Below are 56,279 nucleotides of genomic sequence, written 5' to 3' on the forward strand. Positions count from 1 at the left end.
TAAATATGAGCAGAACTTTACAGCACACAACCTGCTAAGTATTATAACATGAAGCAGAGAGTATATTAAAAATCACACAATCTTATAATTCTAAAGTGATTCACTCTATTCAGTACGAATTTACGTAAGCTAAATGATCGATGTGAAACTCGAACTGGGCTCGTCCAGTGATGTGTGAGTAGTAAAATAAAAACCATCGCCACACAGCCAGCTTATTTATCAGAGAGAGCTCAAAGCGGGCTCACCCAGGCTGTCATATTTATAAAATAAAGTGGTTGTCTTGTAGACAACCTGCACATGGTGGGAAAGGTCTGCGCGAGACTCCCTACACCCGCTACTTTTTGGTGTTCGGTTGCCGTTCTGCTGCCTTAGAATCACGGAATGTCCTGATCTGGACGGGACCCACGAGGATCATCGAGTCCAACTCCTGTCCCTGCACAGGACACCCCACAGGTCACACCGTGTGTCTGAGGTTTGATTTTTTTTCGCTGCCTCAAGGGTCGGTACTGGGACCAGTACTACTCAATATATTCATCAGTGACTTGGATGAGGGACTAGAGTGCACTGTCAGCAAGTTTGCTGGTGACCCCAGGCTGGGAGGGGTGGCTGACACGCCAGAAGCTGTGCTGGCATCCAGAGACCTGGACAGGCTGCAGAGTTGGGCGGGGAAAAATTTAACGAAATAGAACAAGGGCAAGTGTAGAGTCTTGCATCTGGGCAGGAATAACCCCAGGTTCCAGTATAAGTTGGGGAATGACCTATTAGAGAGCAGTGTAGGGGAAAGGGACCTGGGGGTCCTGGGGACAGCAGGGTGACCATGAGCCAGCACTGGCCCTTGTGGCCAGGAAGGGCAATGGGACCTGGGGGGGATTAGAAGGGGGTGGTCAGTAGGTCAGAGAGGTTCTCCTGCCCCTCTGCTCTGCCCTGGTGAGACCGCATCTGGAATATTGTGTCCAGTTCTGGGCCCCTCGGTTCCAGAAGGACAGGGAACTGCTGGAGAGAGTCCAGCGCAGCCACGAAGATGCTGAAGGGAGTGGAGCATCTCTCGTGTAAGGAAAGGCTGAGGAGCTGGGGCTCGGGAGCTGGAGAAGAGGAGACTGAGGGGGGACCTCATTAATGTTTATTAATATGTAAAGGGTGGGTGTCAGGAGGATGGAGCCAGGCTCTTCTCGGTGACAACCAGTGATAGGACAAGGGGCAATGGGTGCAAACTGGAACACAGGAGGTTCCACTTAAATATGAGAAGAAACTTGTTCCCGGTGAGGGTGCCAGCGCCTGGCCCAGGCTGCCCAGGGAGGTTGTGGAGTCTCCTTCTCTGCAGACATTCCAACCCGCCTGGACACCTTCCTGTGTAACCTCAGCTGGGTGTTCCTGCTCCGGCGGGGGGGTTGCACTGGATGAGCTTCCGAGGTCCCTTCCAGTCCCTGACATCCTGTGATTCTGTGATTCTGTTGGTCTTGGCGCCGTGACACCTCCCTGGGGAGCCTGTTCCAGTGTCCAGCACCCTCTGGGTGAAGAACCTTTTCCTCATGTCCAACTGACCCTCTCCTGGCACATCTTCCTGCCATTCCCTTGGAATAGAAACACTTACTTGAAGGCTTTTTCAATGGCTCTGGGACATCCTCTGTGCCTGAAGCCAAAAATGCATCTCCTCCTAGTGTTTCTTATCCTGAAAGAGTCATGCTGACATGGACCACAGGTATCAACATCATGGTTTGAAATGGAAGGACAAGTACATGGGTGCCTTATGCAGAACATGGGGGCATTTGTTCTTGGCAACACAAAAGGGAGGGGTTTTTTATCTCACATTTGATTAAAAATAAATACCTGATCTGCCATAGAAATCCACTTTAAAGGTCTTAAATCCTGACCGGTGCTGGACTCTGGCATCTTCACCCAGGATAGCAAATGAGTTGTGTGAGCAGAGGTTTGGATGTGACAGCGTGGTCACCAACATGAGAGTGTTCAAGAGGATGAAAGTTTGTGAAGAACTTGGAATTCTGCATGATAAAATGTGGTGTGATTTTTAGGCATATTATAAGGGATGTAACTCCAACTATCAAATGCACGTTTCTTTAATCATGTGCATGCATGCCCATTTGGCTTCAGTTAATGCGCTTTATTCTCTCACAGAGCGGTAGCACATTTGCCTCATGCCTCTGTGTCATAAAGATGTGGCGTATTGTAGGCCAGCGGTAGAGAGTCCAATCGGTTGATAAATCGCCTGGTTTAAGTGTTAAATTAATATTGCCTCTACACAATGTTAACATGCATGCAAACTTGTGTTAAGCAAATAGCTTCAGTAATATAAAATGTCACTATTGATTGTACTGTTGGGAACTTCTCATGCCGAACAGGGAGTCTTTGCCTAGATGTGCACCAGACTCTTATACATAAAATGATTGCAAGTAACAAGCGTAATACTGTCAGAGCCAGCAAAATCACAACTGGATGAAGCATCAGATTAAAAGCTCTTGTGGTTGGTGACCGTCTGGATAAGGTTGCCCACTGATAATACTTTCCACTCCCCTTCAGTCCCACCAGGACACGATGTACCTTCAGCAGCAATAGGATGATCTATTGTACTTTCATCTTAGAGCAGTCTGCAAAACAAAAAGAAGAAATATACTGGTCCGGGCAGGGTGTGCTGGACAGGTTACCCCATTAGGAATAAGGGAAAATCGCTCACGCACTGATTCTGCATTTCGCACCACTGCTGTGATCTTTGCCTGCAGGAATCTCAAGGATGGATGATGAGGCGCCTTCACGACTATTTCACAGGCCCGTTATCTAAACACAGAGGTTCTACTTGTGATATATCTGTTTTTCTCCATCCCAGCTGCAGTTGCTTGAGCGTATTTACAGTTCTCCATTTTTGCGCTGTTCCCACACATTCCACCCCCTCGCTCAAGAGACGTTTCTGCTGGGCTGGCAAAGCTGGAGATGTTAATTTGGGCTTGCGGGCTGTAGCACAGAGCACTTTACAGAGGCGCACAATAAACACATATAGAAAAAGGAACAAACATATCTGTACAATAATGCTTTAAATCAGGTACCCCATTCATCTCGTCAAGGAGTTAAACAAGTTATTCAGCTGGGCATTATCAGCAGATTGTTTCATTAGATGCATTAAGTCCTGGAGATGTTAAATATCATGTTCCACGCTGGCTGATTCATCAGTTATGTTGAAGCAGCATGTGCCTTCAAAATCGAAGCAGCTTTTACAGCCATGACCAACACAGACTGGAAAGCCATGGCTTGTGCTATTTCAGACAGAACTTCAACGTGATGTTGCGTTCTTGACACCAATAACACTGTTCCGGTGTTGTCTCCTCTATTTATTGAAGATACCTGAAACGCAACATCTCTAGAATCTGATATTAGCAAAGGGTGTAAAACAAGAGAAGTCTGGGTACAGAGCCATACAGCATTCCCTGGAGTTGTTATATGAATTTAATAGTCTGTGGTCCTGCTTCACAATCTGTTGGTGTGAATAAATCCATTTCCCCTGTAGTTCGCCCTGTATCCAGAGCAGTGTGTGTGTATCGCCACCCCCTAGACCGGGCAGGGGCCGATATAACTGACCTGCTGGGTATTCAAGGCCCACGGACCCTGTTTTATCTTTCCCCATGGCCCACGCAACACCCTTAAATGTAACTCTGTACGAGCAGCACAATGATGTGCACATTTTTTAAGTATACAACAGCAAAGGGCTGTGATTGTGAGACACGTCCCATGCGTATGCAGTATAAGAATATAGGGATAAAAGTTCTCCAACGCCCTAAAAATCCCCAAAAGGCATGTAATTGTTCTACTGCGGCTGGTACAGAAAACTGCCGGACTGTTTGCTGTAGCTTACCTGGTATTTCTCTAATCTGTCCACGTCAAACTACTCCTAAAAAGAGTTCAGTAGCACTAGGGCCCTGTGTTTTAGTTTTGTGATTAAGTTGCCCGGCCTCAGTCCTGCAAATGCACTTTCAAAAATTAGGCAGCAGCTTCAATTTCTTTTTGTGATGCTGCCGTAATCAATAGGTCATCAATATAATTGCGAACAGCAATGGTACCCGGCCATAGTGCTATATTAGCGTTTGGCAGCAAATGGAGGGGCTGTGCTTGTATCCCCGAAACAATACTCGGAGAGCACGTTGCTTTTGCTGCCAGGTGAAGGAAAACGGGTCCTGCACTGAGGCGGCAGGCAGGGGGTGGTTTGCTTTTTGGCATGAGCGCAAGCATCTGCACCAAACTCCACAGCGCTGCTCTTCCCCACGGGACAGACACGAAATAAAACCCAAGTCTGGCGCCCACCTCCACGGCCACCACCCGAACGTGTATTTTCCAGCTTCACAGAAGCCAAGAGCTCGGTGGGGCTGAAAGGCAGGCTCACTGCACCCTCAACATCCATCCCGACATTCAGAACACACGGATAAATGGCTCTTCTTATTCGCAACACTGAGAGCCTTCACGCATGATAAAAACATCAGAACTAAAGCAAATTCCCCTAACTGGCTGGAAACGTAACGGATAATTATTTCTATATTGGCTATGAGACTGGCAAGCAGCAGGACCCTTAGTTTAGCACAGTGCAGGTGTACTTACCGTCCTTCTTTTTATTTCTTCCCCAAAGGGCTGTTGGGCACTGGAACAGGCTGCCCAGGGCACTGGTGGCATCACCATCCCTGAAGGCGTTGAAAATACACACAGATGAGGTTCTCAGGGACATGGGTTAGCGCCAGGGGTGGGTTAACGGTTGGACTCGATGAGCTTGAGGGTCTTTTCCAACCAAAACGATTCTGTGATTCTGCAGAACGCGATGGGCAGCAGCCGCTCCTCCCCTGCACCTGCATCCCCCGCCAGCGCCAGAGGGAGAAGCCGCGGTCCTGTCCTGGTCTGGGAGATAAAAGCTTCTGTGGTCAGGAAGTCACATTTACATCCTTGATATTCAAAATTAAACGTGTTACGGGAGGAGCAGTGCTGAAATTGGGCAGCTGTAGCTCATTCTGAGAGCTTAAGGCTTTATTTGGGAGATGTGAGATACAGCAGCAGACTGAATCAAAGTGGAAAAAAAAAATCCCAAACGAAGTGATATTGTTTAAATAATACACTTTATTTTGTCTTAAAATAGTTTAACCTTTATGCTACAGACTTGTTTCAAAAAACAGAAGGTCTCATCTTGCACCAAAAATATATATATTTTTATATATATATATAACACTCTGTTTTATTATTATTTTTTCTCCAAAGACCATTAAATACTAGATGGAAAAAAAATGAGAACAAAATAATGAGTGTCGAGAAGAATCAAATTTGTTAACCAAAGTTGCACGTTTTCAACATTTATATTCTAAGTGATGATTTGTCTTCACTACAGAAGATTGCAAGTTCACACTCCAGCAATTCAGGAACTGCTAAACCATGAGGGGCTTGATCCAATGCACACTGAAGCATCAGCTCCAGTGGGTTCTGCATCAGGCCCCAAGTGCATTGGTTCTTGGCCATACAATGGCTAACATTTCTCTTTCCTGCTGAGAAGAGCAAAACTGTCCAGGCACCTTTTGCTCTATTTAAAAAACAAAAAAACAAAATAAAACAAAAATTAGAAACAAAAATAAAAATTTAAAAACAAAAAAATAAGAACACTTCCTAGCTATCCAGTGATTGCAGTTTTCAGATCACTACTCTTTCAAATTTGTTAAGAATAAGATAGAATATGTAGTGTTTTAAATAAAACCTGGTTCAGACTACAATACATGAATCATTTAAACAAACACAGTGCACAATTGGAGGAAGTTTGGTTAGGACGCAGTCGTTTTCGTATATACATGGAAGTCACATCATATACAAACTGAAAAACAAGAGAGTTAGTTTGCATTTTTTCATGGAAGGACTACAAATGGGTCCCTGCAGCTTCTTCAGAACTGTTCTTTAAAAAAAAAAAAAAAAGAAAAAAAAAGACTTTGTGAAACAGGAAAATATAGCAGCTGCACCAAACCACTGTTCCGAAATTACCTTTACATCCCGCTGAAATGACGGCTTGAGCTGCGTGGTTTAAACACGAGGAGAAAAGACAGACAGCCGCTACTGATATAGATGCTATAAGGGCTTTTCCCAGTCCATATGCTGCTCCCTCCCTCCCGCTCCCACAGAAATAAATCAGTCACTAGAAGCACCACATATATTTTTCTGGCCATGCAATACACTGATGTTCGCTATTTTAGAAAGCTCGAAATTGGAACATTAATCCCTTACCTAGTTGTTCTTTGAAGTGCGGTCAGAACCGCTCTGCTCGTTAAAGAAAAAGCTGTTTGTTACTAACTATACCACCACTGCTGTGCTTTGTTGGTTTTTTTTTTGGTTTTTTTTCAAGTTATGTGACAACATGGGCAACTTTATTTTATTTTTGCCTACAGATAAAATTACTGGAAGCCAAATAAACTTAGAAACCGCTCAACACAGAAAGAAAACAGAACTTCCCATGTCCGGACTACCTCCTGCTCAGCCTTAAATGGGAAAAAAATCTGACGATAGAGCTGTACAAAATTCGCACTAGAAACATTTTGAATAAAAAGGAATATTTTAATAGCACAATAGACATTTAAAGTGAATATCATCTTGCTAAAGTCTAATCTTTGGTTTTTGCCTTGAGAAAGGCTCAAAATGACAGATGAGGGGCAGGAATTTCCATATACGCTACAGAAACTACAGCCGGCTAAAGCGAGTAGTCCTGCTGGATTTTGGTAAATATTCTGGCAGAAAGTGTTTGCTGGATCATACCCTAAAAACAGTTCTAAAACTAGGATAAGAGACATGATCTAAAGCTGGGAAAATGGTGCGGATCTAGTTTTTTCAAAGGAAAAAAAAAAAAAAAAAAAAGAAGACCACAACCTTAGGCCCCGATCCTGCAACATCTTTGAGGACAGTTTTAAGCACTTGAGTGGCCCCGTGAGTTTCAGCGACAGAACATCACGCATTTGCTGAAGTGCTTTGCCAGACTGGGCTTTGCAAGTTGTTTCGTTGGGGTTTGTTGTTGTTGTGGTTTTTTTCCGAGATGTTTTTGAGATGTGAACGAAGCAAATAAGCAACAGTAGAGACAAGGACTATGAGCAAAATGATTCGTTTCTCTCCTTCTGCAACTCCAGGCAAGACTCAGATACACGTAAAAAAGTTCAGCTACATTTAAAAAGGAGGGGGATGCTGGGCCTTTTTTATTTTATTTCATTTTCCTGTGCTTTTGCAGAAATCAGCTGCTAGTAAGTCACTACTATTACTATTTTAAACAGTAACAAGCTCTGGGAAATGTTCACTGAAACACAGTAGTCAAGCCGAGAGAAGACCCAGCACTTAAAAGAGTGTAAACTATAAATTATATGGAAAACAAAAACCCTTTAATTAAAAGCTGTTCAGTGCATATGTTACGGGCCGTTTGTATTAGACAGTCCCTCCTGCTGGTAACGCAACCAAATCAGCTTGAGTATAAACACTCTTGGCCCAATTTTCAGAAGTGTTGAATACCCCCAAGTTCCACTGAAATCAGTTGAGGACACAGCATTTTTCAAAATTACTGATGCTCACACAGTAAAACACTAACTTCTACTAACAAAAATCAATACGCTGATAAATTAAAAACGTCCTGAAGCTGGAGGTGGGAAAGGGTGGGAGGACGTAAGTTTGCATACAGTTGTTTCTTCAGATTGACACACACACAAGTTACTGACTGTAGATGTGTTTTAAATTTGGTGCTATTGGGTTTTAACTCAAGGAGGAATCCTCCTTGGAGAAGGCAAACCACTTGAAATGATAGTGAAATTATATTACATTCTTACGGAAATGAAAAGCTTAATGAGTTTGAATTTTGCAACGCCAGGACCCGGGCTTCTGAAGCCGAAGCTTTAACAATGTGTGCCACCAAGGCGGGGAAAGAGGTGGGGACAGACAGACAGCGACACTGCGTTACAGTAGATATTTGCGCCTGGTGTCCTCATCCAAAGTGAGGTCTACGACTTCTGGGGGCGAGGACCAGTTCTGCTGGGGAGCTACAGCTGTCCATGGTTGGGTTTGCTGGGCGTTGATGTACTGGGGACCCGCGCCGTGCTTCCAGGAGGACACGCTCTGGATCACACCTCCCCTGGGATGCACGCACCTGCGGCAAGAGAAAAAACACAAAGGGATTAAAGCGGCTATTGAATTTGGGTGCCAGATTCTCGGCGGCAGCGGTTTGTCACTTTGGCGTCTCGTTAACGTGTCCCTCTCCAAAATGTCCTTGTTTATTTTCCATTTGTAGACCCTGTGACGTCCTGAATTCCCTGTAACAAAGCTGAGACTAAACTTAAAGTTCAGGGTGGTGATGGTGCGGATTAAATTATTTTTAAGTGCTGAATTCTGCCAGTGGGTGTAAAATGCGTGCATTTTTATGCACATATCCATATGTGCATGGATCCCAAGGATCTAGAAGAACTCCGCTCATCACTTATTCAGAAGCAGTTTCCTGAAAGCAGTTTTACCCACTGGACTTTTAAAGAGAAAAAAATGAGACAAAGGAAAAAGCTATCTTTCCATATGAAATGATACTTTCATTACAATAATTACAAGAACTATCTTGTAATTACATTATTAGAGCCATTACACTTGACTTCCCTTTGGTCTTCTTAACTAAAAATTACAAACATGCTGGGAAGTGCTCACTGATAACAGTACAGCCACACTTCAGCACGACATTTGAGCTTTCAGTGATTATAGTCAACGAGACTAAATCACGTATTTAAAGATAAGCACACAGTCAAGTGCCTTGCTCAAGTGAGGTACATATCTACTTATTTGCACAGTATTTTTACCTATTATATTAATAAAAGATGTGTGACAATTTAAGTACAAGCTAATAATAATTAGGGAAAAAAAAGAAACAAAATGAAAGACAGACTAATTCTGTTATAGGATAAAGTGATGACAGGAATTTACTGGAGTCTTTAAGATGGTCACTACCCTTCCAGCTGTAAATCTTACACAAGTGTAAGAAAAACTTTACACCCACTGCTCCAAAAGCTGTTTTGCTCTTCGCAGCACTGGTGGTGGCTGAAGCTGCGCACGCGTGCAGATGTCTGGCTGCTGGGGTGACCTATTCTTGTTTCTTTCATTATGAAGGCATGTGTACCATATTTTAGGAAGCCAGATTTTCTACACTGGTCAAATATCCCTGACATTTACATTTTATTTGTTTTAAAGTAGTGTAATTTATTTCTCCCCAGAACTACTTTGGTTATGCTCATCTCTCTTGTCTGTGGTCAAAGAGTTTCATAAAAGAGAATAAAAAAAAAAAAAACCTCATTCTCTGAGCTCTAACTTCTCTGAATATAAATGCCTCATTTCTTCTCAGATACACTACTTAGTTTTGGATGTGATGTTCAGAATGACTTTTTATTACTACCTCAGTCTTGAAAATACATACTTAAAGTAAGCATCTACAAAGAATTAGTAATAAGAGGCTGGAACTCTAACAAATGCAGGGCATTTTTTTTCTTACAGCTTCCTTTTCAGATTAAATATTTTTAAGCATCACAAAGAAAGCTCATAGCCAAAGCAAACTAAATACAACGTTTGGTCTCAGGGACTATGGTCCATCGTTCTGATACAGAACAGTCCTCAACGCTTAGGCAAAGCTAACGCTGATTTTCTCCCTGAAGATGACAAAAAGCAAGCTATAAATTATCCCCCCGAAATGATACCTCACAAAAATAAAAGTGTTTATCTTCAAACAAGCCACACCAGCAGCCAACAGCAAAACATTCAATCAAACATTAGCTACAGATTGGAAAGCATGTTCCCTAAGCTAAGGGAAGACACCACGTAAAGGCAACTAAAAGAGGAGGAGAAAATAAAACTAGGGGAAAAAAGAGGAAGACTGTTATATACACATTCATGATTAAAAAAAAGACAAAAATTAAATAAACTGAAAAACATGACTTGGTGTCCTAAGTAGATGCCAAGTAATATTCCAATGATGAGAAACACCAACTGACCAGCAATCTGAAAAACTACAGATGATGGACAAACTCCAGGGTGCCACGACTCACACCAGTCCAACGATGGCATGGAACATACAGCGCGATAAAAAAGAACTGAATACAAACACCACGCTAACTAAGCATGGGAAAAAAAACCTGATCAAACACCTAAACCTCCAAATGACAACCCTGCCAGAAGCCCATCAACACTTCATAACTGCAAGCCTAGACCTGCAAGAGAAATAAAATTCTCAATTGGATTCGAACAACTGAAATATGTGAATATTTAATGGAGCCAGTGAGAACGAGTCGCGGGGAGATGGCACGTGTTTACATGAACAAAGGAAAGCATAAAAGTGTGCTTTATGTCTCTCTTTGCTGAAATTATTTGGGTCCATATCTACTAAAACTGATTTTAAACAAGCAACTCTGCATTTACTTAACATTTCCATTCTTGTACTGGGTAAATATTATCAAGGCAAGCAGCGTGGAAAGCTTTTGAACAGGGGACCCCAAAAGCAAAAGGGTTGTGTGTACATAGTGCTACAAAGGTTTACACAAACTAGTAGTGGAGGACAAGTTCACATTGCTTATCATTAGGAAAAAGATCCTCTAAACCCTGGGTCTGCTGGAGGAACAGCCAGGAGAGCAATCTCCCAAGAAACTAGTATCTAAAAGAGTCAGCCATGCAAGGACTTCCACTATTCTAAAAGCAAAGACTAAATCTCTCTTCCGTCAGCACCTTAAAAATTCATTTTTTCACATCCAACAGCACTGGGCTGTGCCCACACTATCTGCACAGTTTCCCTGATGGGAAATTGTGTCCCACACACCTTCCTTCTTCCTTTCCTCACAAAAAAAAAATACCTTAAGCCAATGAAAGATCATGGACTGAAGAGGAAGAGTAGCATCAAAAAACGCCTGTGGAGAATAACAGCTGAAGGACAGAGGGGCAGCTTCCTACCCGAGCTTGAGAGAAACCTCTGGCTTCATTACCCTTGTCTGCTTTGGGGGTCTGAACTCTCTTGTATCTTGAAATGGAACCAAGATTCAGATGGACCTGGGTTTTAATCTAAATGGGCTACCTTATGACATTAACCATCGAAAAGCTGATGGTATTTTCACAACTACTGATTAATTAAATAATCTGGAAGCTGATTAAATGCTTAATCTAAGTGAATATTTTGAAAGGAAACAAGAACCCACATAAACATTTTTGTTGATGTATTTGCCTATTCACACACTATGCTCTTAAAATCTGAACTCCTAACAATGGTTCATGAGGTATATAAATTTGGTATGGCAATATTTGGTATTTTAATACTACATAGGTTTTTCTGGTTAATGTTTGATATCGAATCACAATGTTAATCTGAATACAATAGAAATTGACAGTGTTCTGAACAAAAACACATTCACACAGCAGAATAATAAAAAATAGAGCAACATTTGTTATGCTTTGGGCATCAGTCATGGATGGATAACTACAGAAGTGGAAGTCAGCAGGTTTTTTTTCTTCATTAATTTTGGCAATACAGATATTCTGATAAAATGAAAGAACTATTAGAAGCAGAAAAAGCAAGAAAAAGGAATTAATACCTGGCATGTTCCTGAACTCCAACAATCTCTACTTCACTATCAGAAGAGGCGATATTAATTTCTTCGTTGATCTGGGCATTACCAGAAGAGGTTTTGTCACTTGCGAGGAAGCCTGGATCCAAATGACCTATAGATGGGGAAAAAGCAAATACAGTCAATATTTAACAGCTTACACAACTCAGAAATCAGCTGGAAAACGAATTTTCCAAGCTAACAAAGAAAAAAAAAAAGGCTGAAACACTAAGGTCATAAAATCTAATTAGATCAACTTATCCAACTTCCAGTTCATCAGCTGACAAAGGATGATCACAGGATTTATTCAATCTCAGCAGCTCTAGCAATGGTGTTATCACACAAATCCTGACTGTTGCATCAAGAACACCTGATGTAATTACGCTTCCCAGCTGTTACTCTACAATGCTAAGAGTTAGACTGTGCCTAAACCTCTTTGAAATAAAGAAACAATCTACTGTCAATAAATCAAACTCAATGGTACTGTGGCACACAAAGCCTGTTGGCTGGACAGAAACATCACACACACCAAGAAAAATCAAAATGTTTTTTTAAAAAACCAAAAGCAGGGAGAATGGGGGGGGGGGGGGGGGGGGCAGGAATGGGGGGGAAGGGAAAGGGGGAGAAGGGAAAGGAGGGAAAAAGGGGGAAAAAAAAAATTACTTCTGTCTCTGTTTAGTAGAAACCTGGGGGATGCTGGGCAGCCCCGAAGCAGGTGAGATTACCTATTTATTAGAAACCACTCACTCAGATTATATGGGTGAAGAATCATTTGTCGAGCAGAAATTTGGGATTAGATGAATGTATTATGTATATCTAGTTTGATTGGACACCTCTTCAAAGACGACAGGAGGGGGATGCAATAACGTTCCATAGAATTTCAAAGGTGTGTGAACATGCAGAGCTGATTATACTCCCGTGTAGATCAAGACGACAGAGAGAGAAGAAAGTAAACTTTAAAAAAAGTCCAGGGGAACCTTCTAATTGCTGATTAATGCACTTGGAAAAGATGCACGCAAATAGAGGGGCAGAGACCATCCTGTATGTTCAATTTTTGGAAAGCAAAAGACTTTTGGTACAACATCTGGTCAGGGTTAGCGAGGAAGGAAACCCGCGTGCTGCCTCCCAAAGAGAAGCTGCCACCTCACAAGACAACAAAAAAGATTTGCCAGCTGAACCTGAAGCAAATTAACAGCCCAGGCAGAGTTTTCCTAACATTACAGTTCAGCTGAACACCACTGTTCTGTGCCCTTCGCTTGACAAGGCGATGTCTGGCAGGGGGGAAAAAGCAGATGAGCTCTTAAATAGCCCCAAAATGAATCCCCAGATGTATAAATGAAAGCCCCAAAAGAGCAGTAAATTACCATAGCTTTAAGTTCAGACAACAAAAAGGCAACTGGCAGTAGAGAAACCATGATTAGCGAAGTAAATACTGCAACAGTAGCTGAGTGTAAACCAGGATTATAGCATACAAGACAGATTTACAGCCTCTGGCCATAAAAATTTAATGCTTAATAACATGCCTACACTGTTAATTTCTTGACATGTTAGGGTGACGCCCAAAGGAGATGTTTTGTTTGCCCTAAAACATCAGGGCTCGCGGAACAGCCCAAAATATTTGCCCATGCACAAAGATGTGATAGTGTGTCCTAGTAAGATTTTTCACTTAGATAAAGCTTATGTTGTTATTTTCCCATGGGAACACATCATTTGATGTCTGTTAAACCAGATACTGGCTGAAGATTAAGCTCATGAATGAGATGTAAAGATTTGAAAATTCTGCCTTCCAAATATGCAGTCCTAGGCATGGTAAGAAAAAGCCAGTACTGATGACTGTGCCGTCAGAAGTGCACCAAGGCTGCAGGGCTCTGGGGCACGGTGTACGCAGAAGAAAGAGAGATTTCACCCTTTCAGACATTGACATGGTCGTAGCACCAGGAGCAAATTTGTCTGGACACATTCCCATAGGGCCAGGGAGGAAAAATTTTCTTGGTTTTCTAGTTTTCTTTTACCTGGCAACGTCTTCCTTGCAAGTCCCCTTGGATATAGAAGAGAGGAACATGAATTCTTACCTGCACCACAGCGTTGTATTTGTAACCAGGAAGTGGAAGAATGCTTGGTAAGAAAAATTTATTTTTATATATATTTTTATATATTTTTTTTTAATATTTATTATTTCCTTACACTCCTTTGAAGCATCAATTCATTAGTGCTACATAAAGATAATTTCAGCTGTTCTAATTGTTTAATAAATCATTTAATAAAGGAGTAGGCTTGTTAGGGGTCAAAAAGCTCGCTTTCAGTCAGCTGCTATACTGAAAACAATACCAGTGAGCTTGGAGAACACCAGCTGGCTTTAAAAAGGCTGGAGGAACATCCAGCCACAGACCACCGTTAAAATAATGCAACAGAGATTCTTATATTCAAATAATGGACTTGTCCACTACAAAATAATGGAACATCTCTTTCAAAATCAGCCACACACTTGTTATTTATTTATGCTTTATAGGCGTTGAAAAGCAGCTCAGAGCTACCAGGGCACTTCCAACGTAGGTGCCTTTTGGCAGGTTTGTGGTTGGAAAAAAAAGCATGGAACAAAAAACTGCTGTGCTCCACTGTAGGCAAGACTCTGTGTCTTACACAGCTAAAAATATTAACGTGTACAATAAAAAGAAGAGTGGAAGGGAAGGCAGTATGTTGGCATACAAGGCCATGGGGTGGAGTTGATGTTCCCCATTAGCTCTCTGCATCCCAAGCACTGCAGCATTTCACTCTGATTAACTCCTTTGTTAGTAAAAAAGTTGCAAGGACTCAGCGAAACTGAACAATTTTTATGAGCTACATGAAGTTCTCTGAATTCTTCCACAGTATTTCTGCTCTTGCTTTCTTGAAGGAAATTTCTGTGCTGTCTTTTGCTGCTAAGCCCACTTACCAGCACCTTTTCACCTTTCATCTTTACCTGATGCTGGTATGTCCAGTTTTCCAAGGTATATTAGAAAAGCAGATGGAATATGGGAATAATTAACGCTTGTATTTTAAAGAAATGAAGAGACAAAAAAAAAAAGAGACCAAGAAGACATACACAGACAATTACAATAATTAAAATGAGATTATGATCAGTTTAGTAGCTGGTGACATGAGTCATCATGATCAACTATTCAGCAACAAGCTTAGCCCACTTTCATTAAGTAAATAAAAAAAAAAATTAAAAACAAACAAACAAAACCAAATAAACACACCCACACACACACGAAAAAACATCAAAAAAACCCACACCAAAATCCCAGACCTAAGTTCCAAGAAGTAATTAGAAGGAAAAGAAGGAGAAAAAATAATTAAGAAAATTAGTGTCAAAAAATACACTTCAGGGATTTTTGTCGTTTTTTATCAGCTGTATTTTGGAATAAATGTCAGGCCTTTTTAAGGAGCACCTATACTGCTTTATTGCACAATCCACACAAGGAGCTTTTAAAGCTGTATAAATTACAAAAATACTGAAAGCAAGAGGGACGCCGACTAAGATGCTGGAACAAGCATCAGAGAAAGAGGATTTAAACAAACCTGTATCACCACTCAGCTCCTCTAGCAGCCCTCTGGATCTCCAGGCAGACCCCGAGTCTTGTTTTCCTAAAGAATTGTGCTCTTGAACTACTGCAGCCGCCAACAGATTGTCCACGTTTACCACTTCTGGGTCTGAATTTGTGTCTGATATATCATAATGAGCTACAACCGGAGGTCCATCTGCAGAAAGACAGGAAAAGAAAACACTGATTAGAAGTCAGCATACTCTGAAAGACACCTTTAAAAGTATAAATAATCTAAGGATTAATGCCGTCGTCTACATGAAGCTCTTAAAGAACTATAAATTATATAAATTCTGAAACTTCACTTAAGGAACATAGTCTGAGATTACAGAGACATTTTAACTTTTGCATACACAAAAACCACAAATGCAAGAAAAACACATTTATCAATCTATCAGTTATTTGCGTGCTATCTTTTACATTAACACATAAACATCTCCATATCTGACAATGTTACATTTACAATCTTAAAAGGATAAAACCTTCAGCTTAAAATAGAAAATAGTAGGTTACAGGACATTAAATTTGGCGAGACAAGATATTTAACTAGAGAATTTTACAAAACTCCAGTGACAGCTCACATTATTTTAGGGTTGACTGAATAAAACTAACATTCTGATGTAACTCATCCAGTGACAATAGATTTAACACGAGGCAACTTACCCTATGTAACATTTACCTGTCAAGGAAAAGGGAATTTTTCCAAATGGCGGTGTTTTTTTGGTGTTGTTTTTTCAAGATCAACAAGAAACAAAACTATAATGTGTAGTAACAAATATGTTTTTAATTAAATATGATTACCATATGCATCTAGGCCAAAGTGAAGAGTAAGAGTATCTTGCTTACATGATTCTGAAATCTACTATTGAAGAATAACAAAAAGCTATTTTTGGTCTATTTTGTTAGGATGGACCATTTTCTTTGTGAGGAATTAAAATCATTTATAACTAGAAAGCATGCCAGAAAGAGAAGAGGCACAGAAAAAAAGTAAAATTCAAGACAAAGATTAATGTGTAAGCAGAAAGGATAAATATTGTAATTCTGGAGAGATGCACATTTTTAACTCAAATGCCTCATCTCAGCTACAGCTTATTGACTCAGAGTGGGTGAAAATGGCTGGAATTCCCACTCCCCAAATGGCAGAATCAAAACTTTATTTGGGCCAAGACTTCATCCATAAAAACAAGGATGAAATAGAAAAACATGACAAGCCAAAGCTCAGTGCTTTTGCTACCACAATTCCTTAATTCCAGAGGAGTTCTGGCAGTTGAACATCTGCAGGAATTTTTCTTAAGGGTATGATGTGCAGATGGGATAATATAAAATAATCATAAACTAATATTTTTTTTAGGAAGATAGGACCTTAAGAGTTATAAATCGACTAAAGAAATCTTTAAAAGTCACCAAGAATAAAATGAAAATACTTTTCAAGAAAGATTGGTTTCTTTTAAGAACGCTAACTGCCTGTTGAAGACAGAAAGAACACGAACTAGAAGTTTGAAATTTAGTTCTCTGAAAAGCCATTTCTACTGAGGATTTTAGGGTGAGGTTTTTGGGGGTTTACATTTTTTTTAATAACTTGGTGCCTGAAACATCATTCTACCCGCTGTTCTAAGAAACGCCTATTTTGTGATTAGCAACACACTTCATTAAAAGAGTGACCATATTGCTTATTACTAAAGATCAGTTTTGCAACAAGGTATGAAGAAATTCACAAAATATTTCCAATCAGACCTGCCTCCAAGACAACAGTTTCATAAAACAATGTTGTATTACAAACTTAAAACAGACTCAACAAAAATAAATGAGTAGTTAAATGCCAACATATTAAAGACCAAACTGTTCACAACATGAAACACTGATGATTATGACTGGAAAAGAAGTCCTGATAATTAACTGAAAGGCAATCTTTGTCTTTTTAAAAGGCAATTACAAAATAATGGAATACCAAGTTCACAATTAAGCTGGGTGATGCTCAGTTAATTATTTGCAAAAGCCGATGATTAAATTACATGCAGAAGTTACAGCTGGACTGAATCATGACAGGCATGTTTTGTTTCAGTCTTATCATCAGAGTTCAGCATGAACATATATCATGTGATCTACAAAAATAAACAGTTGAGTGCAGAAGATACGAGGGTCAAGTACAATATTGACTATTTGACCATTTTTTCAATAGGTTATCTAAAATTTCTGGAGCTGTGTACTGTTCCTTCAGATCTTTGTTTCTCTCGCTTCTTACTAAAATCTGCAAAAGCAGAAGCGAAATTTGATTTTAGATAAGATGTGTCTACACAAGTAAAATTATATTTGGACAATAGGCACCAATAGTCTCAAGTCAAAATTGTACCACTCCTACATGTATAATCATGCAAAAATGTATAATAAATGTATATACATGCAGAGTGATATTCTCATCACCTACCCATAGAAATAACTTGTGTGAAAGTCTTCATCAGTAGGAAATACAAGCATAAACTTGTTATCTGTAGCTCCACTCTTGTATCTTCCACACTTCCAAACAGCACACCTTATAACTTAGCTTAAATTTAGTATACATTAAACAGACAAAAATATTTTCAATATAATTTACATACTGTAATTATATTTGTCAGTGTAACAGCCACCAATTTAACAATCTGGGAAAAAAACAAGCTGCTTATTTACAAAGCAATCACAGCAGTGATCTGTTTTTGCCTTTCTCGGCCTTGCCTTTCAGGATCAGATCTGGCCCTTGACATCAGGGTTATCCATACCTGTCACCAGTAAACGACCAATGAGGCCCAAGGAATGGCAACAAATCCTAGGATTCCCAGTGTGTATAAAAGAAATAAGCAATAAATGCCTCTGTGTGTTTAAAAACAAACAACTCACCAATATATAAGTTGTAGACAACTACGCCAAAGTTTCAATGAAGGCATATTAAAAAAATCCTCTAAAAATCCCCCGTTCTCAAAAGTCCATTTCCTTTTCAGTGCTACAAGGATGGGACAGGAGGAGTTAAATTTGGAAATAAATAATACTTTCCTAGCCAAATACATGAGCACCTGATGATGTGATGCAAAGTGGATATGTGGTACCAAGAAATAAGCACAAACTAGCTTTGGCTAAGAAATAAGAATAGAAAAAAATGCTTCCAGGTTGAAGAGATAAAAGGATTAACTACAACCGCAGCTGTAACTTATCATATTTTGTTTGGGATGGAGCCAGTCCTCAGAATTACTGACTGTGACAGGATTTCAACAGATACAGAAACAGACACCAAAACTAACCACACCAGACTACAAATTTAATGTAGCACAACTAGGAGGTTCCCTGGTCAGTAATTTAAACAACTTATTTAAGAAAGAAATCACATCTTTTGAGAAGTCACGCTGGCTGGAAGACTTAAATTTCCCTGGAGATAAGCTTTAACTCATTTCTAAAACAATAAATGCTTGAAAAGGACATGGCTGAAAGTTAATAAGTACCAGCAGCAAAATACAGCTGTTGACATTTAATGTTAACAGGGGGGGAGGGATAGGCTGCTTTTTTGTTTATTTTTTTTTAAATAATTCAGAGGCAAAGGTCATCACGGGGGCAGCATTTCCAAGTGTACAATTCTCCCTTAATTTACAGAGCTCATCAAAACTAATTTCGCTAAGGACAACTGAATCAGAAGACACATGCACAAAAATTCAGGTCTACACATGTCAATTCTTAAGCTTTCAGCACAGAAAATTAAATAATTTCTTATCTGCCAGCCACTCCCATGCTTTTCACAGAGCCACATCTCAACTTTCAGTGGTCTAAACTGTGCTATAAGATCCAAACTCATCCCTTAATCCATTATGACTGCAGCACAAGCAAAAAGAGGGAATAAAACACAAAATTTCGGCCGTAGGTTAAAAGCATTTTTCCTATAAGAAGCATCATACATTTACACTGAAACAGCTGTGCATCAATGCACAGCGGTACTTTACCACAGGAAGCAAAAAATATAGCATATTTAGTCCTGTAAGTCATTATTTCTCTTTAGATTTCTTAAATCTAGGCATGTAGACCTAAACTCCCTCCTACTGCAGCCAGAGAGAAGAACTTCAGGGTCAAGTATTCCCAGCCTAGAAGCTGCAGCTTGGAGCATCATCTCCCCTCCTTCCCCAGGGAACAGAAAGAACTGAAACAGCCCCCAAGACGAGGCACCTTTTACATTGCTGAAATTCAGCAAGATGACTTCCAGCCTTAGGGATGGGGCTTAAATTTTGCTGCATTTTCTCTACCAGGTAGTGGGAAAAGACTAAGATCTCCAGAGGACTATCCCGATTGAATTTCAGAATTAAAAGCCTACTTTTGGTGGTCTGGATCGCCCTCTGGAGTCATCAGTGTCCTTGCAATGAGAAGTGAAGCCTTACGACTCTAAGCTTTAACACACACAGAACAGGTACAATAATAATAATAATTATTATTATTATTATAATTACAGCACTTTATTCTTACAAAAAGCTTTCCATTCGTGGACCTCAAAGAGCTCCGAGGTGGTTATTAACCTCCTTTTGCTTATGGGGGAAACTGAGGCAAGCAGAGATTTGCAGCTTGCTCAAGGCTAACAAGCAGATGAGCTCGGCTTTGCAGAAAACAACACTCCCCTCAAATTACTGAGCTATTTTTAACTGGTAAACTATTGAAGAGTTTAAAAATAGTGTTTAGGAATGCTTTCGTGAAACATGCAAAAGTTAAAAGGCAACAGAGAGAGGCACCCAGGTGCTTGCGAGCCCAAGGAGACACCCTGAACACAGGCACTGCTTTATCTTGGTCTCAGTACTCTAAATTAAATTGCATTTATTTTTATATGACAAAAGAGAATACTGAGACATTTAAAAATAGAAGATCTGAGAACATCCTCATTTACATTTGGCACTTATATTTAAGAGATTATTCCATTTACTTTAAGATTTGACAAAACACAGAATGGACTTTAATACCTATCTGAATTTTAAGATCAGATGATCACTACAGTGATCAAAATAATCAAGTTTTATGTGCCAAAACTTAAGAGGATTCATCTCAAGGGACTTGCCAAAAGTTTTACAGGAGGCACATTGGTCAGTAACTTTGATCCAAACAGAAAGGCTTCACATACAACACTACAGGCTGAAGTGACAGTCTTTGTGTTTTAGATAAACAATACAAACCTGATATTACTTAAAACATGATCCGGTTTCACAAAGTACGTGAAGTTCAAATGGCATAAACTGGCTGAACCCTAGAACAATTCCCAAAGGGGAATGGGTGGCAGGAGATTTGTGCTTTTTTTATGTTTTTAGCAACATGAAATGCTTCATTGCTATTTATATTGATTTATTTATTCCAGGTTACAGTAGTTACATTTCAAAATTTACAGGGTTAGACAAAGAATACATTGTTAATACAATAGAAAACAATAGTAGTGTAACAACATTCTCTCTAAAATCATAAGGTGAACAAAAAGTTATGCATGAATCCACCTTCCTCACATTTTCTTTCATTTCACACAGTAAAGCTTTTATGTTTGTCTTTTTTTTAATCACAATAACAAAATCAAAACAACATGATCAAATAAGCATCTGCTCTCAGACTGGGTCATTTTCAACATATCACATAAAAAGAGATCTCAAAAATTCAAGTCTTGCTGATCAACATGCATTCTTTCAGGCTTTTTGATTACTAGATGGAAAATATCTTAGATTTGTTTTACCAATTTAAAGACATAATAAAGTCTTTTTCATTGTGCGTTAAGCAAAGGCACATGGAACGTGGCTGTGGACTGGAAATATCAGGACGAGGTGTGCACTTTATATCTGATGATAGATTTATTTCCCCTGATGCCATCTAATAATTGATTAATTATGGAAGCAGATATATTAGCCAGATCTCTTACCCAGTTTTACACGCAAAAGTGTATCAGGAGGGTTTTGGAAACCATCACACCCTACTCTGGCATAGCTATGACAGTTTAAAAAAAAACCCTATGTAAATACAACTTAAATTAGGAAAAGGCGGGCAAAAATGCACCCCATGCACTCCAGAAAACAATCGCTCCTAAACCAATAATCCCATTTTCCATGTGCCTTCATTTTGCAGATCTAACACTGCAAGGGTAATAAAATTTGTGAGAAAGACGGATTTCTGGCTTCGTGTTTTGCAAGGTACTGTCCATCTCTATCAATCAGCCTGAACATTTCAGCTCCGACAGTACAAACCACACAGCGCGTTTGTTTTGATGCTTCCAAATGTAACTGCAGTGGTCACAGTGCAGAGCCTGATTATTTTTTAAAAAAATCTACTCAATTCACCTGATTTACACACGCTCATCAGGAAAAGACTCCCCTTAAAGTCTCCCAAAGGATTCTCTGACCAAAAACTGCAGAATTGGTTCAATTTTTAATGAGGTGAAATGCTAACCCCCATTGAAATTAGTAGAAATTTTCTACTGGTTTTAATGGGGATAGAATTTAATTTCTCAATGCCCTTGAAATATTACTTTTAAAAAAAGGAGATTTACAGTATGTGGATACAGGAAAAGACAAAATATATTAACAAGAGAAAACAGTGTTAATAAATACATTTCAATTTGTAAAATAACTGCCAAATATAATCCCATTTCATTGAAGTTAAGATTGGCGCTCCAGTCTTAACTCTAGCAGCTCAAATAAAATAACCTAACAATCCTGCAAAACCACTAAAAGACACTGTGAACTTAAAGAAAAAAAATTTAAACTTCTGCCTGAATTTTGTCCTAATACTGTTAAAAATAACACTGAAGAGCAGTAGATCTGAAAGGCTTAAGATTATTTTTTCCCCTGTTCCATTATTTTTTTTGCAATAGAAACGCTGAATAAAGTTTCACTGCCTTTAGTAGAATCTGTTTTATGTTTTGTATTACCTTTTTTTTTTTCCCAAGTAAAACCTGAAAAATTCAGGTGTCTTATTAGAAACGCATGAAGCAGAAACCCCAAACCCTCAGATCAAATGATGTGTAAAGGGTGGAATTTCCTACAGACCTTTCTTACCAAACCCCACTCAAGGGAAGGAAAAGCAGCACAAACGCTCAAGGAAAAACCTGCACTCCAGCCTGCAAAAAACACTGTACCCTAAAGCTCCCTGGCTTCCAAGGGCTCCTACATAGGGTGCAACTCCAGGAGCAGATATCTTAATTTCTTCATTCACCAAACTGTCAGTTTGGCATTTAAGTTAAGCGACATAAAGTCTCATTTATTTTGCACTTGCACAAAAAATGCTAATAAAGTAGCTGTGTTTTTCACCTGGTACTAAATCCCGACTCTGAAGTCACATGAGTGTTCAATTACTCCCATGCAAACAGCTGCCACACCAAAAACATATAATTTGATATTAAAAATGGCAATACAGACACTTACATAGGCCAGCTGGGTTTAAACTGGCACTATCTTCACTGGAATTACACCAGCTGATCTGATGCATTTGATGCATTTGCTCTTTCAAAACCATAAGTAAAATTCTTTAAAGAAACTAGAATGTTTCTTTACTCCATTTGAAAGTATAAAACATAGGGCAATTAAACTCTGAATTATCATCTGTAATTCTCCATGTCTGTGCAAAACTCCTACTGGCTTCTCCTCTACTTGTTAAATTTGAAGTAATTTTTTGAGATGTGAGAATAAACATACATTCAAAATTAACTCTGGGTTGGAAAGTAGAAGAGTTTCCTTCTGACAATCTTAAAATAGTCTTAAATTAGGGCAGGCTGCTTTAATGAAATACAGAATGGATGAGATTAAAATTTACGTTAAAATTTCAGCTGAAGAAATTTTAAATCCCTGAAAGTCTCTAGTCAAAGCCCTTTGAAAATAAGAGCTTAAAACAGAAATCATTACAAACTTAACCGCAGCCATATAATATAGCAAAAATATTTCCAGGAGGACAGAAAGTGAATCTGAAATTACACGTTAGGAATTCATTTTCTGAAAGAGATGCGAAAGGCTGTCGCATATGTATTTAAAATACAGACTCGTGACTGGTTTTGCTACCTGAAAGTTGGTTTCTTCAGTGCTCTGTGTCTTTCAAATTCACAATACAAAGCACGCGGAGAGATGCTCCTGTTTAATTGCACAGCCCGACAAATCCTTCATCAGGCAGGTTATATATACTACACCCTAAAACCAGAAAGGTGGGGTTCCCCTCTCAGCTCCTAGAAGGAAAAACGTATTTCTTCACTCAGAAAACAAGCTATTGGACCCAATATTCAACCATATAAATCAACACACCCTTTTCATTTCAAAGGAGCTGATTTATGACGGCTGAATATCTGGTTCTGGGTTTGCAGCAAGTTAAAAGAGCGAACACACAAAACAATATTTACCATTTACAAAACCATTTACAACCATTGGTCTTGCACAGGTGTTCTTAACACTAGGTAGTTTTTGCAGGGAAATTAAGTTGAAATTATATCTAATATAAACTATTCCCTCAGCCTTCTTGGTGCCTTGGAATAATTTTATCCTAGAAAGGGTACAGCTTTAAAGTCTCTATGCTCAAGTGCTATAATTCTCTGCTTGTTCTTTCACATTCGTAACTACTTGAAGTGAAAAAAAACAATGACCATAAATGGATAAAAATGTTTAAAAGTTTTTCGTTTTTGTCCATAGTAACCAAACCAAAATTTGTATCTATTAATACACTGAATTATTTCAGTATTTTTATTTCTTTAAATAGATTACCTAACCAAGACACTTGCAGGCTGGCAGAAATCTCTAACAAAGTAATTATCTATTTATGAGATCAATATGTAAAAGTCTGTTTCAGTCTGAGAGATAATTAAGTTCAGCTCATCTCCTTACACAACTTGTTTTGAAATACCTAATTGCTCCATATACGCTATTTTATAAAGAAAAGGTTAACGGCATGCTTACAGATGTACTGAGTTAAGTGACTCTAACACATTAAAAGAAACCTGTCACTGCAAAAAGCTGCCTCTGCATGCATGGGAAGACTTGTAAAGTTGTCATGCTTTAAAATATGCTGCTCTTATCATTGTCATAAAGGCATATATATATATTTATATGTATATATCAAATCTATCAACGCCAGCATGATCTGATTTTTTAATATCAGTAAATAATCTTCCCTGAAGGATCTTAAATTTTAAACAAATGAGGACAAGTTTATTAAATTACAATCCAGCATAACTAATTTTGCTTTTACCTACAGTTACGTTAAAAATGCACGCAATTTCAGATGAGGGAGTTTCCTTACAAGTTCATATCAAACGCTTTGTATCAAAATTATGCATGAAGGTGATCTGTAAAGACTTTATTCCAGTACTTAAAAACTATCTCCTGCATAGTCTTTCAAACAGTTGCTCTAAGAATAACACAGCTCTCTAACCTCATTTTTTAATGAAGGCATCACATATGATAAAAAAAAAAAAAAGAAGTCTGTGCCAAGGATAATCTTAAAACACCAGTGTTAGTATTACACTGAAAACAAAAGGAATTTCTTGAGTTCCTGTTACAGGTTTGATCCAAACCCCACATAAACTGATGGATAAACTCCCACTGACTTCAGGGAGAAAAAAAAAAAAAAAAAAAATCAGTCTATAGAAGATACAGCGGTTACTTAACAACAAGAAAAAGTAGTAATTACACTAACATAATTAGGAAAAAAAAAAAAGGACTGTGGTTTAAAAAGCAAAACAACAGAGCTAAAAGAGACATATAGAGTTCTCTTTACTTAAGCTATCTCTATGCAAAGACCTTCAATTTCCATAATTAGAATTTTCATTTAATCTGTTTTAGAAACTTTTAGCAAGTTCCAACTGATGATAAATATATTTTTTTGGTAGCTATGGAGAGTTACTTCATAGGAAGAAAGGCCTTAATGGAGAGATGACCAAAAAATCCCCGTCTGTAGTGATAATAACAAGAATTAAATAGACACTTCTAATATATAGTTAAAATTAATCCTACTTTAAAACATCACAGTTTCGAGCCTGCCTATTCAGGCTATCAGTATAAAAAAATCCACACAATAGCAAGTTATTGTATTATTTAAACGAACCTAATGTTCTGGCATTCCCCATCACAAGTAAATAATTATTTCAGTGGCATTCAGACGTGGTTCAGAAGAAGCTCTTGCTGTCTGACCTAGACCAGCAGCCCACACCTTCAGACCACCACAGTGTTTTCACTAGTCTGGCTGTCAAGCCTTGTTTTAAATTCCTGTGCCAAGGCTCAAACCATCCATGGATGGCTGCTTATCTTAGGACTGACATAACCATGTTTATTCCAGCATGAAGGATGCAGTTTGGTCATATATACAGAATAAAGCAGCAGTATTTTCCGTGCATGGGTCATGCAGGCACACACAGTTGGGTGTGATTCATCTCACCTGACTTCAGCCAAAAATTATCTATTCTAAATTGTTTATGTGGGAGGCTTAGACAACTAATAGAAGAGAAAGACGCTGCCAGAAGGTGTCCTCTTGTAGGTGCTTATCTCTTCCCTTTGATTCAGAAGGAGATCCACAGCAAATGACACCTAAAATTAGAGATGACTTCCACCCAAATCGAATACGCACACACACATATATATGTATACCTGTGCGTATTTGTGCACACAATATAAGACAGCTGCCTCCATAAATATGCCATGTGCAACACAGAGACACTCGTAAAAACTCAGGACAGAAAATGAACTACTAAATGGGAGACCAAAAAAAAAAAAAAAACAAACAGTTGTGCGCATTTGTTATATATAGCTAAATCTATAGGGTAAGCTTATTTATTACTTCTGCCTAAAAAGGAAGAAGAAAAAAAAATAACGTGTGACATGTTGAAGCTGCAAAACTTTGGAGTAAACAGAGTTAAGGAAATGTTATGAGTCTGTAATCTGCTTCTCTAGGGTACTTACATCTTCAAATATAAAACTTACTTCCTTATATAAATGTTTTAACATGCAAAAAGAGCATTTGGATGAATGCTCTGAATGCTCCTATTACAACAAACATAGCTCTACTGATATTGGGGTATCTAAACAAGGATTCTAAGTTATAGTTTTCCAGGGTTGGTGATGAAGGCTTAGGGTGGTTTCCCCTCACACCTATAAAGGTGTTTGTATGGGTGTGCTGGCACATGCACGTGGGTACACTGTGGGTTTTTTAAAACTACATATATATTCTCTATAAATTGAAAAAAAAAAAAAAAAAAAAAAAAAAACCACAACGATGGTAATAAAACCCAAAAGAGGAAAAGCAAAACAAGCATACACAAAGAGAAAAGCAAACATTTGTTTTAGCATAATCCAAAGTAACATCAAGATTGCAAAGATCTGATTTGTTTGTTTGTTTGTTTTAAGTTTACGATTGATTCAGATCAGGCTCTGCAATATTCCCATTCTCTGGAAAGACAGGTGGAAAATTGTTATTAAAAGTCGCTGGAAACTCTAGTGCGGCATCGACATTTTGATATCCCACGTAAGAATTAAACGACTGCTGTGGAAGTACTTGGCTATCAGGCATCTGTATGAAAGCCCCTGACTGTGTGGTAGGGGGGATTCTTTGGCCAACTAGTTGAATTTTAGGTTCCCTGGGCTCCAGTTGTTGCTTGCTTTCTTCGTCCGTGTCAAGACGGGTTAGCTTTTCTATCCACATGCGGAATTTCTCCTCTGTCTGCCTCTGCATCTCGGCAAAGCAGTTCATGGCCTCTTCCAGGACATTGCCTATGCAGTTCCTATCCCACACGGTGCCCCTGTCAAGCAATCCTGGAATTTCCCTGGTCGCTCCTCCAGATCCCCCAGCACGACTGAAGCCAGCTTTAAAGACATTGAGGCCATTTGATAAGACATCGTTAAGTACAAACATAATATTGTTTATTAAGGCATGTTAACTCAGGAAAACAAACTTTTCTAATTGCGTCCCTTGGGTATGACAACGGGGGAGGGATTAGCAAATATCAACCAACAGTATTACTGTCCAAAAAAAAAAAAAAAAAAAAAATTTACACTCATTAAGATAAGAGAAATTTTGGCTTCAAAATTATTCTTATTCTAGAATTCTCAGACAATTATGTCACAAAGGTTTGTTTTGGTTTTTTTAATAAATAAAACAAATTAGTCCAATTGCCTTGCAATTCCTGTTTTGGATTCAACTGAAGGTGTCAAGTATTATACAAAACATGTTTAGTTCAAGTTGCAATCCAAAATACTACTGTTTAACTGAGTAATTATGCACATTTTACTTAGATACTTGACCCCTTTTGTAACGGACTGTTAAGCATACAGAAAATCGTACACAAGATAACAGAGATAAAGGCTGATATACTGATTGCAGCACTTACAGCAGTCAAGCCCAAAGCTTACCATTCATGGTCCGATTTTGGAAAACACACTGAACACCCAAGAGAATACATGACACATGCACACAAAGAGATACGTGAACGCTGCGCTAACACATGAGGTGAAAACACCCTCTGGAAGGTCTGACAGACACAGATCCATCAGAGGGGGAATCCACACGACATGCAAGAACGATCAACCTCACACCAACAATAAACGCATTTCTAGCACCACTTCCAGCCAAGGCAGAAAACAGACAGGGCATAGCTGGGAGGAAATTGTTCTCCTTCTTTCCATCTATCAAAATTGACTGGCTTTGGGATTATCAGGAAAAACTTCAGCAAGAAAAGGCGGCCTCCTCATTATCTTACTCTAGATATCAATAAGAAAAGGCAGTGTTATCTGCATTTTCAAGCCTAGAGTTCACTCAGGAATCCCCTAGGAAACAATAAAACCCCATGAAACAAGGCTCTGTACCTCTATGAGTTATAACAAACCATGTGTGCATGCCCTTTGAACACACAAACGTTGCCTAAGGTAATTCAAACAAGACAAGCATCACATTAAACTACACAAAGCAGCTACGGAACCTGACAAATTTAATATGTGAACATGAAACTTGTGAGATCCTCTGGCTTAAGAACAGTAGAAAATATCCTAAGAATGAGAGAAATCACTGCACAACCTAAGCAAATATTTGCTAATAAAAACATAAGGCACTAAATCTTTGTTGGGATTTCACTGTGTACATGAAATTACAGTATTACTTAAACAATACATTATTTCCAGGAGCTATTTAAATGAGGTATACCTAAGTCCTTCTGTAACAGCAAAACAAAGCCTAGGATTATCCTTATTTCTGAGCAGTAGCAATGCTACCCACTGGGGCCAAAAACTTTCTATTAAAATCCTACTTTTTAAGTGCTGTCTCCTGTCTGCTTACCTATCAGACAGGCTGGAAATTCAGCATTCAGGTCCTCTGCTCAAAAATAAATTACTTTACAGCAACTAATTTACATCCATCCAACTGCGTTTTAACTAAAAGTAAAGGTATCTTTTTCCTACAACACGGTTCCTTTTGTACATTCCATGTCTTTTTCCTCCCTGAAAAAGATATTCCTTCTGTTCATATAATCTTAGTGTTGAACGTCCAATATGATTCTCTTTATTCGTCATTAGTCAGGGATCTTATCCCAAGGTCAAGTAACTAAACCTCAGTCCTTCTCATTTCCACAGGCTTACTATCTGACACCTTTAAGTAATGTTAAGTAAGTTTTAATTGCAATTTAAATAAAAACTATTGATGACAGTACGTGAGACATAATCTACCTAGGCTTTTAAAGTTACGAAAGAACTAGCATGGTCACAGTTAACAAAACTGTTTTGTAAACTTAAGTGAATATGTATTAAAATATGTATTACCCTGTAATACTATTTTTAAAAGGCATCATTCATAGTATATCTACAATTTACAGTAGCAGCAAATTGATGCTTCAGATGCTTTCCATGCAGTTCTTATAACACGGCTTATTCAATCTTTACTGGCGGCCTTAAGTGTTAAAAAAATTAATCAAGTCTAAAAATGCATTTTTATTATATTACAGTGCTAGCATTTATCTAATTGGTCCCTTCGCTACCTATAAACTTACAGCTCTATAGTTTTTGAAGCAATACCAGATTACAATGAGAAGAAATTTGCAGTCACAAAAGGGGTCAGAATCCAAGAACTGTATCTTATCTTCAGGACAATACCTCATGCAGAAAAGCGTCAAAGAAATTCCCCAATGCTGTCTCTTTAATTTAAGAAGTCTGACAACGTAACAATTTAAGATGATATGTCGCATCTTAATTCTAACTAGCAATAGTGGATTCCTCCGTGTCACTATACTATCCAGCATTTCCAAATAAGTAAACTACTGGAATTCACTCTTAATTTTTTTTTCCCTCCTGTTTTTATACAATTGCAACTCTGAGTTACTTCAACCAAATTCATCCCTTGCAAGATGCTTCATCCAGGGTCTACACACAATCTTAAGAGAAAGTAACCTGGCTGGGAGTCCCTCACGCACATTGTTCCCCTCTCTTTGGATTTCTACGTATTAAAAACCCTTTTCCTTCTTAAAATGTGAGCTGCAACACCTCTTTTTTTTGTTTGTTTTACATCAACACTAAAACTTTCTAAAAGATCTTTTTGAAAGCCTAAAACATGAGTCACTCCTATTTCAGTTTAGATTTTTCTGAGTTCTAAAAAGCTCAATGGTGCTAAACTATATTTGAATTTTTAAAACCCTCCTCCTCCTTCCAAATGAAATTGTTTACACAGAAATAAATATTGATTCCCAGACTTGCTCTCATGCCAATTTAATTCAGAGTTACTTTGCACAAAGGAAAAACTTTTCACAGCAGCAGGCCTACCAGAACCTATTTCAGGACTCAGAGACCATCCTCTTATGCTGTGAATATTAGCCAGTGTTTGTTCGAGAATAGCAAAACCCTAAATATGCCAACAGACAGGCTCAATCATTAAAAGATAAGAAATTGCTACTCATCTGCAATAATTCAAAAATCATGGCATTCCCTGAATTAAAGAGCCAAGATTATGATTGCTCAAGTTGGTGAAAATATTCTTGGTAGCATCCATAAAGTTTAGATTGAACCTGTATTTTCAAGTATAAATCAACTTCATACGTTCAGAATAACCTACTGTATTGTGCTTAGCTCCTACTGAGCTCACAATATTCGTATTGAAGTATTACCAGTAAGATCTCAACTCTATACTCTTCAGTCCTTGCTGAGAAGAAAAGCAAGAGTTTTAGTTACACAACGTGAAAGACTGCTTATTTTAAAATATGTGGCACTTTAATTTTCAGACCACACACAAATCAACTCTATTTTGTAAAACTACTTGTGTCGACATAAGGTGAATAGCCAGAGTATGTATAGCCCTTGTACATGAAGGCCACGTTACATTAACTGTAACTAAAAATTTTTGAGCATCTCTGTTGGCAAAGCTCTTTTTCAGACAGCAGATATTTGAAAATCAGCCCAAATAATAAGCTACATTTAGACAGTAACTAACACTACAGCTGAAGTGTCCCAGTACAGTCAGACTAAGGGGAACACAGGTTACCTGTAAAAGTCTTTTGCATCAATGTGCACAGACTTTTTTCAAAAGGAAAAAGTTTTTTCATGCTTATGTCCTTCTCACAGGTGCATTGTAGTTTCTTGACACTCAAGTATCAAGTTAAACCTGAAGTTTTTGACTGTGTGCAAGGGACACGCATGGCCTGAAATTTCCAGTAATACTTCTTGATACCCTGTATATTTTCCAACTACATGTTCACTCCCTAAGTTTTGAGGACATTCACAGTGTAATGCTAAGTGCACTATGGCTTTCTAGTAAAAAAAAGTATATATATATTTTAAGTTATGCACTTTGCCAGTTCCAAGAACAGGGATCGCAGATGGCATGTGAACCTTCTGCTGCAATGGAGAGCTGGGAGTCCTGCTCAGACTCGGAGCTCCCCAACATCTGTTAAGACCACAACGTTTTATTAACCCACGAGTAGCACAAGATGCACTTTTGGCCAACCTCATCCTTAATCTCTGTAGAGAATATTTTTCTTTTGCACTTGGAGACTGTTTCCCACAAACCAGAGTCATTTCTGTTTAAAGGAAAACCACAATGTGGCAGGTGCACATTGCACCTCGTTCCAAAACTTTTGATGTCTTAAGTGTGATTCAATGTCAAGAAGATGATATCTGCTATGAAATAAGAATAAAGGGCATTGTTCCCCAGGATGGTTTTTGCACTCCCACATCTTGCATCGCAGGTAAAATCGGGCCTTGGCCTATTCATCATTAAGTCATCAAGTTATTTTGTATACTACAATGGGACCTTTTCACTAGAAGCATCTCATGGTTAAGGCTAAGCTCAAACACAGAAAGAGCCTAATGACACACAAAAAGTACCCCAGAGTGGTTTCAGGTCTCCGCAATAAATCTTGGCAGATCTGAAAGTACCATGTGCTGCCTTTCCAGGTCACAAGGTACTTTTACGACTTAAAAAATAACATAACCTTGGGGACTTCTTGTGTGTGTGTTTTGGGTTTTTTTAGGACTGAGGAGGAACCTGTCCCAAAACTCAACGAAACAGTCTTCTTCTACAGGCTTTAAATTAGGCTTTAATTGCCCAGCAAAGTGTAAATATAGTAAATAAAGAGATATAAAACTATGAAAGCTATAAGTCCAACTAACTACTGAATTGGTAAAAATCATTTGAGATCTCTATTAGAAGTTTACTACACAATAATCGTAAAACTATGCCTTTCCCAGACTTTCTAATAAAAAACATTAACTTCCTTTGGGCAACCTGCTTCCTAGCAATATGTGGGAAAAATGCCAGTTCTCGTAGTGACAGAATCATTCACCATAATCAAGTCAGTTAAAACAGTTATTCATCAAATCTGCTGCAAATATTTTAAATAATTAATCTATCAGACATTCATTCAGCAAGTTAAGACTAATTATTGCAGTTTTCCTTTAAAAGTTCTGGCCCTATGTAAGCTGATACTTATCTCTACCAAAAAAAAAATCTTTTAGCACAAGAGGAAAAAAGGCATGTAACCCAGTAAAAATTGGCAAGCCAAAAAGTTTATTTTTATGTGATTTTATTTTTGATTGCCATATGATGACGGTTCTATGGTATAATATGCTGCAAGAAGAATTCACACAAAACCCTGTCCACGGCACTTTGGCTAATAAAATAACAAAGACTCAGCAGACAAAAAACTTGAAGAATTAGTCTTTCTTTTCCTAATAAAATAATGAGAAGGCCCCTATAATTTAATTCCCCCAATCTTAAAACGGATGTGTCATAAAATTTGAAGTATAGAAATTATAGATCCTATAACACAGGAAAATGGTAACAGCTTTTGCCTAATATGTTGAAAAATTAAGTGTGAATATAGCTTGGGCACCTGCGCAAACATCTTCATATTTATGTCCTAAAATAGGTGACCAGCTGTAATCTGCATGAACTTACAATAAGGCTAAGTAGGTTTGTCATGCACTGAAACGTAGAGCTGCAAGCACAGCATAAGTGCAATAATGAACAGGGCCTTACTGTAACACGGGCAGGAGGTTTGCCAGGTTATTTCTAACACAGCTGCTGAGCTGTGCTCTTAAAATATTAAAGCAAAGCTGGCCACTTATCTTAAGAATGTGTTTATTAGATTATCACCATCTAATGGGATTTGACAGCACTCCTAGTTCATATAGGCTTACAAAGGAAAAGATCTCAAAATTCCAGAACTCAAAGATAGTCCTTCCGCCAATTTACCATTTCTATGCTTCGTTGGTGTGCAAAAGTGCACTGAAACCTCAGATTTTTAAGATTTTCCCATCTTGTTAATGCACTGCAGTCTTCAAATTTACACAGAGCTGCAGTTCTCCTGGTTTTTCTCAAGTGTCACTCATCTAATTTAGCATGACAGCTGAGAAACGATGTCAGATGTGTTACAGTTCAGTTTAAAAAACATCCTCTACCTGGTATCTCTGCAGTGATTGTCTTGCTGCTCCCTGAAACCTCTTCTTCATCATCTGATGAACTCGTGCTCGAGTCACACGTCAGGTCACTATCACTGGTACTGCTGTCCTGCAGCAGGTTGTATTTCTTGCGAGCAGCTGCCTCCCGTTTCTGTCTTAAGAGACGGATTCTTTCTTTGTGTTTTTGGCTTCGGTGACCTTTTACCTTGGTAACTCGGCCATTCTGCTTATCACTAGACTGTCGGTTTTTCTTGGCAGCCATTGTTGAAGTTTCACTTTCGGATCTGGATCGCCTAGATTTCCTCCCGACCACAGCCCCAGACACCACAGAAGGGTCACCTTCTACAGCAGCTTCAGCTTGACAGGGCTCATTCTCTTCTGTGGAAGACAACGTGTCTGAGTCAGCCAAATGCCCGCTGGAAGAAGGGGAAAGCATGCAATGATTAGAAGAGTCACTCTCGTAAACTCGACCACCCGTTGGCTTATCGCTCTCTGTAGATGCCAGCTGAGACTCCGAGGAGTCTCGCCTCAGTTCCATCAGTAAGCAAGGCATGGAGGAGAGGACCACAGAGTCTGCTGCGGCGGCCACGCTGTCCTTGTGGGTTTGTGTCTCCAGTTCTATAGGTCCGTCTTCATCAGGAGCCACCTCTTGCTTTTCAGAAGTCTTTGGCGGAACTTCTGAATCAACAAGTTCTTCTGTTTTTCCCAATGCCTCCATCTTCATTTCAGAACACCAAGGTCCTCCTGGTCTCAAAGCATGGAGCACACGGTCTGGAAGACGGGGTGAACTAGACACAGACTTCAGCAATGCAGCAGCCTGCACAAGAACAGAACAGTAAGAGTCATTTACCCAAATAACTCAGTCAGTCCTGCTCTTCACAGTATTACCTTGATGCTCTCAATTACAGACAGCATGGTTCAGTATCATTCAGAATCATTGAATCATTTTGTTTGGAAAAGACCTTTAAGATCATTGAGTCCAACCATTAACCTCCATGTCCCTAAGAACCTCATCTCTGTGGCCTTCAAACACCTCCAGGTTTTCTTCATTTACTTTTTCCTAGTGAACTCACCCTGTTACACCACACTATTCTTCCTTTCACACACCCATGAAAGACGGTATTGGAATCACATCAAATGTGGTTCACCTCACTAGAATAATCAAAACAGATCAGAAAATAATAAAAATATTTCTAAACTCTTACTTTATAAAATGTAAATCAATGTATTGTAAGCAACATATGCTAAACTTTTTCACCTAGAACTTTAAACATATTTTAATGGAGAATTTTGCCCTTATGAACAATGCCAGCCAGAAAATTCCCAGACTTGGTAGTCATCTACCTGGACAGACCAGAATATAGTTCTGTTTCCATATCTATGAGAAATCTACTCTCACTTGAACAGGACTTCAACTTCATAAAATTACCATGTTTCTATGGTAATTTGCAAATTTACAGTACCAACACGACATAGGAGAAACCTCCACTTTGTGCAGAAACCTGAAGAAACAGGCTGCTGAACATCAAACACACCTTTTTTTTTTTTAGTGGAACTGCTGCCAGCAAATCTCACATACCAAAGACGTATTTACAAGAAATGCCACAAATTGATATGAAATGGTCAAGGACACAGGTTTACGACATCTACAGGCAATGCCTTTAGAAGCATTAGCTGTGTTTAAGGCAGATTTGTTCCCAGCAACTGCTGCAAGCAACGAAGAGTATCCACCCACACCAATATCCTAAATTTCACTTCAAGTTATAATTTAATAAATCATATTGCTTCAGTGCAAATGCAAAATCCAAGCTATTTATCTGACTGATAACTTGCATGTTATCAACCCAAAAGTACCTGAAGCACCTTCAGGGAAATTTTGTTTATACTCATTATTCACACTCTGCCTTCCACTTAGATTTTCACTTTGAATTCAACATAAAGATCTTTTAATTATCACAATTGCTTATAGGTGAATGGTATGTAGCAAATAACTTCTGGGTTTAGAAGCATACTAAACAACAAATTTATGGCACCCCAAAAAAAAGTGTAGACAGGAAAAAGTAGTGTTAAGATTTAACCTACTGTTTTTTAAAAACACATTTCTGCAGATGAGGACAATTAGTACTTGAGCAATCTCAGAAAGCATGAGTGGTTCAGAGAGATTTTTCTGTACCCTGACAATCCTTCTTCAGTTTCCTGATCCATCCCAAACTGCCTGTAATTGCACGTATGTAATTGCACATACGTAACCGCACGTAATTGTACACTGCTTCCCTGACTCCATCTGCAGCACTGAATTAGGCTGCCTCCCTCCTAAAAGGTGCTGTGAAAAGCTCAGTGTTGTCCTATATGCCCTAAACCACTTTAAAATTTGATTTTTAAAAAATATTAAAATAGAGTTCACGCTTCCTTCAGGCTAATGAATTAAATGCTGAGTAGTGCAAGGGGATTAAGAAAATATTTACAGAAGAGAAACACTGGTTAATAAAAGAAAGCTTAGTTAATATCAGACAATACAAGAAAGATGGAGATGACCACTCTAGGTCTGCAAAGTAAGCGAAAGAAAAACGAACACTTCCCCCAAAACAAACAAACAAAACCCCACAAATAAAACAGTAAACCCCATATTTACTTGAAAAAAGCAGAATAAAATATGTATTGTAAAATACAGGAACATATAAAGAAAAATATTTTCCAATACTTGCACTGAGTAATACTCCCTTGAAAGCAACCTAGAAGAATTTCTGGAGATGGTAACTTAATGTAGGCAATAAATATAATGTAAGAATAAATTTATTTCCAAAGCCACAGCATGGCATCAACAAACCCAAATGATGAATACACATGTTCTGAAACATAAACACATCCCAATACTGTAATAAGATCAATATTTCAACATATTTCATCTGCAAAACTACATTATCAAATAATTCTCTCATACAAGCAAGTAAAACACAGATTTGACTATTAAATGACTGATACACAGTGGGATATGTATTGTACCAGCTAGCGCAACTCTCAGCTTTGTTCCGGCCATGCACTTTGAAAAGAAAAATACCTTTTCTAAGAGTTTTGAAATGTACATGCAAGGAAAAATGTGGTTGCTCAAACACGTACAAGAAGAATATTAGCCTGACCAAAAGAAATGTATTTAAAGATTAATTCTAATAACTGCAGAACAGCTTCTGTACTATTCATCCTTTTAGCCTGAGGAGCACAAAGAACAGAGCTCGACACAAAGCTAAAGGGCAGACAAAGAGAACTAGAGACTTCTTCACAAACGTCCTACTTGGGAACATTACCCACCTCTCAGCTCCCAAAGGGACTATAACAACACCTGTACTCGCCTTTCCATCTCCCTGGCCTATCAGCCAAAAAAAATTATGTTTCACCTACACAGTACCACCTTGCTAACAGTCTATTCTACAACTTATGAAGACTTTTTTTATTATTCAATAGGATCTTACTTTAACTACTCAAACGACACTGGTCTGATCCCTCACACAGCAATCAGTGAATTATATTTTCAGTAATAAAGCAGCACAAGGACTGGTAACTTCACCAAAATGTATCTGGTCCACACTGCTGTGTGTTTCTGTGTGTACTTGCTCTGATGAGGTTTGTACCCTTCAGGTCCTCTGAACTTGCTATTTAAAAAGTCAACAATTGTAATATTAGTATGCATATAAAAAAGCACTTGATATTTATCCCAGTCTGTTGTGACTCCAACAGACTTTGCTGCAGGGAAGCATACAGACAGTTCTTGCAAAGCCTTTTCTCAAAGAAAGAAAAAACATACTGTTTTAGTTCTACTTGAGAAATTCATAAATTAGAGAGAGGAAGATGACACTGAAACACTCCCACTCCTTTCTTGCCACTCACTTTATAACCATACTAGAAAAGGTAATCTCAAGGTGATGCTACAGGAAGAACAGTTTCTTACTTAAATGAGGAAAACATAGCACCGAAAAACAAGCGGTGATGCTTACAGATACAGATGGATACCTAATTAGACATTGCTCAGAAATGTCGTTCTCCTTTTTCTGATGCACAGATACTGCACTGATGATTTTAAAAGACAATTCTGTAAAAACTTCTGTGCTGGATTTTTGCAACAGAAATCTTTTTTTCCCAACCACACACAGAAAAAACATCAGTGTGTGGAAGCCATCAAATATTTAACTGTATCTTTACCTGGGAAATATTTTCAAATTGTGGACTCAGCTTTAAAGGCATCTAATTTGTACACTATGAAAACTGCACTGTAATTAAGAAATCCAGAAGGATTTTGAAGGTCAGATTAGCAGAGATGGCCCAGCCAGTCTAACAGCTTGCTGCCATTTAACAGGGATGGGTTTTACCCCCTACTCTTTTACCACTCACTCATGACTGTGCAGTCATATTCCTTCCTTTCTACCAGAACTGGCCCATCCTTTCCTGGGTAGATTCACTTCACAAAACCAGCAGAAAACAAAATCAGAAAATAAGTGAAATTTTCTGCCAGACCTGGCGGGAATATGAGGGAAGGGAGGGCAAGTAACAAGCCATTCCTTTAGTAAAAAACAAATGTGACTAAAAACTACCTGCTGTTCTGTCTCATCACCAAACTGAGGGTACTGAATGTTTCTTTCACATCGCTGTTTGCTTCGAGATTTTTGAAGATAAAACATTATTAAAAGCAAAAAATTAAACTCAAGTACAGGTCTCAGTAGCTTCCTAAAGAACAATTATAACGGAAGATATGCTATTAAGTAATACATACTACTGCACAAAGAGTTATATTGAAGATGACACGCATGCCCTTTATCAATCAATAACTGGCCATACATACATCCTTCATAATATTTTCGCTCGTTGTGCTCTCAGTAAAAGTTCTTCTTTATAGTTGTATATCCTGCAATGTCAGAAGGAAATGAGTTTCACCCAAACAAAAGATAAAGCATGAAATACTTTAATAAACATCATGACACCCTAACCTTAATTGTACATTGTCATTTTAGGTGTTATTGAATTGATTAATGATAAAGAATACCTAGCTTATATGAAGCAAACCAGTTCATTTTCTCAGCAGCGGTGGTTACAACAGATTCTTACTTCAGAAGCACTAAGTTTTTCACAGAAGCTTGCTGCTAAAAGTCACTAGTTTATTACTGACACATTTCCTCTTATTCACAAGTCCAACAGACCACTTCTTTTCCCACATCACCTTCTCATTCCAGTTTAAATGAAAACAAAAAAAAACTAGAAGAACATTGTCTTTTAAAGCCATTTTCGCACTGAAAGAAAACAGCTTTAACAATACCTCCTCGCACCACTACCCCCTCATTCCCAAGCTGTAATTTAAAAAAAAAAAAAAGAGAAACAGTACCTCCATTTTTGCAGAAAATAACGTCAAGGACTTCCTTTAAGCTTTTTTTTTTTAAATAAACAAAAAGTTAAATTGCACTGCTGCATAGGATTTACTTGTTCATAAAACACAGTTAACCATAGAGATCCTTGCAGAGCCTCTCCTACCTTATAGCTCCAGTGTCACAGAAGTCAGTATTTTCACCTATATCTCAATATGTTTTTGTATTTACACAGAACTGAAGAATATAGTGGCTCATACTAACAAACAATTATTTCCATCACCAGTGGATTACATTATCTCACATTTACAAGTAAGTGAGCATAGATGGAATAAATCAGAGATGTGAGGTAATGCCAAACGTATACAACTGACGTTAATGAAATTATGTAAACCAGCTTTTTTAAAAAATGCAAACACTCAGGCAAAGACCAGTCATCTCCTCTTGTGACAGAGCCACATAACTGAAGATGTGAACTGCTAACGACTGGCCACTTCTGAAGCTTCACCAAAAACCTCTGTAGGAGAATCTGCATGTTGGTCATGCTTTTTTCTTTTTTCTTCTCAAATCACCTTCCTTTCCACCATAAGCCAGCATGCTTAATTCAATAAACTCACCAGTTACATTTCAGTACAAGCAACGCAGACATGCCCAACAACAAAATGTCTATGTAACTAAAAATGAATCAATCCAAATAATGAGAATTTTATCAGCAAAAACTAATCTGCATCCAGGCGAACACAGAAGTACCAAGGCCTTCTGCACTTCCCAACTGCTGTCCTTCAGACTTGTTTATCTCCTCCCCAAGATACCACACATTCTTTTATTGTTTTCTTTTAAGTGTCACACATACCCATGCACTTAAAACAACAGAAGCGTGACCAGCACTCGATTTAAGTCAAGACAGTTGACTCAGCTCTGTGTGGATGTGTGTGCACAATGCTCCAGAGAAGATTTTCATAACACTAAGCCACCCCCACACGGATACTGTGTAATTTATATAGTGTTCCTTTGAAAATGTTGCCCTAAAGCTGACGCACTGGCATATAATTCTACCTAAAGGCGCATTTCTGGGAGTAGAGCTGGCTCTTTATCAGATGATTCATAAATCAGGCCTGGTAGCAATTCTGAAGAATAGAAACCTGGTAAGAGAATCGCAGTGCCAAACAAAAGAAGAAAACATTAAACTAACGCTGTGTTTCAACTGGTTTTGCATAAACAAATGAAGGTTAAAAATAGGCTGCTCCTACTGAGAGCTCAACAGGATGCATATACAAATCACCTAAGGCCAAATAAAAATTACAACTATATGTGTTAAAACAAAAGGTTTGCAGAGCATCCTTTGCGACCTTGAAAAGCAACATTTTTCATCGTTAATAAGAAGCAAGACTTTATATTTAAATACAGGTTTTTCCATTACAATGCTTAATGCACATATTCTGCCTCTTTCAAATGAAAGATAACTACCAGCTATGGGTTAGTCCACAAGCCTGCACACAGGCTTCCAGAAACATTCACCAGCTGCACTGGAATCCCACAAAAAAATCCTCAAACAGAAAACAACACGGTCCTTGTAAAAATAAATTCATTATCATACAGATAAAGGCACACAGGGTTGGCTGCACTTACCCTTCTAAAATCTCATTTATTTCTCATAGTGAAACCATTTTTCTCCAGTGCGCAGTCATTTAAAGTGTACAATGCTCTCTACTCTAAAAATTAGAGGGGACGTATTTTTATTACTACCCGTTCCTAAAATTTTACGCCACTCGCTTTTAGATTTTTCATTATTTTTTCAACAAAACTAGTGGCAGAAAACAATGCCGGGACAGTCATGCTTCATTTCTTTTTCTCTCTGCCATAGATTGGCTTGAATCCCTCATCCCTTCTGAGGATATTCATGTGGATGTCCCACCTTTTTCTAAGACTGAGTTTAACAAATTTTCCCACTTTACCTATCCATTTCTGTTACTCAAAGGAAACGCATTGTGTGCTTCCTCCGCTGGTTCACGCCATTTTACATAAACAGACTTCAAGAAATCACGAATCGTAGAATCACAGAATGAGGTCCCTTTCAACACAGGACATGATTCTATGAAATGCTGGTGTACTGTTCTACCATGTTCAACAAAGCAATGCTCACAGAAAAGCTGCATTTTAAATTGCAAATAACAGTAGCAAATTAATCCTCATCTTCAGAGCACTGTTTTTCTTTCTATTAAGAACAGTTACCTGAAATATCCTGAAAGTAATCATACATTGCATTACCTGCTAGTAACTCCAATTGGCAAAACAGGACAGCTGCAGTTAACTTGGAAGTCGTGAAGTCATCTCAGTACTGCAGTATTTATTTGAGAAGGGTTTGAGCCTGTCCCCTGCAAAAATCAACAGTGGTCCAGCATGGAGAGGCACAAATTTACCTTGCTATGGTTATTATTTGGAAACGTGGAAGCAGCAATGAGTGCTGCAGGAGACCAGGAGCCATGAAGTCCATCCTGCAGTCCACCACCACTGTAAAGAGGTAGAACTTGGCTACCTGCTGGGCCAGTTAGCACCCATCAAGTTATTTTGTAATTCGGCCTCCCAGAGGAAAGCTGCACACCTCATCACTGGGCTGAATGGGACCAGAGTCAGGGTCCAGAGCCAGGTGAGCATCTTACACAACAGGCCTGGAGCAAGGGAGAGCATTGGACGGTTCACCCGATCTTGCAAAAACACCACTCCAAAATTGCACAAGCCTTGACATCAGGAGGGGAGATACTCTCAGCAGATAAGAGAGATGTTTTGTCAAGTTCTGTGTAACATTCCTTTTCAATAACAGCACTGGCTACCCAACCCATGCTACAACCTCCCCAGCTCTTACAGCTATCCAAGAGCTCAACTCTCTGTGCTGGAAGTGGTATGGATTTATGACAGCCACTTAAAGACGAGTTGAGAGATATATTAAGTAACTCCATAGTTGCTAAGTATTTTATGATCAGAACTTTTTACACATCTTTGCCACAGGAAATAAACAAAACAGACCTGCAGGTATTTTAAAGGTTCAAATACGCGCCAGTGCTGTGCCTTTGCTTTAAGCCAGTATCTTCCTGGCATAGGGCAGGAACATACATATTTTATGGTCTGGCCAATTGATGAAGAGAGAGGAGATGACATGCCCAAATTCTACAGAAAGGCTGGAAAGCAGCTGTAAGCCAAAAAAACCCTGATCTCAATTCATTTCCTCATCCACAAGCCACTAATATTATTCATTTCTTTAGTTATTAAGCTAATGGTATAAAATCTAATTATTGCAACATAAATTTGCAGTAGGTATATTACTGAAAAATAAATTGTATCAACCCACTAAAGGCAAAGTCACATTGCATCCAAATTATGAAAATTTTAGTAACCATAAGATACCACCCGCTGTCAGGCTGTTCTTGACACGGAACCCTTGATCATTTTTTGACCAGCAACACGAGCTGCCAATCGATTTCAGCTAACAATCGATACCGTAGTCTTTACATGTCCAAAGTGCTCCTGACGAAGGAAGCACTCATGACATTGGTCTGTCCTGACCTAACTAGGACTTGGTAAGTAACAGGTTCATTGGACGCAACTTTCTCACCAAGAAAACTCACCCACACCCCTGAACCGCACTCAAGAGCGCAACTAACTCAAGATCGCTAACTTTTGAGCCCATATCCTTACAAAACCTAACACTCTGCTCCCTAGTTTACATTTCCTGAGAAACTGACGTGACAAAAAAGTTAAAGTCTCACAAGATGTCACAGCCATAGACAAACATCTATAGACACAGGCAGAAGTAGAGGGACGGCAGCACAGCCCGTAACAGAAGGAGAATGAAGCCTGGTAAAGAAAAAGGACAGCACAGGACGGGGTTAATTTAGAATAAGCTTTTAACAAAAAACAAATGAAAAATAGTATGAAGTAAACACAGGCTGGGTCTACAAATGAACACAAGCTACCTTGAGTATTTCAAAATACAGAACTGACTGGGTCAAAAGCCCATTATATGTATGTTGTGAGTAATGCCTCTAACATGGGTTTTACTATGAGATACTTCCTACAATACTTACTCCCAGTTGGCAGAGGTGAAGAAATTTGACCTCTACTTCGAGAGGGTAACAGACCAACCAGGAAACAGACATATCTTTCCCACAACATACAGAAGACTTCGCAGGTATTTGACTACAGAAATTAAACAACAGCATCTAAGGGGATACCAAGTTACCAGCTATAAAAATAGCAAAAGAAAATCAAAGGGTAGTTTTCATCAGTACTCTGCAAGTACTGTCAGGGAGAAAAACTTTAAAAAAAATTTAAAAAAAATAAAATAAAAAAAAAAAAACACCACAACACAAAAAACCTTCCTTACTCTAAAATAAAAGCACCATTTATCCCAAAGTGATTTGTTGTGTTATTGCTCTTGGTTTAGGAAAAAGACGTTCAGCTAGCAAAGCTTTCTTTACATCTAAACTTACAGTTAGCAACAGCAGACATAAACAATATATATTATTTCCCCAGCAAAAGGGGAGGTAGAATAAAAAAAGAGCATCAAGTCTGGAGTACTAGTTCAATCTCACTCTGTTCATCCAACACAGTTGTTGTTATTGCTGTAGCTTGACGAGTCCCATGCAGATAAACACTGAAATCCACTACAGGTGTTAGTAAGTAGAAAAAACATTTTGATCTTGTAAAACAAAAAAGGGAAATCAAGTGTCTGTAATCAAATAAACTTCTATAACTCCAGAAGCCCTCAGTAATTAGCTAACTGTGGTAAGATATTCACTAAATGTCCCCAGCTTAGTTTTACGGTATTCAACAGTTTCTGGGTTTTCTTTATGAGTGAGCCCATGAATTGCCTTTAAGATGACTTATTGATATCGGTAGCTGTAGCCATGGAAAATATAACTTGACCTTAAAGGCTTTTTAAAAACAATATTTAAAGAAATGTTTGGTTAGTTTTTGTTGTTGTTGTTGTTGTTTTTTAAACTCCTCACAGGTTCTACATAGTGCTGATCAAAAGGTATTACCAGTTCTGGAGGAACCATAGCTATTGTCAACTCAAATTGTGATTATCAGAATCAGCTCATGGGCTCTGCTACCCACAAGCCCATTCCTTCCCACCATGACAACGTAACTTCCAAAAGACATCTTATTAAACACGATGAGGCCCCAGGCTACCAGTGTTACATCCAACCTACTTCACTAGGAGACAGCCTTGAAAACCCCCTTATCTTGCACTGTATTTCTAACCACAAGTACATGGAATTAGCAGACAGCCTCCTGACCTACTTTTTATCACTCTCTTTTTTTCCTTAAAATTTTGCTTTTGTCAGGTTACTTGGAGCTCTCTCTCTTTAGCAAGAATTGGAATTCCCAGAGAGCAAGAACTGGGAGAGTAAGTCGAGGACTCAGGACATCACCAGATGCTGCGAAAGCCACCGTAACAGAGAACAGTATTGTCATAACCTCACCTGGATATCAAGTTGGTTCTTTTTCACTACAGAAAGCTCAGCGATGCTATTGGAACACAGAGTGCCAACTTCAAACTGGAACCATGGAAATGTGATATTCCCCATGAGAAACAAATTACTGAAATGGTAGCAACTGCATCATAGCACAGACAGCTGGTATTTTAAAGTCTAGCTCTCAGTTATTCCTGGCTCTGCTACTGTGAGTCACTTGGTCTTTACCCGTTTTGGATGAATGGAAGCGAAACCTGAGTTCTCAAAAATAAGTCTTGAAAGACTAATGACCAAGCATTCAGGAACAAGACACTACAGCAGAAACATAGCGAGGACAACACTTATCCAATCATGGTCAGGCTCTGCCTGCTCATGTCCAGGAAACTCTGAAGCATCAAAGCAGAAGAGCGTTGTGCAGGACACTGCAGGAGTCACTATGAAGTCGAAGTCATGTTCCAAGCATATTGACACAAAAATGCTAGCTTGGAAGAGCCTTAAATACTTGTATTTAATTAAAAAGCGACCACCTGTTCTGCTTATGATTAAAAAGCTGTCAGACTGAGTCCTAACAGCTTTATAAGCTGTCTTCTTGGAGATCAAATATCACAAGGCCTGATACGGCCGCAGCCTGTACACTATTCTGCTACTTGAATCAATTTCTGAGCATTTCAGAGACAGACTACGTGGTCAAATTGATACAAAACCCTAAATGCCCTATTAAATAAAAAGGGACATTAGGCTGGATCATTCCAAATCTAAAGCTGACTCACCACATGATCACGGGCATGTTACTTGACCTCCCTGTACGTTCAGTAATGCATCTGCAACGGTGAAACGGCAACACCTCAGTGACTGAGTGGCATCTCATTGTCCGTCCTGAATGAGTAATCCATGTGTACCTGAACGGCAGAAAGTCAGTAATATCTGTGGAGAAATTGCTATATTGTACAGGCTCTGTTCATGTTGATCAGACATGTGAAGAGCGAACACTCATCAGTGGGAAAGGGCAACTACAAATTTAAATTCTAACCCCTAGCAGTAACGCTGAATAAGTGACACGGTATCAGTCACTCCGATCTAGCTCGGAGACGTACTCTGTTATGATAAGGCAACTGCAGAAGCTAATACTTAACTACATGCACATTTTCATCTACATTTACAGTCTCTTTGATCCAGTTTTCCTTTTGCTCAGAACTGCACATTTGTAGAAGTTACACTCCAGACCTCAAGTCGCAGACCCATAACTGTGCTATGCATCAAAAACGTGGAACAAAGATGCGACAGAAAGACAAAACAAATAACCACGAAAATCATACTAAGTTCCCTGGGATAACATTTGCTGCCACAGATTCCACAGATTCAGTTGCCCCCAAGTTACAGTGCTAAAGTTAAAGGCACAAGTGCCAGATCTCTGCTGAATTACGGTTCTTCTCCTACTGGAAAACCGAGACAAAAGTGGTTTCCTTGCCATGTAAACCTCAGGTTACCTAAGAGGTGTAACTGCACAGTGACATGCACTGTACCACACAACTTTATCCCAGAGCTCTTTCCCAGCACTACCCCGTCCCCCTCTTCTACTGCTGCTTCCTTTTTTGTTCCCCATTGCAACTAATAACGCTCAAGCCAGCAAAGATTTTTCAAGTTTCAGTACTTCTTTTCCAGAGCACTTGTTCTGAGATGCGAGTTACATGCTTGTGACTATGCTAATTAAATCTTTCACTGTGATCTAGTAAATGTGTTATTAAATCTGCTGCTCAGTTTCTGTCAATGTTTACAGTTTTGTAAGTAATTAGTCAACTGCAGATAAAAACACAAAAGCTGAGATTGACCATAGACTAAATTCTGTCAAGAAGTACCATCAACACTCTAACTTTGAAATGTTATAGAAAATCAAATACAGGTTTACTGATTTGCAGAGTTTCCAAAGCTTTAACGTATCTAGTGGTGACCTTTCAGTCAGAGGGTAACCAGACAGTTGTGAATGCTCAGTCTGCAGCCGCTTTCACAGCGTGGTACATGGGGACTCCCATCTCATTAACAGATGTTTATAAGTGAGACATTGATATACAGGTGTGGGTCATAGGTGGCACACACATCCTTGGTGGAGCAGGGAGTTTGTGTGATAATATTCAAGAGATAGCAAAGAAAGTGAACAAAATCAAGGCAAGGCAAAGAAGCCTGCATTTTAAAAGTAAATGCACAGCAAGGAGAAGTGGGATCAGGACAACCAAGGTAATTATTGCTCCAATCAAGTTACACTAACTTATCTCCCTAATGCTTAGTGTTCAAAGCCCCTCATGATTCTCTATACTTACTCCTTGTTCATCCGATCTTATCTTACCTCATTAATCCCCACCTTCTCCACACCGTGAGCCACCAGTGTGATCTGCCCATTTGTCAAACGCACACAAACATCCTTCCTACCTACTCTTATCAGCTGGAGCAGTGCTTGGTTTGTGAGCGTTGTGAGCACTCTGTATCAACCACTCTCAACTGCCTTGTGGTTGCCTTCAGGTTCCTTCCCTTTTCTCCTCCCTTCGCAGTACCTCGTTTAACGTATCCACTCATTTCCCGACTTGTTTGTGCACTTTAATTTCTACGGAGCAGGCAGCCTTCGTGTGCTTATAGAACACAAGCAGAGATGGCCAGGCTGACCTGCAATACACATCGTACACTTGAACGTGTAAGACCACAGTCCTTTCCTCTTCCTGATTTCTCAGGAATTTCTCATCGCAACTCTTCGTGATGCCAACTAGCAATTAGGCTGAAGAGCAAACAGAAATAGTTGACATGTTATAATTAAAAATTCAAGTGTTTTATAATGAGTCAGAACTCTCATCCTCATACTTGAGCATAAACACCAGCTGTCCAAACTCACGTATCACCTTCTATCACCCTCACTGTCCCTCCTCCTAATCCCTTAGACAAAACACCGGTGTTACTGATATACCAGAAACACAGAAAGCAGTATTTTATTATTAGGTTTTAGTAGCCACATAACCACTCCCTTTGGAGCGTCTTTTGCCAGGACCAGACTTGTCTAGACCACTAGATGTGAAAAATACTCAGAAAGTGATGCTTAAAAATGATTGCTGTTGGACAGCTGAGTTCTCTGGACATTATCTCACTGTTTTTCTACTGTACATGTATATAGGGGGGATGCTTGTGTTTAGCAAACACGTGACAAGCAACTTACTGCTCTCCTCAGAGCTTGTTACAAACCTATTCACTCCACAAAGTCAATGGGGAAGCTGCACTGGTGTGACTGCCTGCTTGCCAGCTCTCCTATCACAGAAACAGCAATTACAGGTGGTAACTAGGGCAGGAGAACCACACGATGAGACCTCAATAGAGCACCGTGCCCAGTTTCCACCACAAGGTCAAACATTACGTTTTTTTTAATAGACTTAAGCAATGTAGGATACTTTAAGAGAAATGTTTTACATTTAACATGTTTGCTGTTCTAAGGGGAAAGCTATTACTGTTCGTACTTAACATTTTGGCTTCAAAACTGGAAAAAGGCTCGCACTTGCCTGTAAGTGAAACTTTTATTTGGTCCTGCGCATGACAAGTACCAGAGAAGTCGTCAACAGAACCCATCTGTAAGCTGGGCAGGGGAATTAAGATAAATTTTACGTTTTTAAAGAGATGCTGAAAGGTTCAAAGATTTGCTTCTCATTCATTTTTAAAAGCTAAAATTACTTTCCATTTAAAAAAAACCCCACTCCCCTCTCCTAAATAAAAATGATTTACACTTATGTCATAGCATCTCTACACGCAGCCTTTGAAATGCTGATAGGTACTTTGTGCTAGTAAAAAGTATGTAACTAGTTACAGCCAAGACCTTGTTTAACTAAGTTATTGCAGTTAAGGACTTATAAAGGTACATACAAACTTTAATACAAGTAGCCTAGTTCCACTATTAATAAATTAAGACATAAATACAATTAGATGGTACTTAAAGGAGGAAGCTCTCCTGACCAACTACACGATGATAACCTGAAAAAAAAAAGCACCAAGTCTTTCAAAAAGTGGCCTTTTTAAGTAGTTGTTTGACAACCTCAATGAAAAGGAAGTTACAATACCAGAATGGGGGGAAACAGTTAAAATATTACAAGTCTGCTCAGACTGCTTTTCCCCTCTTAAAGAAGAACAAGCAGCGCAGTTAAATGTTATATTTGTGCCACTCAGAGCCACATCTGCAACACATTAGATGTCAGAGCTCAATGGGAACTCAGGCCAAATAAGCATCGAACAACTTCAACTTGTAAGGAACATTTGACGAAGAACTGTTTTTCTCACATAACTGAGGACCTGTCGCCTGACATCAGCAGGGGAGAAGGACCGAGAGACATCGCACTATGAATCGTTAATGTAAAACACAGTCTCTTCCTGGAACGTATACTGATACCTGTATTTACAAGTTAATTTAGGGGGAAAGGTAGCCAAAGTACCAGGAATCCAAATTTTAAATAGATTGATAACAGGAAAGCTATTGTATGCAAACTGAGGCAGAGTCGGGTGGTCTGTAAACTCTGCAGTACCCAAACAAGGGGGAACAGGGGAGGGAAATTGCGGCTGGAATTCTGGGGGGACATAAACAGGGGCTTTTTGCCCTGTTACATGTGCCGAACTCTAGGTAGAACACCCGGTGTTGCAATATCATTAATAAAAAATTGCTTTGCTGAGAGACCCTGCCTGAGCCTATTACATTTGCAGAATAATTGTTTCCTAAAGGACTATGAATCCGTAATGTAAAACACAGTCTGTTCCTGGAATATATACTGATACCTGTACTTACAAGTTAATTTAGGGGGAAGGGTAGCCAAAGAGCCAGGAATCCGTATTTTAAATAGATTGATAAGGAAATAATTGTTTCCTAGAAAATTGTTTTCCACATATATTGCATATCCCCACATCGCCCAAAGTGAAGAATTAAGAAGGAGGGGGGGGGAAAAAAAAAAAAAAAAGCTAAAGAAGCATAACACTAGCGTTACACGCCTTGTTTTTGGAGGGCTTTTCTCTAACGTGGTCCCACGGTATACTACAGGAGAACAGAAGGTGCTGTGGCAAAGCTGCGACCCGCCGGGTTGCGGCAAAACCCCCCGGGCCCCGCGTTTCCCCTCAGCCCCGCCCGCCCCGCACCGGGGTAACGGCCGCGGGCTGAGGCCCGGGCCCCGCGGAGCCCTCACCTGAGCGACGCTGCGCCCCTCCTGGCCTCCCCCGCGGGGAGCAGCAGCTGGGGCATGGGCGGCCGGGAGGAGCCGGGTGTCCGCCGCTCACGCTGCCCCGTCCCCGCTGCCGCCGCCGCCGCCGCTCCGGCCCCCGACGCCAGAGAAAATGTCACCGGAGGCCGCGGGGCTCCGCTGCTGCGCCGTCACTTCCGCCCCTCCGGAGCAGACGAGAGGCCGCGCAGAGCGGCAGCGCTGCCCCGCTCGCCAGCGCCCCCGTGCGGGGCGGTGCGGGTCTAGGTCTGTGGCTGGAAAGCGCCTTCGACGTTACGAGAACAATAAATTACCCAGTTTGTGCCGCTCTGTGGGGTTACAAGTGGTTCGGAGCTAAGGAACCTGGAAGAGTCACTATGTTGACCTCGTTAATGGTTATCTATTGATAAGGGTGATATTGATATTGGAAAGGGTGGGTGTGCGGCTTAGATGAAGAATAACGCAAGCAAAGTGGCAAAAGTTCCCAGTGTGGCAGCTTTAAAGTGAAAACGCTCAGGGGCTAGAATGTGTTCATGACCAAGGTATGGTTGACCTCTACTAAGAATCAATACAACAAAGCACAGAGAATAATATTATCTTAATAAGAATAAGAGTACAGTAAGTAAGTAAGAATAGTAAGTAAGTAAGTATAAGAATACAAATTCTGTCAATGAAACGAGGAAATTCACATTTTTAAGTGGAGTTCAATTCCCTGGCATTTGAACCAGCTGAGTGAGGACGCTTTCTTCAAGTTCAAGTATATTCCAAAAATTTAAGAGAAGACCAGAGAGCTGTAGAATCTGCTTGGCATCCTTGCATCTTCCACCAGTTCCTGACATTCTTAAGAACATCCCTTTGCTTCTCTTTGACTCATTTTGCAGCAGGCTGGGCTATATAATGTGTGTTCGTATCCCACCACGGAGTCTGGAAGAGAAATGTGAATTCTAAAGAAACACTCTGAGACCCCAAAGTACAAGGAAATACAATATACAGCATATTTTAAGACCTCCCAGCCTGGTTCTTCTTTGTTATAGGCAACTAGAGTAAAAGCTGTGCTTTGAAATGTCTGGGGCTGCCCCAGAACATGTTTGGGGAGTTCAGTAACCCATCGAATTGGTGGGGCACATCGGTAGCGTTCATGTTTTGGAGTTCCAGAACGGAGGGTTTGCTTTGCAGCTCATGAACTGGGTGGTAAAACCTGTGCAGACGTCAAGAGGCTCTGAAATTCGTTCTTTTAGTCATATTGATCCAAGAAATGCAGCCAAACGTGAGTCGGGATGTGTGCTTTGAAGATGTCAAGGGGAATCACATTCTGCGATTCTGTGAAATTATTTCAAGCTCTGAATATATATGAAGTTAATAACTTGGCCCTCCCCATTTCCCTTTTTAGCTTTTACTCTGGATCGGCGACCCGATTTTCCAGATGAGGTTCTCAGGGACCTGGGTTAGTGCCAGAGCTGGGTTAACGCTTGGACTCGATGGAGTCTCCTCTGCACGGAGATCAGAGGCCTGCGGGATGGGTGCGGGAGGTCTGGTGAGCAATTAGGGTGACGTTATAATGCGCGCGTTAAACGCCGTTTCGGTGTTTCTTAATCAGAGCTTTGCAGCCCCGGGGTGCGCGTGCTGCACAAGAAATTGCAGGTGGTGCTCTGCAATTTTAATACACGCAGCAGCGCATTCTAATACACATTTCAGTGCAGCCCATAAATCCTGATCAGGGCCTACAAGCGCCTGGGAAATACAAGTGTTAAACACTCGTCGTACAGCAGAGACACCCTTGGATGGTCCTGCTCCTCCACTGCCACTGCTCGTGGCACAGAACCAGTTATAGGGTTGATAGGACAGAAACGTGTGTAGGTGTCTACCCACCCCCCCAAAAAAAATCACATACATGGACTTGGGAAACAAAGACGGACATCACATACTGTCTCAGGAGAATTTATCATATAGAGAAGTAAGAGAGAGATTTGGGTACGGGTAGAGCTACATATTCAGGAATTCACAATTCTCTTTTAAAACCAAGATATTTGTCACCAAACACTTAAAACCGCTTCCTTTGCAAGAGCACCAGCCTCGCCGGTGCACCCACAAGTGGGCACAAACAGGGTGCGAACAAAAATCCGTGCTTGAGAAAAGATAAAACCTGCCCTGCGTGGGACGGCTGGGGCCGGCGATCCAGAACCAGCTCTGATTCCCCCAAGCCTCCCCCCAACTAAAACCAGCCTCCACAACCTGGCCCGACTGCTTCTGGGAAAATAATGCAGAATCGGTATTTTCAGGGAAGGATGTGGTTTGGAGGAACGGCTCCTGGAAGACACCCGGAGGACGGCAACGCGGCTGCACAGGCGTTAGGAACAGGCAGCGCGGTTTTGGGCAGCATACACGAAAGCATCACAGCACAGGCGAGGGCGGCAAGCATCTGCCTCGGGTTTGCAAGAAGACTGATAAATGGGAAGGAGCTCGGAGAGCCACGACTGAAGGAATTGGTAGGCTGGAGGCGTTACGAAAGGAAAAAAAAAAAAAAAAAGAAATTCTGATGATCATAGGTACAACGGAATTAGTAAACTAAGCAGGGAGACATTAGTGATCTGTAAATATTTGAACGAAGTGGCATAAAGGGATAAGGCTGGTGATATGTTAATGATTTTAATGGCGTGAAATTAAGGAAGGGCATGTTTAAGATGAGAATCGGGGTGGAAAGCTCTTGAATGGGGAACTGTAGGCTGGAAAATTGTCTCCCTAAGGGAAGTGGTGAAAGCTTTATCGCCTGAGATTTTAAACGGCAGATTAGGAGAAATACCAGGGGACTCATTCTGAGTTTTCAGGGAGATGGGCTGAAAGATTAGGAAGGGAGGAGGAAAGGCAGGAGGTGGTGCTGGCTCCAGGAATTTAGGGAGTACAGCCCAGCGCCTCTTCTACGCTCCTTTGGCTCCATTTTATCATTCTTCGACCGCTTTTGCCGAGGGTGAAATGGTTTCGGCATTAGTTACCTCCACGAGGGAACGATAAGAACTCAGCCACGGAGAAACGCGGTTGAGAGACGGGCGTCTGCGCTGGAGCGGACAGCAGGAGTGGCCCTGAGCCACGCTCCTGTCCCAAAGTTAAAACTGGTTGTGGGAGCATTTTGGCTCCAAGGGCTTCCAGGCTTGGCTACCTCACCCGACTCTTGGCTTCTCCATCCCTGCTACCATCTCTGCCCCAGCCCCAGGCCACAATTTCCATCTCCAGAGCAGGAAAATGAATTTTCAAGAGCCCATCCGTGACAGCGGCATCCATAGGAACATTACTAAGCATCCGCTGCAGGAGGAATATATAGAAACTTCACCTTCCCAGTGACATTTAAACAACACCCGTTTTCCAGGCTGGGCTGCCGAGCATCCGAAATCACAAACGCGAGGCTGAAACCCGGCCAAGCCGTCCCCTCGCTGCGCTCCCGCTCCTTCCCGAAGACACCCCGGCTCCTCCGCAGCCACCGGCGGTGCCCAGAAGGTGACCAGGACACCCAGGGGTTCACCCACCCCCGAACTACAGCCCACCTCTCCTGGGGACAGAAGAGAGATTAAGCCTTTCCTTGCTGCTGGGTTTTACCAGCCAATATTGGCTAACTGAGCACCCGTGATGCTTAATTAGCATCAAAGGCATCTTTCGCAAGGGCTTAGAGGAAGCATTTATTAGATTAAGTTGTAGTTTTGCGGTTCTGGGGTTTTTTTGGTGTTTTTTGTTTTTTTTTTTTTCCAGAGGTGACATGTCTCAGGAAGGACAGTGTAAGGACAGACTGAACAGCTTCAAGGCAGACAGAGGCAGCGCTGTATCCTGAACTGGCTGAAGGAAAGAAGACAGAGAGTCTCTGTCTCCAATGGGACTGAGTCCAGCTGGAGGCCTGTATCTAGTGGAGTGCCTCAAGGGTCGGTACTGGGACCAGTACTACTCAATATATTCATCAGTGACTTGGATGAGGGACTAGAGTGCACTGTCAGCAAGTTTCTGGTGACCCCAGGCTGGGAGGGGTGGCTGACACGCCAGAAGCTGTGCTGGCATCCAGAGACCTGGACAGGCTGCAGAGTTGGGCGGGGAAAACTTAATGAAATAGAACAAGGGCAAGTGTAGAGTCTTGCATCTGGGCAGGAACAACCCCAGGTTCCAGTATAAGTTGGGGAATGACCTGTTGGAGAGCAGTGTAGGGGAAAGGGACCTGGGGGTCCTGGGGACAGCAGGGTGCCCATGAGCCAGCACTGGCCCTTGTGGCCAGGAAGGGCAATGGGACCTGGGGGGGATTAGAAGGGGGTGGTCAGTAGGTCAGAGAGGTTCTCCTGCCCCTCTGCTCTGCCCTGGTGAGACCGCATCTGGAATATTGTGTCCAGTTCTGGGCCCCTCGGTTCCAGAAGGACAGGGAACTGCTGGAGAGAGTCCAGCGCAGCCACGAAGATGCTGAAGGGAGTGGAGCATCTCCCGTGTGAGGAAAGGCTGAGGAGCTGGGGCTCTGGAGCTGGAGAAGAGGAGACTGAGGGGGGACCTCATTAACATTTATAAATATGGAAAGGGGGAGTGTCACGAGGATGGAGCCAGGCTCTTCTGGGTGACAACCAGTGATAGGACAAGGGGCAATGGGCACAAACTGGAACGCAGGAGGTTCCACTTAAATATGAGAAGAAACTTCTTCCCGGTGAGGGTGCCAGAGCCTGGCCCAGGCTGCCCAGGGAGGTTGTGGAGTCTCCTTCTCTGCAGACATTCCAACCCGCCTGGTCACCTTCCTGTGTGACCTCATCTGGGTGTTCCTGCTCCGGCGGGGGGGTTGCACTGGATGAGCTTCTGAGGTCCCTTCCAGTCCCTGACATCCTGTGATTCTGTGATCCTCCCGCGTAGCTGGTACCCAGTGAAGAGAGAAGGAACTGTAAGTTTTACTTTAAACACACGCTTATTGGTAAAGCCTCTGCTTATGTGCTTGTGGTTATCTTTTTTCTTTTCCAGAGGAAATATTTCCGAATTGAAGAAGCAGAAATCCTTCCAGCCTGCTACTGAATTTTTTTAATGAAGTGAGTGTATAAGAAAATGAAAAAGGTTTCTAAGGCCACTTGAAGTTACTGGTGGCAACTGTGTATTCAGAGACAAACTGAAGGATTTCCTGCAGTGTGCAGGACCCTGTAATTTAAAAATTCAAATAACAGCTCAGAAATACACGATTTTTCCCAAACCTGTAAGACCTATTCAGTACTAGATGTAATTTAAAAAATCTTACGTACGCTTAGAATTTAACACATCACTTTTTTTGCTTATAAGTACCCAAACCACAATTAAGTATCAAAAGAATATTTAGAGTGTTTTACTGGAGATGGTATAAAACGCAACCAACCTACTTTCTAAATAAACCTTGAAACTATTTAAATATTTTTTCTAAAAATGTTAAATTACAAAGTCCCATACTAATATTCTATATCTACTAAAGGATTCATATGAATTAAAAAAAAAATTTGAATACTTTCAGTCAAAAGGAAGACTGAGAAGCAACCATAACAAGTTGTTTGCAGTGAGTACTTCTGTAGTATGGACATATAGACACGAGATTCTAACCACATCTTTTGGTCCAATGCATTTTGAGTAAATTGATAAACAGATAAATAAAATCGAGTAAATAAATAAATATTTCAGCTCAGTAGCTTTAATTTTGCCTCTTATATTCTGTATTTCTCTAGGATTTTGGTTTTGTTTTTCTAGTTTTAGTAACAGAATGATTTCTTTTATATATAATAAATCCGTATCACTTAGCTGATCTGGGGATGAACTTTTTCTTTTTCTCAAGCAATTATTGTTTTGCATATTGGCCTGATAAGAACAGTGTATCACTGTGGTAAAACTTATATGAGGCTGAACGCTGTTTTTCATGTCTAGTGCATACTTTTAATTCTTTTTTTTTTCCCTCTCTCAGGTGGAATTTGGATCCCCACATTTTCCAGGGGGAGGAATTGAGCTCCCAGTGAGCACAACTGCGCTCAGCTCGCAGGTATCAATAGACGAGTGTCTCCAAAAATCAGGCTGGGAGCCCAGAGCGGAGCAGCTGATGTAATCTGAAGTGAGGCTGAAGCAGCGGAGACCTCTCCAGGCATTCGTGTCATTCTCAGTTGTTCGATTATTTCATAATACACAACAGCCGAGGGGTCCAGCTGGTCCGAGCTGCCGCAGGTCCTCACTACCCGCTGTGACCCCCCAGGAAACACTCAGCAGCTGCCCGGCCAGAGGGTGAAGCCCAAAACCAAATGTTTTCTCAGCCGAGCACTCGGGCTGGTGCGCTCCTGTCTCGGCAGGACCTCTGCGAGTTGTTGATCCCTATCCCCGCGCTGGAAAAGCTGGAGCTCCCCAAAACATAGAATCATAGAATGTTAGAGATTGGAAGGGACCTCAGAAGCTCATCCAGTGCAACCCCCCGCCGGAGCAGGAACACCCAGATGAGGTTACACAGGAAGGCGTCCAGGCGGGCTGGAATGTCTGCAGAGAAGGAGACTCCACAACCTCCCTGGGCAGCCTGGGCCAGGCTCTGGCACCCTCACTGGGAACAAGTTTCTTCTCATATTTAAGTGGAACCTCCTGCGTTCCAGTTTGTGCCCATTGGCCCTTGTCCTATCATTGGTTGTCACCCAGAAGAGCCTGGCTCCATCCTCCTGACACTCACCCTTTACATATTGATCACCATGAATGAGGTCAACATCATGAGGGAGGAAGGACATCTCTGCTCTGCCTGCACAAATGCGTAACCGAAGAGCTGAGAAATCTTACAGGCGGTCCACTGGCTGCATCAATCTCATTTATTCAGCTTTCCTCATTTCCATCAGAAGCTGAACTGTCGGGCCCAACAACTGGCTGCTGATTCACACCGCACGTGGCGCGGAGGGCTCAGCTGCGGCACACGGCTCGCACGCAGCTGCTGCGCCTTTTTACCTCCTGGCGTTTCCAGGGCTGCGAGGCAACACGTGGCAATCTTTGGACGGCTCTGGAGTTGGAGCCCGGCCCCGCTGCTGTCTGCATCTTTGCCGAGGAATGAGATGCAGCAGATGCGGTTACAGGGAGCCGTGCAGCTGCTCGTCGGGCGCAGGGGGAGAACAACCCCCAGGTTTCACAACCGGTGCGGTGTTGCGTGACAAAGTGGTGCTAAGGGAGAGCCACAGTCCCAGGTTCTTCCAGGCCCTGAGCCATGGTTA

The 56,279-nt window shown here is 40.3% G+C and overlaps 1 protein-coding gene across 1 annotated transcript; it reads right to left on the reverse strand.

The window, feature by feature from the left end:
- Nucleotides 1–6,144: 6,144 nt before the first annotated feature.
- On the reverse strand, nt 6,145–49,156 carry ARK2N (arkadia (RNF111) N-terminal like PKA signaling regulator 2N). Its single transcript, XM_065656548.1, has 5 exons — nt 49,078–49,156; nt 33,064–33,880; nt 15,168–15,347; nt 11,595–11,721; nt 6,145–8,137 (listed from the first exon to the last, which is right to left on the reverse strand). The coding sequence occupies exons 2-5, from the start codon at nt 33,785–33,787 to the stop codon at nt 7,948–7,950; spliced, it is 1,221 nt and encodes a 406-aa protein (XP_065512620.1). The 5' UTR covers nt 33,788–33,880; nt 49,078–49,156; the 3' UTR covers nt 6,145–7,947.
- Between the last annotated feature and the right edge of the window lie 7,123 nt (nt 49,157–56,279).

This window comes from Caloenas nicobarica, chromosome Z (assembly GCF_036013445.1).
Source record: "Caloenas nicobarica isolate bCalNic1 chromosome Z, bCalNic1.hap1, whole genome shotgun sequence".
Classification (NCBI taxonomy): Eukaryota; Metazoa; Chordata; class Aves; order Columbiformes; family Columbidae; genus Caloenas; species Caloenas nicobarica.

Coding starts and splice junctions, on each gene's coding strand:
- ARK2N (XM_065656548.1), bottom strand. CDS start 33,787: ATGAAGATGGAGGCATTGGGAAAAACAGAAGAACTTGTTGATTCAGAA. Junction 15,348..33,063: donor AATCACTGCAGAGATACCAG/GTAGAGGATGTT, acceptor GTCTTTCTGCAG/ATGGACCTCCGGTTGTAGCT. Junction 8,138..11,594: donor GGAGTTCAGGAACATGCCAG/GTATTAATTCCT, acceptor CTCTTGCCGCAG/GTGCGTGCATCCCAGGGGAG.